Raw genomic sequence first — 70,666 nt, forward strand, 5'->3', positions numbered from 1 at the left:
GTACATCTTATACGGTATTGGTCGCCACTATAAACAGACCAATAGCGCTATTTGCCGCACATATTATACGGAACTGATATCCTTCGATATCGATGGATATTGCAGTACATTCATTCCGTATACGGCCACTATAAACAGACAGGGATTAACGATACCGTTATTCAAGGAAGTGGAGCAGGGTTATATAACTCTCCGAGCTCAAATTTGTCACTGTAATAACACATCACCTACAAAATGGTACGGTACTGTAGCAATTATGTTTTAACAATAGGCCGGTATCGTTTCCACGGCAAACTATTTGAAACTGGCATCATATTTGTGTCTCCCACATTGCATTGCGGTGACCTCGAACACGCTGAGTTCAACCACCTCGGATTCAGAATAGCGCTATTGAGCTCTATTGATTGCCACTATAAACAGTCGAGATAACGGATAAGTCACATTCCATTCTAATCCCGTATGCGTATAAGAATACCGTATAAATACCGTACACCACTATAAACACGCTCTATCAGACCACGAAGTAGTTACGTAACTCCGTGATGGTATCGGAACCAAGCACTGTTTGTATGGCGATCATTACAATCACGCTATTTTGGTATGCCTTTTTTGTGTACTGATTGTTTCGATCGTGGTTCATTACTTAAGCGCGTGATCCCGTTGACATAGTAACATTACGTAACTTCGATACCGGGCTTCGATACTGAATAGTTGTTGAGTGCACATAATATGGAAAGCCATTGGGGTATTGTGTGCCTTCCAAAGCGCCTTATAACATGTTCTCATTGTGTTGTGGAATCCTAGCCAGTATTCAATGATAGCTATAGAGGCCTTGCGTTTATCGATTGGCTCCAAACAAAGGATTTGAACCGGTTTCTTCCCCGTAATCATGGCGCAGTGCAGTCCATTCAATCAAATGTTGTCATCAACCTATTTGATCGTAGTGCATTTTGTTATGTGTGTGAGAGAAACTGTCGCGGTAGATGCAATCATGCTTTTGTTGAATGCATTTGAGTAGTCCGCCATATTTAGGCCTACGGGACGATACGTCATATGCACAGCCTCTATTCAGTTGGTCGTTGTATGATTTTGTTCGTTCACTCATTCAAATTTTATTTATATCATTTGAAGACTGAGCCTATTATGATACATCCTCCGTGGAACAGTTTCAAACAAATATAGCTAGGGATTATTGGGGCAGAGGTTATCTTTTGAATCCTCTTAGAGGGCTATCATTTTTTTTCGGAAGGGGGGTCCCAAATTTACAAAAAGTCTGCGTCAATAAAATTGCGCACCCCCTATTTCGGCAACAAAAATTTTATGATCCCAAACCCCAAAATTGTATTGAAATCAGTCTTTTGAATAAAATAACACACTTTCTGTGGTCATCGTGTGACTCCCTACATTTTAGTCATAAAACATTTTATGACCCCCTCCTATTATTCTTTCCAAGACTTTATGACCCCCGTATATTTGGGACCCCCCCTTTCGAATAAAATGATATACCTCTTATGACCACTGATGCATAGGCAAGGACACTCGCGCGAATTGAAAGACTTGTCGCACACGACAGTTCGTCTCACACACATAACAAATGCTTATACAATCAAACAGGTTCATTACAACATTTGATTAAAATGAAACGATAAAAACAAAGCATGAAAAAAGACACATACAAGATAAAATAATAAAATTATATAAACAATGTTAAAGATATAATAGAGAATAAAATTTCCTCAAATCAGAAAAAAAACAAACATCATAATCTGTCAGAAATTACTGCATGAGATTCGAACCATCAATCTTCTCCACAAGTTCTCTTTATCCTCGCACTATAGTCTAATGCTCTGCTCACTGTAGTCTCCACAGCAGCCAGTTTGGTTCCGCTCCCTCCACACAAACAGTCTGCCAATGATCACGAACTGGTCCTTTTGATTCGCTAACGGTTTTCTGCCGACGTCATCCAGCTTGACGTCAAACAAAGCTTTCAATTGGTCGATCGGCTAGACGGCTACTTTATTATTCATGAGCAAGTTTGACCCGCTATCTCGCGGCATTCTCGCCAGCTGACTGAGGTCAATCAAGTTCCCGTATGTACAGCTCTACGGCTACAATCGTGTAGCTAATCAGAAACGGCGTTATAAGTGGCAATTGGCAGACTGTTTGTGTGGAGGGAGCGTAACCAAACTGGCTGCGGAGGAGACTATGCTCACTGGTCCACAATGTATCAGGTGAATGATTACCGCATTATCATGAACAAGTTTGTTCGATCTTGTTCATAATTGTAGGCTATGTGTCGATAGGTTTCACCCTTTAACTACACGTAGGCCTACCCTTAATGATCAGTGATAATTGTCGGCTTTTACAGGGATGGCGCTCTCTCATTTCCATGCACTCCATAGCGCCATTAGGCGAACGTTTACGGTAGGCCTACTTGTCAGGTCATAAGCAGGGGCGTAGCCAGCTTTAAGTTGCCGGGGGGGGGCAAAATCGGGGGCACAGTCGAAAAAATTGCAGTTGCATTACTTGCATCATAGGTCTTTAGGATCTATGTCTTCAAGCTTCCTGACAAAGGCCTTATTTTGATGATGTGCGCGCGTAGCGCGAAAAAAAATGGTATTTTACATTATTTTCGTCCATTATACGCCCGAAAAGGGCTTTATTGTTACAATGTGCTCGCGTAGCACGGAAAATTTTGTATTTTACACTATTTTGGCCCTGAATTTTGCTAGAAAAGGGGCGTTGCCCTTTTTCTTTTCCATTTGCCCTCCTGATTTCCTCTTTCATTTTTGTCAGAGGGGCACTTTATTCTTTCGTTTTTTGTTGGCTACGCTACTGGGTTTTTTTTTGCAAAAAAAAAATAATTAATAGGCCTACGCCAATTGACTTCACAGCCCCCCCATGTTGAAAATCTTCCTATGATTTAATTTCAATGAATTCAAATTCCAATGCATATTTATGCCGCCCACCCGCGACGGACCAAATTAGCTCCCGGAAATTTGACAAATTTACATTTTTAGGAAATTGGGTATAGCTGAATTTATTCATAGTGTATGGTGGTGTTCTTCAAATCTCTATTCGGCCATTGCAAATTTCACTCTCCTGTAAATTCTCACAAGTATGCGTTTTACACTACTTGTTGCAGAGTTTACCGGCGTTTCGCGCAGGATGGCTAGACTTTGTTCAAGATCTTTTTTTAACATTAGCGAATAGTTTGGGTCGCATGTATGACCATGCGCACAATTATACAACCGTACAAACTGGATCCATAATTATTATGGATTGAGTAAGTCTACGTTTGTTGTGTTTTTCCATCACTGGGACGCATGATAGAAACATGTACAGCTGATCGGCGATTTTTCCAGTCCAGATTGAATGATTGATCCTCCTCGTTTTTGTAGTGATGCAATCCGAACCAAACCGTTGTATGTTAAAACAGTTCTGTAAGAAAGGACATCAACTGTGCTGTAACTTCATATTTGGACCAGAAAAGAAGCGTAAGTAGCGATGTAAACTATTTATTTTAGCCTGTTGTGAGTCCATGTCACGGTGTATTGTCAGTAGTGTCATCCTTGTGCATGTGTGATAGTGATGCTGCAGCTGACATCACATGGACAGCTCATGGCAAGCACTGATGGCAAGTCGTAGACAAATTTTCAGTCGGTGCAGTCATATCTGTGGTGCAGTGCATTTTGAAATCGCTTGCTCATCAATATTTTCGGGTGGCCTATTTTCTTCATTTTATGTACCTTTTGACCAAGGAAGCGAGACATTGTGGCCAGAACCAAGTCTCTAAACCAACTGTGATGTTCATTTAAATTGTAACTTGTATTAGTTGTAAGCTACATGAAATTGATGAATCGAATAATGGGTTCTGTCACTTCACCCATGTGTCATGATGTGTGTGTCATGGGCATGATGGGTGACTGTCGTGACTGTAATCTATGCCCATGATGCCTGGACTGCTATGTCACCCATGAGTATGACACACATTAGATGGGTTTGGGTGTGGAGCCCAATATTTCTCATGCATGTAGGATTTCGTCTTTTGCCTAGTCCAATGTCGCATGAACATGTGAACAGGGACGGATTTAAGCAGTGGCCCGGGCCAGTGGATTTTGCGTCGGGCCAGTAAACTTCCAAAAATGCTGGCCCGGCGGGCCACTAGATTTTTGAGCGGCCTGATTGCGGCGAGACAAGATATCAGTGATGGTCATATTTACACAGTTTTCTGCTCTGCCTGTCACTTGAATTTTATATTATTCAATGATTTTTTTTTTGTATAATATTTATATTCTTATTCTTGCGTTGCTAGAAAGTTGGACATACACGGCCGCTTTTTACGATGATAGTAGGCCTATGTATTACTTAGCTCTTCCATGCGCTACATAATTATATCTGATGATGATAGTAATACCGCCTAGTTTGAAACTTTTGGAACTAAAAAAGGCAGGACTACTGACTGAACTTGTGTTAGTTACTACACTCTCTACAATGAGTACATTCAGTACAAAACAAATTAAAATGTTAAGGTTTGCTTGACTTTAAGGGCTCGGATAGTGATGTTTCCACATATTTTTTGTGGGACATGAGAGCACATCAGACATATCGAATTGCATTTTGAAAACGAGGAATATCAAATAATTTTAATTTTTTGATATTTGCGATATGATACACATTGTATAATGACAAATGATTAAAAATTGATATAGATTTTTCCCCAAACATGCCAAAAGCACCGACAAAAAAGTTGTGTTTTTTTTGCAGTATAGAACATATTGAAAAAGCTGGGCCAGTAAATTTATTGCAGGGCCACTAGATTTACCATTTCACTGGCCCGGAGGGCCAGTAGAAAACTGAAACCTAAGTCTGTCCCTGCATGTGAAGTTCTGATATCGTCATCGTGTCATGTGTGGATATGCTGTCCAATTTATTCAAATTATTGTACATGATTGGTAGCTTTTGCCTTGAGTTGGATAGCATGCATGCTAGGCAGAAGACAAAATCCTGTTCTTTTTATTACCATTCTTACTCAGTTTTCATGGTTTATAAGTCATGTAAAGTGCAGTTGTAGTAACTACAAATTTCGAACGTTTGAGGACTTGTTCTCAAGTTGTAGAAGGTGCCATAGGGTGTCTTCAGTGTTAATTATTTTCATTATAAATGTCGCAAAATATTAATATTGACAATAACTCTCCATAAATTCATACATTGCTCAACCTGTGTTTGCATATCATATTTTGTGGTGAAAAATGATTACAAATGTGTAATTTGCAATCATTTTTGGAGCAACGATTTCTTCGTACCGACAGCTAAGTGTGTTATGTGAATGCACATTAAACACATACAAACACATACACAGCACCTGTTGGAACTCCCCGTCGGAGCGGGGAGTTTCAATTATTGGAACTGTGTATAAAAGTGTAACTTCAACTTGTAACTTTTTTTTCAAGCAAAAATAAAGTTACTTTTGTCATGTTTGTGAGGATATCCCTGTTGTGTTGTTTGCCATTTGACAGTAATTTGCCCATCCAGACAATCCAGAGAGAGAGTAAAAATCATCAAAATTCAGATTTTGGTACCTTAAACTATGTCATTTGTCATTCTGGGCATTGTCATAAATATACTGGGCATGTCGTGATCCACAGCATCATCCCCCACTTTTCTCAAAAGGTTGTTTATACCACGTACTGGAAATCTCTGGCTACATAATGTTTATGTCTATGACGTACATTGTATTGTAAAGTAATTTTACGTTACGAAGGGATATACATGTAGCTTGGGTATTCAATTTCTATTGTTTTTGGGCATGCCTCTGATTTCTTTGACTTTGTCAGATTATGTTTACTGAATTACATCAGGGTCAGAATTTCTTTTCTTGCCGGAATCATTTATTTCTTGCAAATCAACTGTGTAAACTACAAAAGTTTGCGAGAATCAACTTTGATTCATGCAAATCTGTTTATAACTTACAACTTACAAGCATCTTTGCAAGAATAGATACTTTGATTCTCACCGAAATTCGGACCTTGTTGCTTGTAGTTGTACATTTATGTTGTTGTTGAGCACCTGTTTTTTGTTTTATTGTAGGAATGAGACTGAGTACATCATCAGAAACTGATAGTGATAAATCAATCAACAAGATGCCTTCAAATGCAAATGCTAAAGCAAGTTACATAAAGACAATGCTAAAAACTGCGGATGCTGTTTGTTTTGATGTAGACAGTACCATATGTAGAGATGAAGCCATTGATGAACTGGCTGAACATCTTGGTGTTGGAGACAAGGTTGCTGAACTCACCAAGAAAGCAATGAGTCAGAAAAATGTTGAATACAAAGATACTTTGAGAGCTAGATTAAATGTTATGAAACCAAGCAGACAAGCATTACATGATTTTATCAAGAGACATCCACCCAAGCTAACTCCAGGTATTATGTAAGTAATCATTTTCATTTTTTTGCCTTTTGTTTTAAAAGCCATACCAGTACCGACCTAAGGGGCAATTTGTGATCCACACTCCACAGCCTCAATGCCCCCGATTTACTTCAAAAAAGATTGAGATTTTTATACCATCAGTGTACAATGATTTTGTGGATTTCTTGAAGTTGCTGATTCAGTCGTTTGACAAGATATCATTCAAATTGTATTTCCGAGCTGTTGGCAGCCCGAAAATACAACACGGCACTGCCTACATGTATGGCTGGGGTCATTTGTAGAATGCATACAGCACAACTCACATATTGAATGTCTAAATCAAATGACATTTGGGAAAGAAGCTTTTGAAGCATGCCCTAAAAAGAGTGTGCTACACAATATCCTTTTTAAGTTTTAACATTAATTATTAATTTATTATATGGTCATGTGTCACATGGTGGGGCACATTTGCGTTACAAGCACTGATTTTGATCATTTGTCTTCCTTTTCACTAAAATTGACACATATCTAAAACTATACATCTCACACCAGCAAAACTATACATTTTTGGAAAGCTTATGTTCCAAGGAATCCAACTATGCAAAATTGAAGTTGGTATACAGGGTACGTAAGAAAATATATAGGGTGATATCATGAAAAAAAATTAAATTCACTAGTAAATTGATTATTTATTGCATTTGCTACTGATATGGAATACCTCAAATGAAATCTAATTTTGTGACAGGCCACACTATGAGCTTTAATAAAATGTATACTTTTGCTATGTTATGATTGACCAAAGTGGTGAGGGTGCGAAAATATACGTAACTTCATGCACCAAATGTTGATTACATTTTTGAAAATATTTTCTTTAGAGTGTATCCTACATTTATTTTAACTGCATATTTAGATTCCTGGGGTAAAAAGCTTTCCAAAAATGTATACTTTTCCTATCTTAGGGTGTATAATTCTCGAGATACAACAATTGAAAGCCAAAACGCATGTTGTGACTGAAAATTTTGGCATTTGTGTGTAGGCCTAAGTGAATAGGAAGAATTTGTGGTTCTTGTGACTTGCAGTTCTCAGTGAATACTTGTAAACACGATTAGATAAAATTAATAGCTGAATATGAATAATGAATAAACAAGCTTTCATTTGAGGTATGATTTGCATACACACAATTTGACAATGATAACAAGTAAAATTCAAAAAGATATCATGTCTTCAAAGCATTTGCCATAGAGATTGTACATACTCCTCTACCACTTATCCACCAGGTTTACCTTCGTTAACATTTTAATATTTTTCACTAATTAAACAAATTTGAATTCCAAATTGTGAAACATATTTGAAAATTAGAATAATCAAGCTGTATGATGAGCCCAAACTTGATGCAATTGGACCAAGAATGGCTTTGTGACAACAAGTTAAATCAGAAAGGGGAGAGAAAAATGTAACGCCACCAGGTATTTTGTGGTCCCACCACCATAAGACACATGACCATATAATATTGATACTTGTCTGTCACAATAATGTTTGATGTACAAGTATGGTATTATGCTTGCTTGCAGTCATGCATTCAGTTACAAGCTACATGTAAGCAGTGGAAAAATCCCTGATGTACAATTTTTGTCTGTGGCCTCTCACACCCCTGATTCATATCTGCACAGCCAATTATTCAAAAATGTTTGAATGCCACAGTACAGCCAAAAAGGTGAATCCAGAATTTGATTCCAGTGCTTTGAATAAATAAAACTCAAAAGACCCCCCCCCCCTTCATGCCAGTGCAAGTACTGCAGGGTGTCAAATGAAGTTCATTTCTGGTAGCACTTACATTCTGCTCCCTACTCAATGTAAGGTCACACAAGATCATGTTCTGTACATGAATACATTTATTGACAACTTGAATACTTGGCTACAATGTACCTTGATCATATTTGTGACATGATCTGGTCCATGGGGGCCAAAGGATGCATTTTTGACAATTGAGTTACTATATAATTATTACCTTTAATACAAATATTAGGCTATCATACAATGAAAACACCAAAAGTCTGGTCTAGCATAGTACTAAAATTATGAAGTTTTGTGATGTCTATTTTCTTATGTATTTTATTGTTTTTTTTACTCCATATTACCTTTATCTCAATTAAGAAATTAGTTGAAATGTGATGTCAAATTTGGTTTTTAAAAAAAGGGACTAAAAATGTTCCTGATAATGACGGTACATGTAGGTCTAACAGATCAATCGTAGGACAAATGTTTCAAGATAAGCATAGACACTCGTAAACATTACTAATGTATTGTTACATAACTTACTCATTTTACCTCTTTGTCTCATCCTCAGGGAACTGGTGCAAGAATTACATAATCGAGGGACACAGGTGTACATTATAACAGGGGGTTTTGATAGTATCGTCCAAGAAGTAGCCAAAGAACTTGGAGTACCAAGCCAAAATGTCTACGCCAATAAACTTTTATTTTTCTACAATGGTAAATATTGAAATTTACAGGGTCATTAGAGTTTGGCAAAAAATTGACTCATGCCAACGAAGTTGATTTTCATAAAGTTTTGAAATCTACAGGAATCAAATGATTCCAAAGAATCAATAGGGATGTAAATCTTCAGGAAATTTTGCTTGGATCTTCCCTGTACAAAGTATAGGGAAATACACATTTTAGGAAATGTTAAAGCAGTTTCAGGAAATTATGTCAGTGTTTGATTTCATCCCTGTTTCAAGAATCAACCTTGATTTTCATGCTCGGCAATGAATTCTCTCCCAAAATGCAGCTATGGTAGAAATAGTATTGTACTCAGGGCAGATTCCAGAAAAATACAGCAATTTATTTTTTTGGAATTAAAAATTTTGTTATCTTGTTTTGCCAAATTAAACATAAGTTAATCCCAATCCTGAAGATAATTCTAACTGAAAGTCAAATTTTAGGGGAAATATACCAAAAATATACAATTTTGCATGTTTTCTTACAATTGTAGTGACAAAATTTTAAGACTTGGCACAAGTTTAAGTAATCAAAAATTGACCATATTTTAAAATTTATTTTAAAATTTGATTTTTGTTGCCAGTTAAGGGGTACTACACCCCTCGATAAATTTGTGTCTATTTTTGCATTTTTCTCAAAAAATAATTACACACTGGTAGCAAAAGTTATGTATATTATTGGGGCAAGAAATCCAATTACTACACTGAAATTTCAGTGACTTAAGACAAGCGGTTCAGTATATATGATAGGAAACGAGGTACATCCTAGCGGTACCTTATTTCTGATCATAAATAACAAACCGCTTGTCTTGGGTCACTGAAATTCCAGTGTAGTAATTGGATTCCTTGCCCCTATAATATACATAACTTTTGTTACCACTGTGTTATTAGTTTTGAGAAAAATGCAAAAATAGACACAAATTTATCGAGGGGTGTAGTACCCCTTAAACTAAAAGATCAGGGTTTATAGCTGTTTCAATTGACAAAACAGGATTATATTTTTGGATCCAAAAAAATTAGTGCTGTATTTTTATGGAGTAGTGCATTGTAAAGAGCAAGACAATTAAAGTATGGTTCATCATTGTGTTGAAGTGCATACATGTAGTTGTGAGATTAACCAGATGTTTAGTGAAGAAACTACTGACAATGGCTTGACATTATTATGTTTTAAGGATGATGCAACATATACATGTAACAGCAGATGAATTTGTGATCATGGTTATTTAGGGAAAGTTTGCTGGCTGGATAGGTTAAAAAAATATCCAGTTTTCTGACAACTGCCTATAAACTCTTAAAATTATATTTTGTCAAAATATTGTGAGAGCTTTGTTTAATATGCACATCATAAGTTCTAAAGCAATAAATTGCACTCTTGTATTTTCAGGTGACTATGCAGGGTTTGATGAAACACAACTAACATGCCGTAGTGGTGGAAAGGGTAGAGCTGTCAAGTTGATTAAAGAAAAGCATAACCACAAGAGTATTATCATGGTTGGAGATGGCTCCACAGACTTAGAAGCTGCCCCGCCTGCTGTAAGTCATTCACACATTATTTACAAAGGAATGAGTCATTTTGGGGTCCAACTTATATGATGATGTTGATGTGTTCATTATTAACTTTGACACACAGCTATAATTGTTTATTTGAAAAGGAATCCTGTTTTGAGGATAGGCCTATACTGGAAACAAATCGTTTTGTATCATTAGACTAATTAATTAAACAGATTAAACCTAGTTCAACTAGAATTCTAAATTTTAATGTACTGGTGTGTATCAACATGATAAGTTTCATGATATCTGACACCAGTTGTTGTGGTTTAAATTTGGGAACATTTCCTACAATACAATTTGATACGCGATGATTCTTTTGATCTGACGTGCGCAATGATTCTTTTGAGAGCAATGGAATGTAACATAGCTTGTGGGTGGAATGTATGTACAACATTGGAATACCATGTTTAACTGCGTTTTTAACCTTTGTCAAGCTAAACAGGTATCTAGAATTGAATAGAAATTACATTAAATTGCTGCAATGAATTTATTTGGTTGAATAATGTTTATTTTTGTTTCTTTTACTATTTGTTAACAGGATGCTTGTATAGGATTTGGTGGCAACCAGGTGAGGGAAACCGTCCAACGTGAAGCTCATTGGTTTATACATAGCTTTAAGGAACTCACTAATGTCTTACAGGCAGCTGCATAGAGTCATGCATAGCATGTACATTATATTTTATAAAGACTTAGTATTACTTATTCAAGATTTTATGATCTACATGTCTTTGAATCAGAGTTATAAAGAGCCACCAAACATTTAGGTTGAATCCAGTCATGTTTTGTTTTTCCTTTAATTTTTATTTTTCCTTAATTGAGTCTAGTCAGTTGCATCATTTTTTCTCAAGTCATGACTTGTTTCAACTTGGCGATGATGTGATGATAAAATAGATATTGTAATGAAAATTCCAAATTACATTTAATTGTGTCATCAAATTGTAGAAAACAAATTAAATTATTGTATACTTGAAAGTTGGACTTGTCAAACTGGCTTGCTTTGATACCCCATGGTGCATCAAAGTGAAGAAAACAGTTAACATTTTTCCATCCAATATTGCGTCAGGGCAGGAAAAACCTCCTTTTCACTGTTGTGTTACTCATTTGGTAAAACAGAACTACACAAATTTAAATTTGCATGTATTTTCATTTTGCAGGGGACATCAAAACACACTTATAAAAATAAAAAAACATCTTGGAACAGTCAGGCAATTTTTGTATCCCCTGCAAAATGACAATATGATCAAATTCTACCAATTTTTTCTGTTTACTGTTTTGCCAAATGAGCAACAGTGAAAATATACATAGGTCTTCCCTCCCAGTGACAAATTGAGGTGCTCTTTGTAATCACAGTGAGATGGCTTGTGAAAAGACTTGTTCAGTTGTATCAAAGTAGTCATATTAAACTAATTTTAGCCAAAAATATGATATTATTCATAATGAACTCAACTGGTTTTTTTTCCTATGGGCATCTAATTTTCGATAAATGCACGCATGGGTCAAGTGGTATAGTGGAACCATACCTTAGCTGTATGCTTGATTGGTCTTCAATTAGGGTTCTATTATTTGGGTTACCTGCACTAGTATTGTGCAGTGATCCGCAAAGGAAAAAGCAACAAACAACAAATAGCAAAACTATGGCTTTCATAATTCAATAATTTGTTTTGTGTCCTATCTACACATGTACAATGTATATGTCGTTACTTTTATCCCATTATCAATCCAAAAAATACCCATACCCATAATTTTTCAGGCATGTAAGAAAAAAAAACATGATCATTGACATTTTCTCCACATTTGCTTGCAAGCAATTGTAAATTTGATAATACTGTCAAGTTGCATAACATGTGTTTTAATGTATATAGCTCTACCATCGATTTTCAATCTTGTATAATTTCTTGTATTCAATTTGTATTTATTAATTTTTATTTTTTAACATTTTTATTTGTGACATGATCTGGTCCATGGAGGCCAAAGTCGGCAAATTTGAAATTTAGATGTAAAGGCAAAAATATAGAAGAAACTTGACATCACAAAACTTGGAACCAAGTATGATAGCATAATGTTTGTGTAAACATTAAAGTAACTCAATTTTCAAAAATGCCTCCTTTGGCCTCCATGGACCAGATCATGTCACATTTTATTTTTTTCCTTTTTAGTTCATTATTGTATGATTTATTGATTTAGCCGTTAAAATATATTTTATTTCTATTTTAATGGTCATTTGTAGACGATCACTTTATGTTAAACATGTATTAAATGTGTGCACTTGTGTTTTTAAAATACATTGTATGAACATGTGATGCCACCGAAGACAATGAGTAGGATGTTCAGGAGGTAACCACCATAACGGGTATGCCGTTTGTTTCTTGGTTTCATTCTATCCAATGGTAGCTTCAAATGTAGCTAGTACAAGGGTTCCCCAACAGTGCGACTCAATTGCAAAAACCCCATGTTGTATTACTGTCACATGCCCGACCTTAAACCTGGGTATTTTTTGCTTAACATCAAGTTCGGTAGTGACGTCAATGCTTATTTGTGGTTGCGCTGCAAGCATACCGACAAATCTCCTATGTGCATGTCCGCTCTGCGCGATTAACATCGCATGCACGAAATATGTCACTACCGAACTTGAGGTGAACCAATGTATATAGCGCTGTAACCCCAAGCTTGATGATCACAACCCAAGATGGGAGTTGTAACTCACTGGTTGGGATCATCCCCTTGGCTAGCTACATTCTACAGTGTAAATTACACATGTTTGGTCGCATCATATACATGACTGCTATGCAATGTAGATAGGTCGAGCTATTCAATACATATACACGTCAGTCTGGTTGCAATCCAAGTTTACTTGGGCACTGGCTTCAAATTTTGTGTGCTTTTTGGTTCATTTGCTGTCCTAAACTAATCAAAAACAAATTACTCATCATTTACTGAACATTCACTGCTATAATGAATTCATTTTATACGATGATGTACTTCATAGGAAAAAGACAATTTTAAAGGAGTCATTGTCTGTGGAATGGAGAAGTTTGGATGGGAAATTTGTATATCACAGGCTTGTGATTGACATTTGCATCAATCACCATGAGCATCTGGTACCGATTAGTGATTTGAGTATCCAACATCTTGAAATTGTTTAATCTTATGTACATACATGTATGTTCACAGTATTGAAAGTCACATTTATTGTATAGGTTAACATACGTTCCATGGCTTTCTTGTGTGTACATATATGTTCTGCACATTGCTTTGTCCTCGTATATCAATTGAAAACATTCAGTGTCACATGGGGATGAAATATGTGTGTGGACTGCACTCGCAACATTTGAATGCACACAAACATTTTGCACTTTACAGTATACTAGTTTTCATTTGTTTTAAACTTTGCAAAATATAGATGCGTCGACTAGTGTTTACATTTGATACGCCTTCTGTTGGTCCAAGATAGAAACTGCCAGGCAAAAACCACTATAGTTTACATGGAAGAAGTTGACTTTTTGTCATTAAAGGTGAACCTCATTGAAAATAAAGTTATATATCAATGGAAAGCTTATGATGTCAGGAAGCAGAAAAGAATATTTTTTATTTGCATAGCGTGCCAGGCTAGACATAATCTCCATGCAAAGATTGGATTTTGGCACCCCCTAAATTACAAAACGAAATCGTTCAAATTGGGCGCTTTCGTTGATGACGTCAGCCCAGGGACACACAGTTACTTCCGGTTTTATTGTAAACACAATGTCCGTGTATTACTGTGGCATGCATCAACCAATGCACTAATTCAGTCATTGTCAACTTACTTTACATGAAAAATATCTTCAATAAAATAAGAATAATATGAAGGAAATATCATGATCAAATTAAGAATGAAGTTCCTGAATAAAGTGTGTGGATTTAAAAATGGGAAAAGTGCTGGCGGGTGATTTGGGATAGGCCAAGCCATCCACGATATGCATAGGGAATATTACAGTAAAGCACGAAGAGCGAAGATGCGCCGAAGACCCGGAAAGAAAGCAGATTACAACAAAATAACTGCTGGTGCTACCAGTTCAGATCGTCACACCAAGTTGAGATGAACTTATCACAATGAGAAAATGAAGGAATAGAATAAGGTACATGTACAGGATTTTTAATTATTTCTTAGCTTTACAACCGGTCATGTATGATAGGCGAACTCGTATATAGATACATACGGGATGAGCTCAGTGACTGACTCATCGAGTCTCACTACGCCGAGTGTTCAGTATCCGCGACTTTACTGTACTTGCAGACAAAATGACCAATTTGATATTCACATTCTGATATTTCCAACTTATTGCTACTTCATCAGCAAAATTTATTCCTGTAAATGTTCCAAATATAAGGGAACGATTGATCAAATTTGCTGAAACACCCCATGAAACACAGAGGACGAAGCCCAAGCGAGTCGCTGTGTTTGTGCATATCCGTCCCTGCACTTCAGCAGCAATTTACGATCGTGTTCGGTGATCCATAAAACATGAATGTTTCACTTTTTCAGTACCGTACACTGATTGTACTATCATTAAAGAATCATGACACAAGTGACAATATTTTAATTTGATTCAGATTTCAGAATTCCATCAAATAACGGTCTACTAAGCCTAAATTGTATTTATTTTATAATAAAGTATCTGCCCGAGTATCTGTTTCTTTCAATCAATCGCGATTGTGTGGAAAGAATGTATTACCAATACGCTAAATATGAAAACCTTTATATGGGCTGGATTTGATTAAAGCGGCGCTTTTTATTAATTTCTGGATTACTGCAAGACGATATTTTTTTAATCGGACATTTTACAATGAATCAAGAATATATAGGGAATGTCACAAACAAGTATTTAATTTGTTATTCGATCATGTTTATTCAGTCCATGACATCGGTAGCAGCAAGCATTTGCGCATGGGATTGATCCCAGCGCGAAATTCAAACTCAATTACCCAGTTATGACTAATTTTGTCAACAATTTACGGAAAATTTATGTGTTGACAATAATTCTATTATTTCTAATATATATAGAAGGAACCAGCAACTTGAAGATTCCTCTAATTTCAAGCTTTATTGTGAAAATCAGACTTGCCGGGCAGCTTGCAAAGTACAGGAAGCAAGTCTTGTTTACATCGCTTCCGAAAGTAAGATCACGTGATCTGTAACCCTGAGCTTACGTCACGAGCATTCCCAAGGTCATAGACGATTGATTTGGGTGCTTTTTAAGCGCCTTTTAAAAAGACCAAAAATTCAATCATTTTTTAATTTTTCAGCTTTATTGGCCATCAAAAAATCGGAAAAATAATTTTAATATCCTGACATCATAAGCTTTCCATTGATATATAACTTTATTTTCAATGAGGTTCACCTTTAACTTTAGTTTCAAAACAAAAAATTAATACTTAAAATTTTCTCAAACTTGTTTACAAATGCATCAAACTACATAATATCACAAAAACAAAGGTTTCAAAAGTTGGGATTTATGTGGTCTGCTAAAGACACTCCTGTATTATTTTGCCTGGCTTAAAACAGTAAAGGGTGTTCTGAATGTAAACCTGTGACATAGGTCAACTCGTCTATAAGCAGCCATAAGATAATGAAGGACTCTAGTAGAGCTTGTATTCAGTGATATTATGCAGAACAATCTCAGGAAATGCCACACAGGATTGTGCGTGGTTGTGTGTTTTCATTCAAAATACAAACTGACCCGTATCAAGCACCATTATGTATTCAAACCAAAGAGATTGGACCCAAAGAATAGCAACTCAAACTTGCCCTGTGTGTTACGTTATGGCGAGTCTCCCATATTGATTTGTTGGGCATAAAGAAGTAGGTTCTCTTTCACCATCTTTTCATACATGTTGAAAGTAATAAAAGAAGTAAAAATAAGGCAAACTCCAAAATGATCCAAATTCCAATTCTAGGGGTAGAAATTTGTCGCACTGTGCTGAAGTAATCTATTTACCAGGTATGTTGTTGGCAATGTGAGCCAACATATTTATTTTGTTATAAATATTGTTTTATACAAATTAGTAATATATCTGTTATAGACTATTGCAATTATTTCCCTCATGTGAAATAATTGTCCGTTGTCTGAACTAATAACATATGATACTGTAAAAGTGGTATATTTTGTGTTCTTCATAATAACACTTTTAGATTTGAAACTTAATTTCTTCAGTACAATTTATAGTAATCAAAAACAAAAGAATATATTTGCAATTTTTTCAGTAGAGAAAATTGAATGAAAAATACCACTGTTACAGTACTAGAAATGATTCCAGTGGAATACTGTGTGTTGCCATCATATGGTCAATATAACCAAGAGTGACTGATAGCCACTCAATATACTGAGTATTAAAAGTGATGGAAATAGTTCATAATAGAGCAAAAATATTTTCAGGCCTGGGGAATCGGGGCACTTCATTCTTGGAAGGAAATTGAGTTTAAAAATCATAAAGCAATACAAAGTTGCAGGGAAATCTTTTTGGAGGGAAATTTTGAGTTTATTGTCCTGCTAATAGTTTGAAATTAATTTATAAGAAATTGCTGTCAGCTTTTCTTGGTATTTTGTGTATTAAACATGACTGAAACTATTTCCAACATTAATACTTCTCAGTGATATATAATGTATCCATGATTGTATATAATTGAATGTTATTTTTCTATTTTAGGTAGGTAATATTCATCTTGTGTTGCAAAAAATTCATTCCACATTCTGTTTGAAAGAAAAAGTTTTAACAGAATACATCTAGAAGAAGGGCAAGGCAACTGTGCTCCCCACTTTGCAAGTTGTAACCAACAAGGAAAACTACTGCACATGCATGTCATCCATGCGATCATGTGGTTGGCACGCAAGGGATTCAAGGTTCCAAATTCCAGGGTGTACCAAGTTAGCCGTCCATAGTCGTTGGGTGCAATTACATTATGGTATATTTTGAGATCTGACCATGTGTGCTAATTAAAAATGAACATGAATTGTGATACAGAAACAAATGGCATACATTTGTGTAACCAACAAGGAAAAGCACTGCACATTCATGTCATCCCATCCGATCTCGGCGATCATGTGGTTGGCACGCGAGGGATCCAAGGTTCCAATTCCAGGGTGTGTACCAAGTTAGCCGTCCATAGTACACGTTGGGTGCAATTACATTAGATATGGTGTATTTTGAGATCTGAACATGTGTGCTAATTAAAAATGAACATGACTTGTGATACAGAAACAAATGGCATATATTTGTAATGTGTTGTTTCCAGGTTATGTGGATTAAAAGATGGACATGTAGTCAATTGTTTGCTGCTGTTTTCTTTTGGCAGAATTTCAAGTAGACAGTCGTTTGAAAAACAGGATGAATTGTCGTTAAAACTCATTCATTATTCTATGACAGATGTATGTCATCATGTTCGATGTTGTCCCATAATTCTGTTACTTGCGTAATTTTGAAAAAGTGGTTTGAATTTTCAGTAAAGCCAGGATATCTGGTTGGGTGTTTTTGTACATTAGTTGGAGAAAGTTCTTCCATTGAAAGTGCCTCAACATTAAAAAGCACTCCCTATTCCAGAAAAATACAGCACTAATTTTTCTGGATTAAAAGAATATCCTGTTTTGCCAAATGAAACCTAGCTAAACCGTAATCCTTTAGTTAGTTGTAATTACCGGCAATGAAAATCATATTTGGAAAGGCCAAAAACATGTGTTTTTGGTGTTTTTTCGTATGCCGTGACAATCAAGCCTAAAGACTTGTACAAAGACTATTCAAGTTATGCGTTCTAATTTTTGGAATCGCATTTGTTATCTTTCATTTTTCATTACCAAAACAACATAAAAATTATGATCCAACTAGGTATATACCGGTACTCAAGACTTTGAATGCTTGGACTTGTGCCAAGTCTTACTATTTTGTGACTAAAATTGTAAGAAAACATGCATATTTTTGGCCCGTTTGGCATCAAATTGCGAAAATATTAAAATTTTACTTTTATTGACACAACTAAGGATTGGGGTTCAGTGATGTTTTATTTTGCAAATGATATTTTTTTGTCATTCCATTTCCAAAAAATTGGTGCTGGTTTTTTTCTGGAATTAGAAGTGCTGGTATACACACAAATGTTATCGTTGTCACAGACTGCAATAAGCCAAAGCACTACGGTGGCAGTGCGCAATATATGTTCCCCAGTTGGGAAGATGGGGACTTCCAAGATGCAGAACAGGGGGAATAAGTGGTACACGATTTCATAATTAACAAATTTCTTATCATCGGTGTATGATTATGAAACTCATGCAATTTTAAAAGTTATGTTTTAATTAATGCTGTAAATATATGAAGTTAAATTATTTTGTTTTTATGCATATTAAGCAGCTTTCTTTTGTTTGCACACACTAGCAGCTGGATTGTTGGACAGAATATTGTTAAAAATACATGTGATATGATCAAGCAAAATCAGTCTGAAGTAGGAAATATTAATTTTGAGATATAGCCAAACAAAGGAAGTATTTTTTGTTTGTTTCCTATTGTTTTGGAAACTTCTCAATTCTTTTGAACTGTTTATCCAAATTAAACAGGGTTTTCTGCAAAATGTAGCTTTGCAATAAGAAATTGAATATGTCTGACTTCAGACTGATTTTGCTTGATCACATGTGTGTCTGTTGAGTATTTTGTTAAATTATAAAGAAAATGAACACAAGTTAACAGCATTAAGTTTTCTTTTGCCGGCCAAACAGTACCACAGCATTAAGTTTGTTTTTGCCTGCCAAGTTAATAATAATAATTGCTTTGTTGAGGTGATGAAGAATGTAATTTAAAGCACTTAATCACCCCAGTATAATCTTTGTTAATGATGTTATTTTGAAAAGAAAAAAAATTAGATTAAACGTGAATAAACTTTCAAGAAAACAAAGCCCAGTGTGTATGTTGTGTTATTGGCCAGTTTTATTTTATTTTTTTGCATTTGTAATATCAATTGATCGTCAGCTACATATTAAGGTGGCTGTGTACTCTCAGACATGCATGTAGTAAAAGTGCAATAACTTTGTAATTATTCGCGCAAAACATATAAAAGTATACATTTTATGAAGGCAAGACATCAATAAATCTTAATACAAATACAGATTTGAGGTAAAAACAACAATTTTGAAGAAAATCACAAAAAAGTGAGTTTTTTTTTTATTTTAGGTGCAAAAAAAAAAAAAAACACTCTTTCCAAAATATTTTATTTTGTTTTTAGCTCAATCTTGAGGCTCCATTCCAAAAACGGTTTTTATTTTTTTGATATTGGCCTTATTTTTGAGATATTGACCATATAAGGCATCAAAATGAACTTTTTAAAATTCAAAACGCCTATTTGCACAAAATGATGCCCAAAATCGGAAATAGACCAAAATATAAAAAATGAGAAAACCGTTTCTTGAGTCGATCATGCTTTTTACGATGATCATATTTGCTTACCTATAGATGCTGTATTTATTGAGTTATCGTGTACCTAAATCGTCATTTTACCGAGAAAATGAACATTGAAATAATGGCCGTTGAAGTTTAAAGTGGTCACATTTTGCACTTTCATCGAATCTCACAGGAGAATGCGACAGTTTTCGTTTTTGAAACTTATATTACGTGAACATCGGGTAAATCCACAGCCCCTTGAGAAGTTTGAGCGAAATCCATTCATAACTTGATATTTAAATCGGGGAAAGAACTTGAAAAACCCACATTTTATCAGCTAAAACGGAGCCATTTGACCACTAGGTTTTTGTGAAATCAGTGCTTCCGTGGTGTTTCCATCAGATGCTTGGCGCATGTAGATAAGCGTCGGCAGATATCGTCAGCGTATGCGTCCGCGTATTTGTGCGTTAACAAATTGCGCGACACGCAACGCGATGAGTTGTTCTTGTGGCGTGTACCTTGCTGGTACAACAAAGATTTTCTTTCCTTTTCAATTTCAAACACGAGTGGAATAGTGAAATAAAATCCTTAAAATATTGCAGTTGGAGTTTACAAATCTGGATTTTCATTCCTTGTATTTATAAAAAACATAACAAGGTACAAACATATCATAAAACCTCAATTTTGAGAAAGAAACAATGGCTAGAGTACACAGCCGCGTTAAGTAAATATCATTAGATTTAGACATTTTACTTCAAGGCAGAAATATCCATTTTTAATAATTTGCCATAAAATTTGTATTATATCGAGTCAAAATAATTTGATATCAGAAAGACGTTCCTCATTTTCAGAATGCAATTTGATGTCCGTGCTCTCATATCCCACAAAAAATAATGTGCAAAAGTTGCTCTCCGAGCCCTTAATGGCCCCACAATGTCAATGAGGAACATGGTGGACTAAGTGACAATAGAGGTTGTCCACTTGACTCATGCGTGACTTCTAACAAAAGGCGCTGGTTCCCGTAGTATTCCTCATTCAAACTAATTCAATGCACGACCTCTGAGTTACCTGCATGACTTTGGTGGGCTATTTTGAAATAGTCATGGTTGCACATGCAGGTACTTCTTTTGAAAGTCCTAAACAAGATATAGGAGTCGCTGGTACATGTAGGATATGCAGCTTATAGAACACGGATAACCTCTATTGGAAAAGCACTCAATTTTTATTTAACCACACTGGCAAGAACACTTTATTTTCATTTTTTATTGTTGATTCTGATACATTTCTCACAAGGTTAACAATGTCTATTGCTTCCTACAGAAGCAAAGTAACCACAATATACATAATAATATATATGCTTCAAAACTTAATGACCAAGTTTCTGCAATTTTCAATAGGCCCACCAAAATCAAGGGTGTACCAGCTACATCTTTTACACTACCAAGTCTGACAAATAATTTTATCAATTTAAAGGAGGATTTTGTGATCCTAGCATCCTCTTTTTATGATATTTTTCAGTAGATATCTATGAAAAAAAGCTTATTCCCAAAATTTCAGTTGATTCTGATTTTGCGTTTTCCAAGTTATGCATGATTATGTGTATTACATTGCTACATAGGTCACTGTTGTGATTTCGTTCTGGTATACCAGAAGGAAAGTCAAATTTGACAATATTTTTGCTAAACGAATTAATCTGCAAAAAACATTATGTACCCAGAGATTTCCAGTGGTATAAAAATCTCAACCTTTTTGAGATAGTGGGGGGATGAGGCTGTGGATCACGACGTGCCCTTTTAAGCTGAATTTATATGTGATCACTTATGCAAAAACGCAAATCACATACATGGTCTTTGCTCTATTTACTCACATTTTGTGAGCACGGTACCCGGCACGGTACAGAGCCAATCAATCAAAAACCATTGCTTTTGTGAGTTTAAAATAATGCCGCCTGTCAAGTGAACTGTATATAATATTTGACCAAATCTTGCCTACCAACTGGATCTATTTCAGTCACTATAAGAATAAGACCATATCACATTGGTAAAGGGAAACAGGTATTCACATCAATTTTCACGATTTGGTCTGGCATCAAAGATCAAACAAAAAGTGATAGCAATTAGAAGCAGACAATCAAAAATGATAACAAATTCACAAATTGTCACTTAAAATCCTACAAAGAATGTCATGTTTGCTGAAAAGCTCTACTTCTAGGAAGATGGTCAATATTAAACTCTACCTTGAAAATGAAATGGAAAGGACATTCAAATCAAAAACTTCTTTTGGCATAAGTCCTCCATGTACATTTGCTACAGCTGAGTCACTCGCCTCTTCCCCAGAAAGACTACTTTTCACGAAGAAACAGAATGGTGATTATTTTTGTTTAATTTTTAATAACCCTTCATAATGCCCATCTCTACCTGATATGTAGGCCTAAGTGTTATCTAAATTAGACAAAAATACCTCCATGCTGTTTTCTATCACTGCATCAACGCTAATATATTATGTAGGTTAAGAACTGTACATTGGCAGGCAGTAATCTCACAGGTACCACAGGACTTTATAAGTCACCATAGGCATATTTTTTAATTTCCTACTCCTTGAACTTCTGCAGATTTATTTTCTTTTATTGTGATACTCTTTACTTGCAGATTTCTTCAGGGTACCAATATATGACACCAATATATGATAAATAAAAGTAAATACAACTCAAGTGTTATAACAGAATAAAAATATAGTTATCTCCATTAAAAGGTACTCCATCCCTAGTAATTGAGTACATCACTCCAAATTACCTCCATCAGGGGATGGAGTAGGCAAGTCAAAGTAAAATGAAAGACAACAAAAATACCGGGGTAACTCACGTATGTCAGGCATACAGGGATGAGCCGCTCCAATGCTCAGTTTTTCACGAGAAATCCTTAACCATGGGTAGGCTTTTCAACTGAAAAATCCTTACACATGGTCCTGTTTTTGGCACTAGCCCTTAGCAGTGCGTTAGATTTGAGCACATTGTTCTGGCGGCGTTTTCAATATCAACCTGGGTCTACATTTGAAGAAATATCCTTAGACATGGGTACCCTTTTCCTGCAAAATTACATTTAGAAGTGGCTATGGGTTTTGAGGCTACAGCAGCACACCCCGTCCAAAATAAATCCAAGTACCCACCACCCACCCCCCAGCAAAAATACCCATATAAATAAACACTAATCATTTTTATGTTATATTTCAGGCAAAACAAACCAATTCCCAACATAACTACAATTGAAAATTAGCTGGAATCTGCTATATTTCTGTCATTTATTGCACTAATGGCAATAAAATATTACAGTGTCCAGGCACTAACAGAACTAAATTGCTACCAGCATATAATTTAACATAATAAATCCAGCATCAAACTCCATAATAGTACAGTACTATATGGGTAAATGTACAACAGAGAATAGTACTTTGGTGTGTAGTTAATACAAAGATTTGTGCAATTTTAAGTTCAACTCTCTGTATCTATAAATGCATTATGATGCTTGTTCATCATCTGAAACTGGTTGCTAGAGCCACTTAAATAAATTTCAAATTGGTGATCCTACATTAGACAAATAAAATTCACCTAAACAAATGTTAAGCACCATAACTAGTTTACACACATATTCTGCTAATAGCACCCTAAAGGCCGAGATATTGTGTTTTCAGTTCTATACAGTGACTTTGGGTTATCTGCCTTATTTTCTGCTGAAGTGATAAGTTTTATTCAGAGCTTTGTTCTCATTCTTAGTGTTTTTCTCCAGCAGAAGACGATGCAGGAAATATTAGCCGCTGTGGAAGACTGACAAAAAAATAATGTGTTGCATCTGTCCCAGCAGAAAACCAAACGCAACGACATTGGGACTATACAGTAATGCTAGTCTTAACAGTACTAGTATTACCATTCAACCAACTCACCAGAAAAGTAGCTGAATCGTCCCTACAATAGCAAGTAACAGACGTCATCAATTTAAGAATTCAACCTGACTCATCTTTAGTGAGATCACTGAAAAAGATTTTACCCAACAACATGTGCACTTGTCAAACTCTATAGAATCCCAGCAAACACAAATCATTTTACAGAAAACATTTAAATGCTGGGTTATATTAAGGGTATAAAAAGTTTTATAACATTCAACAAAACATTTTTGAAAACTTGATGCAAAAATTTCTAAACAGAATGTTATTTATGTGTTGAAAAAATATTTTGCAAAAATGTTTGCCCATGACCTTTATATATTCCGACATTTAAATGTTATTACAACGTTTTGAACAAACGTTTCAAGGACATTTTTGTGTTTGCTGAGATGGCAAGTTTTCAAATCAAATAGAAGTATTTTAAAAGTTAAAAAAAAAAACCCAAATGACATGTTCAGGGCATTTTGCCTAATAAAAAGATTCAAAATATTCTTCAAATAGAATCTGTTTACAAGCAAAATGAAATCAATAATATCATTATTCCTTCAAAGTTACTTTGAAAATATAAAAACACACATGCATCTTACATCTTTGGTTTTGGTACACCTTCAAGAAACAAATTGTATCAAAGTTCAAACATGCAGCACTACACTCGGTTTCAGAGAAGAACGTCAGTCCCTTTCTCACATTGATGCGAGCACCCTGTTAATAATCGACATACACCAAACTTTTTTTGTGCCAACCAACGTTTTGACGCATAATCGGCCAATCAAATCACAGCGTCTGTTGTTATGATAGTCAGACGATTGAATCAGCCAATCAGAACCCCACTTCCATGTTTGCACTGCGTACACTCCCAAAACTTAAACAAGTGCCATTCTTCTTTGACAGAAAATGTACATATTTGCACACCATACCAACAAACTATGCTTTCCAAACCATATATCACCAAGCTACACTTACTCCTCATGACATGTACAACCTCATATAGGACCTCTTACTCTAACATAAAATTGTATATACAGTTTTATCAAAATTTATATTAGGAAAACATATTTACATACCCTTGGCAAAAGTTGTCAATTCATTGGCTGAATACAAGAAAGTCGTAAGTGCTTTGTTATGACTATGCACGTCTTATGACCTTCCTGCATTCAACTGTCAAATGTTGTTCAGACCCTGTTCCAGCTTATGCACATATGGAATAAGTTTGTTTTGTTGAAGGAAGATGTACCATATTCATCATAACTAAAGTCCCAGAGATGCTTAATAAAAGAGGGACACTAATTATAGTCTATATATCTACCTCGAGTCACCGGCACTAACTTTGAAGTTCAGCATATGCTGCGTTGGCTTAGCATGGATTCTTGTGTGTATATATGCGGCATGTTGATCGTGCGTGTAAAAGTATGTACACGCACCAAGTAACTATAGTATAGCTATACTAAAATGCAGCAAACCTTTGACGAGCGCGACTACCGTGATGTTGCAAATTCGGCGCTAACAACGCGTACTGCGCACAGTTCATTCATAAATTTCAACTCGGCAACAACAGATCGCCTCTGCAGCCAATCAGAGACAGGTGCGTGCAACCCAGTAAATACGCGATGTATCCTTACAATACTGGCGCTCGTCAAAGGTTTACTGCATTTTAGTATAGTGCCGGTGACTCGAGATAATAAAGATGAGTTGCACACACTATGGTTTATCATGAGCCCAGGTCACTTTAATGGGGTCAAAGTTCCATAGATCAGGATGTCCCATATGAGTTACATCTTTAAAATCTGATTTGGACCACTGGAATGCTGGTTGCTGGTCATGTGTGGGACCACTCACAGCCATCAGGGAAAATGACTTGGCCATACCACTACTTGTCAGCTGCAGAAGAGAGAGAGAGAAAAGTTTTTACAATTAGTGAATAAGAAATGAGTGACCTTCATTGAATTTGTTTCATCTTATTTGTCACAAATTTAAATAGTGCTATTGTCGAGACCTTTTCTGATGTCAACATGTCAAAATAAATAAAATTTTAACATTATCATCACTTATGGTTAAGAGACTGAGCAGGGCACAAATTTGAGGGAGATACAAACCACGCTTGATGCAAATCCAGGTATTTGCCAAATGCCTACATTATACTGACATTGGCACTGTCAACTGTGATATACATAACGACCATATCTAATCATTTTATTTACTTATTTGACATTCAGTGTAAAGTACACAACCATCCAATATCTTCAATGTGTACATTTCCTTAGTATACTGTGCACTATTCTAAGTGCCGCAATAATAGCACATCTACCTATCATTTTGGAGAGGGTGTTTCTGCCAGGGATGCAAACATGCAAACATGTAAATTACATCTATAGCTGTTATAACAGTTTTTGATTTAAAATTCAACTTGAAAGTAGGCCAAATTCTGAATGATGATCATAGCAACATAATTATATTTGGACGTGCTGAACCATAGTAGGTTCATGAAGCCTAGCTGGTTAATGCTGGCAAAGTCAACTGCGAATGGACAATTTAATTCAAATGAAAAGCAAAACTAAATTTTAAAGAAACTGTTAAATATGCCCCATTTTGGAGTTTGTTTAAGTACTTCACAGACAAACAAAAGACTGCGTACATGGAATATAATCATACATCTTGGCTTACAAACGTGTATATCAAGAAAAGAAATTTGATATTTTTCAAATTTTTGATATATAACAGTCCTCGAAGTAAATTATATAAATCTAATGACATATTCTTAAAATGTATGTAGCAGGGAGGAAAAGCCGACGGTCAATTGAAAATTTTGACGTTTCATATTGAAGATATGGATTTTTTTCCCAAAAAGACCTCATTTTTTTTGGTGTTTTGGTGTTTTGGGAAAAAATCCATATCTTCAATACGAAAAGGTCCAAATTTTCAATTGATCGTCGGCTTTTCATCCCACCTACATACACTTTAAGTATAAATCATCAGATTTATAAAGTTTACTTCAAGTACTGTTAAATATCAAAAATATCAATTTTTAATGATTTGCCATAAAATGTGTATTAAATTGCGAATTTCAAAAATCTAAATTATTTGATATCAGAATGACATTCTTCAGTATTTAGAATGCAATTCGATATGTCTGATGTGCTCTAATGTCCCACAATAAATACTGTCCAAACGTTCATACCCCAGCCCTTAAAGGAAAGGAAACAGAAAAAGTACGCTGAAGTGATCCAGTCCTGGAATGGAACCCTGGACCTGAGGTTTGTAAGACCTGTGCCTTGACCATGGGACTTTATAAATAGGCAGCTTGTAAATTTGATAGAAAAGCAGTCACTCAACTCTACCTCCTTCTTGCAAGTTTCAGATACCCATTGCAGTACAGCCTAAGCAAGCAATACATTTGCCAGAAACTGTTGAAACTTTAATAACATTTGACTACTGACTCACCTTCATATCTGTGCCTCCATGGGCACGGTGTTCAAGTGCACTAAAAGGGAAAGTACCGTCAGCTGGGTTCAGATCAGAGCGGGCAGATATTGCATTTTCACCACTGTATGGTGGTGTGCAGTTGCAACGTGCCAACGGGTCATGTTTAAAGTCATTATACCTGAAAGCATTGAGAAAATAACACATTAAATATTTATATATAAATATAAATAAATTTAAAAATTAATTTTTTTATTAACTTTTAAGATTTTCGCTGACAATGGTGGCCCAAGACACACCTTATAAACCTTTAAACAACATAAAAGGAAGACACCTTATCCCAGTGTCGAGGAGCTGAAAATTACCTTTTACCAGCATTTTGGCACTTTTTGCCAATTCTTTCCATCTATGCTGGATTTTCTCCAAATGGGTACTATATTTTGTCCCTTTTGGATGCTCCTACCTACACTACTCTATATTTCATCCTTTTCTATTTTTCATCCTTCTATCTGTCTACCTTCTCTACCTTGAAACTTCCTTTCGCAACACAGCTGGTTAGGAAAGGTGAGCCAAATTAGTTGGCTTGGTAGCTTGTTTTATTGTCTGGTGTTGTTTTTGGATTGGAGCGTCCGTCCTAAGTTTCGTAGAGGAGGGGAGTTCTTATTCCACATACTAGGGTAAAGGCGCTGAATTCCAGTACTGATGGGTACATAAATCATTTCACACTGGCGGTACAGGACACAGATCCCCAGTGTGAAGGTGACAGAGTAACCCCACACGGGCATCAGGAAATGGGCGATGATGTCAATTAAATCCGGACTGTGGACTAAAAGGTTGTCCACAGACGGACATCATCGTCCATTTCCTTTTGTCGGGTAAAAGCTAGTGTGGGTGCCAGCTTGTGTTGTGTCTATTCTTACCTCTTCCTCTTCGTCTTTTCTTTCTTCCTGTCCCAATCATAGAGTTTTGTGTAGAAATGTGGATGAACCTCACTGCCTTGTGAGCGCCTCGGGAGAGGCAAAGGCTAGGGAGTAAACCTTACACAAATCCGAGTGGAGCCCCTAAAGGCGGTCTGGTGAATGAACTTCAACACCTTCCGGCAGCTCCTGCATCCAAGTTGATGCCAAACGTATTGCTTCGCTCTCCTTTGGACTACATCAACGAGGCCAAGAGGGGGACTCTGATTACTGGGCAGCTCAGAGTCTCCAAAAAAGTTGCCCATATTGGAGTAGCCTATCCCAATGGCTCTAAATCTTCATCATGGGCCAAAGAGCGGAAGAGGAAGATTTACTTCTCAACGGTCATTAGGCTGGTGTTGAACATGTCATCATTGGTCAACCTTCCAACACTGGCCAACATGTTCCAGATCAGGGGCGAACTACTACATATTGGTAGATCTCGGCTGCTGTGTGTCCAGAAATAAGCTGAAACAGGGCTGATCACCCGTAAAGCTGCTGGGACTGGACCAAAATAACTCCCAGCAAAATTCATGATTACGAAAACTACAAGCAAATCTTCGAAAATACCAAGGGTAGATGAGCGGCAGTCTACTGTTGACTTCATGACGGACCAGCGGGAACTCGGCACACCATCACAAACTGTTGGCCCTGATTATTGCCGCCTGTCTACCTTCAAACCTCTTGTAATATCTACTTATAATGTCCGTACTGTAAATCAACAAGGGAAAATGCATCAGCTATTCATGGGCTGTGCTGATGCAGGTATTGACATTGCTGGAATTCAAGAACATCGTCTCATTACACCAAGCCCAACCGATGAACTTTGGTCAGATGATAGGAACTGGGTTTTATCATTCAGTTCTGCTACCAAGCAAAGGCACGGAGGAGTTGGTCTGGTCATGTCCAAGCACATTCACAGATGTCTTAAGAGTGTTGAAGCTGTTTCGAGAGGATACTATTTGTAACATTCCATGGCAACCCTCAGCTCAGCATCACTGTTGTATATGCACCCACTGAGTGCGCAACATCTTCTGACAAGGAGGAATTCTATTCATCTCTATCTGACCACCTGGATGGTATGAAAAGACACAACATCCATCTCATCCTCGGCGATTTTAATGCCAGAATAGGAACAGACAGTCATCTTTCCCATCCTTGGGTCATTGGTCCACATTGCTACCATGATTCAACAAATGACAATGGTGAGCGTCTGGTCAACACCTGCCAGGAGTACAATCTCAGACCGGCCCAGATGAGATTCCCGCAACCCAGGAACCGTCTCTGGACTTGGACCCATCCAGCTGGATCAACCCATGCACAGCTAGATCACATACTAATAAACAGCAAGTGGGTAAATTCTCTCCGCAACTGTCGAGCATACAACTCAGTAGAAGTGGACTCCGATCATCGTATTGTGAGCATTCGTCTAGCTGCCAGTCTGCGAACTAGCAAAGGAAAACCTTGCAAGAGACCAAAATTCAACTGGAAGAAGTTGCAAGATCCTGATTCAAAAGAGGAATTTCAGCTGGAGCTATCAAACAGATTCCAGGTCTTTAGCATGGATGACACCACACCCATCTCTGACAGGTATGAGACCTTCGAAACAGCGGTCCGTGAAGTTGCCGAGAAAGTTATTGGAAAGCAAGAGCCATGCGGACTACCAAGTTGGGTATCAGATGCAACCATCAGACTTTAACTTGAAAGGGATGAGGCCAAAAAGCGGTACTCCATTTCAAAGTCTCGTCAATCTAGAGAAAGATGGAGGAACTTGAACACCAGCCTTAACAACTCCTATAAATCTGATGAGCTTGCTACCCTCAATAAGCAGATGGAAGACCTGAAGCTGGCCGACGAAATGGGGAATTATACCACCACCTGGAAAATTATACACTCGCTTTCTGGGAAGAACTCAAGGAAAGGGGTGAAAGTCAAAAGAGAGATGGATCAGCTCCAACCAGTGACCATGAACTGCTTGAGGAATGGAAGGAATATTTTAGCTCACTCCTTAACAACGACAGTGGCACAGCAGCTTCAGAACTTCCTGCACCAGCTGTTGAAGATCTTCCTATTATCACTGAGCCCCCAACTCGTGAAGAAGTAGTCAAAGCAATAGCAGCCATGAAGACCAACAAGGCAGCAGGATTGGACTGTGCTATAACTGCAGAAGCACTTCAGGGAGGAGGGGAGAGCATGATTGATATGATTCTCGAATTCTGTATGGAAGTATTCTCAACGCTGACACCACCACGTCAATGGGTTACTGAATGTAATCATTCCTCTACCAAAGAAAGGTGACCTCTCTCTCATGACAAACTACCGTGGTATTTCGCTTATGTCCATTGCCGCAAAAGTGTACAACAAGATCCTTCTGAACAGGATCCGACCCCACATTGATCCTTTCCTAAGAAGCAACCAGGCTGGCTTTAGATCTGGTCACAGCTGTGCTCAGCAAATACACATTTTGAGGAGGATCATGGAAGGCTTCAAGGAGTACCAACTTCCCTTAACAGTCACTTTTGTGGACTTCAAAAAAGCCTTCGACTCCATCAACATGTCCGTCATGTTTTCAGTGTTGCGGCATTATGGAATACCAAAGGTTGTGGTCAATGCCATCCAGGTGCTCTACAAAGACTCTAATAGTGCCGTTATGGTAGATGGGAGTATCTCAGTGCCTTTCCCAGTAACAACTGGAGTGCTTCAGGGTGATGTGTTGGCACCATTCCTGTTTATTATCCTGGTAGACTACCTTCTGATGAAATCAACTTCTGGAATTGACGCTGGAATTGTTACCTACCACGTGGGTCAAGCAGGTATCCTGCCAAGATGCTGAATGACCTGGATTTTGCTGATGATATTGCCCTGCTGGAATCTTCCATAGACCGGGCCCAGTCACAGCTTACTAGGACTGCAACTGCAGCAGCAGATCTAGGCCTTGTAATCAGCGCACCTAAGACAGAATATATGACTGCAAACTCTAACGCCCAACCAGCACTTGAAGTCTATGGTAGTACCATCAACCATGTCACAGACTTCAGGTATTTGGGTTCCAAGATGGGCTCTAGTGTTGGAGACCTAAAAGAAGAAAAGCACTAGCCTGGGCAGCTTTCTGGAAACTGGGCGCCTTTGGAGAAGCCCGTCCCTGCCAATCGAAACAAAAATCAAGCTGTTTCAGACAACGTGTGTTACGGTCTTTCTGTACGGGTGCGAGTCATGGGTAATTACCAAGGACATGGAAAACAAGATCAATGCATTTGCAACATCTTGCTACAGAGTCATGTTAAACATCAAGCGTGTGGATCGGATTCCAAACGAAACCATCTACAACCTGACCAACACCACTCCACTGGTTGCCAGAGTCAAGATTCATCAACTCAAATTTCTCGGCCATATACTGCGTCTTGAAGATGGCGAGCCTGTGAAAGAATATGCGCTTTATATTCCACCACATGGGAAGAGGAAACCGGACGGCCCGCGCACACTGTACTTACAGTATGTCCAGCACCTCCTGGGAGATACTGAAGGGATGCTGCAGCCAAACAAAATTGTTTCGCTTGCCCAAGATCGCATTAGTTGGAGAAAGCTTGTAGTCGCCTGCTCCGCAGCCGACTGATGATGATGAAACAACATTCAGGGTTGCAGGTCAATATACATGCAGACTACCCACATATAATCATCGCAACCATTATCAGCTCTCCAATACCAGTACCTTACAGGTATTAACCGAGACAATTAACCACCTAGTTCCTTGTCCAGGGGAATTTCAAATTATTTTCACAAGAAGATTTCCAACCACACTGGGCCTCAAACTCTGAACCTCTCACAATATAGTATGATGCCCTATTAACTGTACTAACTTCACAACCGGTACTGATGCACAGTAAGTGGTCAAATCTTGGTCTCATGGACTTGTGGCACTTTTATCCCAAACAAGTCATTTAATGGTAACTGACAGAGTAGTGTACCATAAGGTGACAAAAAAACCTGTTCTACCAGCCCGACTAACCCTGATATGGATCTTCGGTGTGTTTTTTGTGTGTGTCTTAGCTGCATGCAATTTCCAACAGCCGTTTTTTAGCGAAGTAGATCGATTTTGACTGAATGTTTTGAAAAAAAATCAGAATTTTTACAGCTTTTTCAAGCTTTCAATAATTTTATTCAGGTCCACATTATTTCTCTTCCGGAAAAAAAAGGAAATATTCTCGACTGATCTACCCTACTTGCCAAGTCCATCCACACGTAGAACAGGGTAAGCAAGTAAGTATGAATAACTATGAAAACAAGGCTTAATTATTTCACAGATAAATTAGAGAAAACAATTGGGTTTATTTCAGAAAACAAACAGATAAACTATTACACCTTCTGTCTAAGTTATTTAAGGGTATACGAGGTATTGTTGGTTGAATCAATATATTATTGAAAAATAACACTTTGTTGTTTTGCAAAAGTTCATTCTACAAATTGTTTGAAAACTTGCTTAATTTATTGTTGTTAATGAGTTATGTACGTTTTACAAAAGTGTTGTTGTTTCAGCTCTCTTTACAACATAACTCAAGAACCACAAGACCTACAAAAGTATATCTGTGATATTTGAATTCTTCTACACGCTCACTACAAATTGAGCAATGCAATTTTTGCTCAAGCTCACTACCATTCGCAAGATGCTGCGAACTACTTTTTTTTGGCTGCTTCAACCAACAATACATCGTATACCCTCAAATACATTTTGCTTGTCTTACCTCATTAATTTGATCATTGTTTTGATATCTTTAACTTTGGTGTGATCTCTCTTAAATATCAGGGCTCTTGGTGTCTTATCATACGTGAACCAATCTCCATATTTAGCCACCACAGCTGGCATACCACTCATATTGAAAATACTTTTAAAATATCTGAAATACAAAGTCCACAAATAAAAGGATAGATGAGAAGAAATTGAAGAGAAATTTCTAGTTTATTATGACTACTACTGTAAAGTGAAAATTGGTGGTGTTACATTAATTTCCAAAACAGCTACCACAAAAATAAGAATACCCAAATATTGCTTTTGTATATAGCTCTAAGCAAGGAGCCGATCACCGCAAACTTAACAACAACTTGTTAAACTGTTCAAAATCATAAAAATTGCTACTTTTAGAGAACCTTCTTTACAAATGAAATTGACCAATCTCTGCCAAATTTATCAGTATACTTACGGAGAATTATAACTGGGCCAGTATGTCTGGTTAGTAAGTATCCCAGTTAGATCTTCTGCAACCACATAACCTCTGTTAACAAACAACAAAAAAGTGTTGATAAACTTAAGTTGACACAAAATGACTTACATCTTCTGAGACAAGGTCTTCAACAAAACAGACTGTATCAAAATTATTGATCTCCATCTGTTTTTGGTGTTTTGAAAATCATGCCATTTCCAAATGCACCATTGGGTCCTACAGAGGACTGTGTTCTTTATATTATAACAGACTGGTCATTTGTGATTCAAACATACCATAGATCAACTTAAAATGTGACACAATCTGGCTTATTTATACTCTGTTTTTCTTTTTTTATTTACCAATGCCTAATGACTTACGGAATTTGTTCTAGTACAGCAAGTAGTCCTGATTTTGGCAGGGGTTTTCCTGGTGTGAATGTCTTGTAGTCCACTACCATCCATTGATTATTGTACCTGTATCAAGATGTCAACAAAAATGTTTTGTCCATGCACAAATTTCATAGAATGGGATTGGGATTGGGAGGGTGTTATTTCTAGCTGCCTCTGAAGCCTACAACAAGAATGACTGGCTGCTCTGGGTAAAAATCAACCCAGAGAACCAAGTATATAATTTTCAGTTCATTGGTCGAATACCATTTGCTATTTTTACCATCAAACACCATCATCTGATAGTTTCTATTATATCACTCATACATATATTCTAGACAGTTCATTGGTTGATTACCATTTATCATTTTTACATCAGCCTCTCCTTGTGATAGTTTTTGCCATCATATTGCTGCGCCGTAGTTCGCCTGCGCGTGGCCGTGCACTGATTCGTAGACTCGCCGAAATGGTCGAAATATAATTACTTGGTGAAAGATGTATTGTTCCGTTCCGGCTCGTGGAATGGAACAATCCATCTTTCAACTTGTGATTATATTTCGACCATCACACTCATAGACAGTTAATATTTGTATATCATCCCAGCAATATGTATCATGCCTTGGTCAGACACAGTATGCATGTCATGTACATTTTTTGCTAATTATATAACAACATTTACATTGAAATGTCAGGAAATACAAGCAGATATAAATACATCAACCTACATGCAAAGCAAATTGATCAATCCTACCAGATGCAAACACATTCCAATTAGACACTATCAATACACTACTTGTATTTTTACCACTTTTCTGATTGGTTGCTATAAGAGTAGTTAAGTTAATAACCTAATAGCGCCCAATCACAAAATTATGATTTTCCAAATTGCAACGACATATTTGTGTCCAATAAGGCAATATACACAGTATGTGATGCAATCAATTATAGCTAAATGAGTTTGAAGTCGATCAAAATCAAAATTCAGTTTCCAATTTCTTTACATGAGAGATTTATTTTGCTGAAAACCTTGTCATAATAAGACTTACAGTTGTAGAGATACAAGCATTTTAGTGATTACTCCGACCAATAAAATACAAAGGAAGTTGAAAACTGTATAATTATTGGCTATAACTCAAAATCAATATTCTTGACATCTGGCTTATTTTGCTTGATCATATCCAGGGACAGGCGATTTGCGCGGAAAAAAATAGCAAATTGCGCGGAATTGCGCGGAACTTGTTTTTTCAGTGCAAATCATGTATCCCTAAATTGCGCGGAAAGAAAGTTCCGCGCAAATCGCCTGTCCCTGATCATATCACATAATGTGTTCTGTTTACAACTGCAAACAAGCTTGATGGAATGAATGCGCATTAGACACCTCAAGTCATCTAGTTGTGATTATGCTTTAGTAAATGAAGGCACTATAACAACGGTTTTGAGAACAGTGTATTTAGCAGTAGGGAAACAGTGTATACTTACGTGCCACTATTATATTTCTTGAATATATCCGTCCATCCCATGGCAGTGGTAGCCAACCTGTTAGCTACTACATTACGCATCCAATCCAGTACCTGACCTTCAGGTAACACATATTTCCACAGGTCATCATTGCTGTTCCCTATGGTTGTTTCCAGTGTCACCTGAAGTAGGACAAATCAAGATCAATAAATTACAAATATTTAGGAATTTTCAACTGTTTTTGTTGTTGAAACATTACGCATAGCGGACTAAAGCTTTTCCAAGCCATTACGTGCCAATCTGTGTAATTGTATCTGGGTTTGGTTTCTCTATATCTAAATCCCAGATTTATTGACATGTTTAATTAATGAGTTGTAGAAGGTGTAAAAACACAATTGCGACATTAAATTCAGATTGCGACCAAGGACTAGCATAAATTATTTATTTTTGACGGGGAGTTTACATGGTAGTCAACTTCAAAATAAATTGTGAATTAAACTTATATGCATGCCATCATTTAAGTACTTGCATGCTTCAAATATCCATTAGTGAATTCATTTGCGTGTTCGTTTACACTGCATAAGTCGAGTTTGAATTTGATAACAGTTGCCCCAAGTCGTCATTAGAGCCCTGTAACACACAAATAAAGTTGAGTTCAAATTCGACTAAAGTCAACTTCTGGCTCTGTGTAAACAGGGTCATAGAATTTTTGGTTTCTGTAAGTGGGTGGATTGGTTAGCTGCAATCCACCAGAAACTAAAACCAATAGAAATCACAGGACAATAGACTTACCAAACCAGAACTGAGAATATAGAAATCATCACCAGAAAATAACGATCCAGGGTATCCAGAAAATGAAACAGTATGGCCTGGAATCTTCACTTTGGCTGGATAGAATAGAACATAAACATGATAAACAAGACAAGATTAACACCAACAATTTTATGGAGAACATGGGGTAGTATTTTTAAATGATTTTAATATGTGAAATTTATCCCGCATCATGTTTTGCACAATGATAAGGAGCATACTGTATTCACTATTCTACCTAATAAGCGCCCCTACATGATTTATTGATTAAATGTGTGTAAAAACCAAATCTGACTTGCAATTCATTCATCATTAGAATATGCTCCCCAAAAAGTAACTGATCTAAGTGGAGCTCAGCACTAATTAGGTCAAATACAGAATTTGATTTAATTAAAAAGTCTCTAGCCAGATTTTTTAATTGTGGGATGACATTCCAAAGCAGCATATGAATAAGAACATTATTTTTCAATATCTTTTCTCCCTGTTTCTTCCTTTCACCAAACTCCTACCCTCCCCCTTCAAACCCTGCTGGGCCTGTTTTGATGCATTAAGTCAAGTATACTCACAATTTTCTGCAGTATTGAAGGGAATTCATATTTTTCATGATTAAGTAGCATACCCCATAATGTGACCATGTGTCCTGTGACACATACAGGTCTTTGTTACCAGGCAATAGTTTGATGAGTGCTGAGCAATGTCCGAATCCAACTTTACGGTCTTTGTTTGGTTTGTTCAAGGCACTCTCAAGGTCCTCTAAGTCTCCGGAAATCTGGAAAAGCCTAGGACAATAAAAACAATGCTCATCATTAGAGATGGTATGACTATACTGAAGCATCTCACTGAAATGTGACAGTATACAATATAGAGCAGGCCTTCTCAACTATAGTTTATTTGAAGTGCCAACTGGGAAATTTTAGTGATCATGAAGTGCCAACATGTCAAGGGAGGATTTTGCGAGGTAGCGCATGCGCAACTGAACGCATAGCGGGTGGGGTCCAGGGGCTCGCCTTATGGCCCCTGGAGGGTCCAGTGTCAAAGACCCGACTGCAGGGGTCCAGTGGGCAGCAGCCCCGGAAGCTCTGAGATTTTATGGCTTATATGTGAAAAATAGAAATTTACCGTGCGTCACCAGAGCGTCACTATGTGCGCCACTTTGACTAACTCCAAGCGCCACAAGTGACGCACGTGCCACCAGTTGAGAAGGCCTGATATAGAGTATTCATTCTATTAAAACATGCACAGTGGCTATTAATCAACATAAAAAAACCCAGTAAATTATCATTCAACAAGTCTTCCTATACCTTTGTATAGGAGCCAACCATTGTTAATCCGTGATGAATCCACACTTTTAGTTTACAGTAGCACATACATGAACGCAAGCGCGCATAGCCCCATACGCCTGAATTGTTGACAGACGGACACACTGACTGACTGACAGACACACTACTCATGATGCCATAAGATCTTTTCCTTCGGGCGACTTAAAAATGACCCAAAATAGTCATCCATATGTTTCAGACCATGAAACAGATTTGCATGGGTTCATAATATCACATTTTGCTTGTAGTCACTGAGTGGGAACTTTTAAGTTAAAACATTAACCACCCATGCCCCTTTAAAAGGGGCTTGGGTGGTATAATCAATGGAACGAATATGGTACTTAAAACTTTGTATGGTTTTTTTTGCAAAGGAATCACTGAACCCCATACCTTCTAAAATATCAAACTAGCTTCAAGGATTCACCAAGTTTTAATTGTTTGAATTTGAAAATCGTCATTACAAAATTGACAATGACAGGAAACAGGAGTTTTCACAATATCTGACATTATGATCAGTCCTATAGTTAGCATATAGCATATGTATTGGTAACAGCACAAACAGATATCACATGACTTACAGGAAACCAAAGACATCATTAAGCTTCATTGAGGGGTGATCAGGTGAGTCATGATAACCATCCTGAAGGCCGTTTAACTGCTCCAATAGCAACCGAATCTACCAGGGGAAAATGAAAAGAAACTTACTTTTGTCATTTGTAGATTTCATACATTCTTTTTCATTAAAATATTATAAACATTTAGTATTTTCTCATCCTTTATGTTAATTTTGTATTTCAACTGATAATGATCATGATTGATGATGAGTTCAATGGTTAGAAATATGTCAAGGTTTAGCGATATACAAAGATACATGTATCTGAAAGTTCACATTTGTGATCTGCATTCATCTGCTGCCACAAATTGGTAGTTTGAGACCTCCTAGCTGCTGAGTACTGTTGATGTTCTTTGTTTGATGCACACAGTCATGTACAATCCAGCAGTATGTCCTTTGTGAATGTCATATTGTGCATGTTATGCCCCATTCACAAAAAAATATACTATACTGGCATACAGAAAGAATGCCCATTCAATTCACAGAGGTATATTTCTGGCATGTAAAGGTGCGCATCAAACAAAGAAAACCAATTCAGCAGCTAGGGTCTCAAAACTACCAACTTGCAACACGCTCATTTTGTGGGTGCAGCTGACCTGAACTGAAAATAGAACATTCAGGCCAAATGTTTTTTGAATAGTTTGTATATGGTTACTGTGTTTGATTTACCTGGATTAGCATTGCAAAATGCTACTCACAATTTTGGAATTGCTACTCAAATCTGAAAGCGAGTAGCATTTTTTGCTACACAAAAAAATATACGAAAATCGATCACTGGGTGCAGGTCACATTTTAGCATGACAAATACATTTAATATTACAATGAATTTGATCAGTATCAACCATTCCAAGTATTTGATTAAATGTAGCATTGAACAAATTGTTTTTTGGCAACTAATAAATGTAGGGGGCCCTAATGATTAGTTTACAGATATTAATGTTACAATGGTCCATATTTTACGACACTTTTAAAGATGCCACATTATCAATAACAGCTGCCAAATACATGTAGCAGAGAAGGATTCAGTGATGTTTTGCAAACTGTGCCGAGGAATTTAACTGGCTCTCCGGGTTTGCAGGATAGTGTTATCAATAGGCCTGCAGTGATTTTGACCCACCTTATTTCAAAAACTGATTATAATGTGGGACTAGAAAAGGACAAGTACCGGTACCAAATAGTCTAAAGATTCAAAATTGAAACTCATAACGATACATAATGTACCTCCTAGATTATCTTGATGAATATCTCAAAAAGGACCCATCAAAATTAATATTAGGCCAAGGTTTTTCTCTCAAACTCACACAAATAGCTGGGCTATGTGAAATCAGTTTTGCTGCGTAGCCATGTGCAATAAATCCAACATTTCCATGAGGCAACAAAAATTGGGCTAAAAACGCAATAAATAATAGAAATCCTACATTTACCAAAGCCTTTTTCTTTGAAAAAAAAACACATCTTATAGCAATTATCACATTTTTGGTCTTAAGTTTGAGAGACAAACTTTTTTTTTTCTTGCCCTTAAACCAAGAAACTAGAGGTGTATCAACAATTTAAATTTCTTTCTGCACTAATTTTACAAGTCATTCTACCACAATGCCATCTGTGGGTTAGAAGAGGCAATTTCCACCATGTCTGTTTTCAACAGGGTCATGTGGTATCCCTTGTATTAATATGACAACACAACTAAGATCCAAGTACCCTGCCCCTGCCACTTTTACTGTACCTGATGAAAATATGGATCACTGGAATTCTTCTTTGTCTGATCAATCATCCAGTTGATGTTGATTTCTAAGAAAGCTTCCAATCTGAGACAAAATGGTGACTTGTCAGCACAGTATTTGCCGATAGTATTCATCCAGGCCATGTAGATGAAATCTGCAGTGAGATAGCCTTCAACCAGTCCAGCAGCATAGGCTTGAATGTGATCATCATATGATCCATTTGTTGTCACTGTCAAATGTGACCACCTACAAATAACAGAGAGGTGATAAGCAATTAAACATTAATTCCTGCAAAATTGATGGTACATTCTACTAAATACGGAGGTGGAGAAGTACTTGAATAGTGCATTACATGCTATAGTTTTTCAGCGCAGTACTTCAACGGTCTGTCAATTTGGCGCAGTTTATAATGGCGTATACAGAAGTGGGTTTCTGATTGGCTAATTGAATCAATTCATCATCACATCAGCATCTCATTCGCTATGGCAACATGTGACCTAGTTCTTTTTACGCGATAATCAGACAGGGCAGATGGACACTGCTTTTTGCTGAATGGTATACCGTAGTGTAGATAAAACAAAATCTAATCCTTCAAAATCAAAATTTGAGTAAAAAACTTGGAAATGCCAATGTATTGTAAAAAAACCAATGTATAATTTTTTTTTTATAAACATGGCATTTAAGTTTGTCTCAAAGCTCCCACAGGTTTAATTAGAACATTTGTGCACTTAAGTTATACCTGAATTATCAAAAAATAATTTTAATTTTCCTTTTTTCCCATTTTACCATTGCATTGACAGTCACCAGATAAAATTTCCATGCACATTATACTTGCAGTATCGGTTTGCTCATATGTTATGATATGACATGTACCTCCTTTGTTGATTTCAATACAATCATGAAATGTGATAGGGCTCTGCCTCAGGCCGCATGATTGATTGTTCACACATACGCGTTACATAACAGCACAGTGAGCACACATGATTGGTCAATAGCCGGGCATAAACAAACATTTTTTAATGATGTTACACAAGTGTTTATTTTTTGTTTCATTTTGATGAAATAAGAATCACAAAATGTTCTAGTAAGTACAATGTATGACCACGGTTTATTCAATCCATTCATACATTTTCAAGACTAATCATTCAATCATAAAAATATATGAATGAACCGGGCAAAGTGGGCATATTAAACATTCATACACTCTCAGATAGTGAGAGCCAATCAGAGCAAGCGTTAGAAATCCAAACCATGCATTGATTGTGTATATTGTGCACTCCAGCGTACTACGCGCAGTGCTTTAGCACTTCGGGGCTCGTGCATTAGACGCATCAACATCAGCGTGTGTGCATGATTTTTGTCTAAATATCTCTTCCAACAAGTAATACTCGTTCATTTACCTATAAATCATTTATATGTTTCGCAGATTTCCTTACAAATTTAGCATACTTACGCTTGGCGTCACACATGTGTGTGGGTTAACGTTTAAAAAAGACTGGAAAGATTGAAAATATGAATGAACCTATTGTACACCCATTTGCAAAGATCGATCTTATCTTTTGCAGTGCTGATCTGGCAAAATTGGGTTCTGAAATTGAATTATCACATCAGCACCTCATTCGCCGATCAATCTGCGTGACACAGGGGTGACCTAGTTCTTTTTATTCAATTGGTCGGCAGCATTGTAATCGATAGATCTTTGCAAAAGCCTGTAAATCATGTGACCATTCATGGTAAAAAATCATGGTTTATTTTTTAATCTGCATGACTAGGGTAGTATTTTTCTGTTTAAGTTTGCGCAGCGAACCAGTCACATACCGGTACTAGGCCTAAATATGCCTGTAGAAATTTCAATTGAATGAACACAGCTTCCAGCAACTGTACACGATCCATATCGCACATTTCAAACTACACTGTACAACACAAACGCACATATAGTTTATCTAGAATAGACTAAAAGGGTAAATATAACATGACGATTTTTCGAGTACCGGTACACTTAGGGATTCAATCATGTTTCACCGTAACCGTTGTTCATACATACGCTATGTAACAGCGCGCGTGATTGGTCGAGAGCCGGGCATAAACAGCGTTTATGCCTGGTGTCCCGGATGTTTGATCGCCGGGTAGGGAAAATGCAGAAAAATCGGGTATTTTAATAACTTTCTTGTTATTATTTTGATGAAGTAAGAATCACAAAATGTTCTGGTATGTATGAACGGGGTTCATTCATATATTTTCATGACTAAACTGTTGTTTATGCCCTCAAACAACCGTTTAGTCATGAAAATATATGAATGAACCCCTAATTCATCATCCTTTTTAACAACAATGCAGCCGCGTCATCTGCGTGATGTGATGGGTCACATATTCTGTCGGTCGGACATCCGGGCATGAACCGGCTGACAATAGCACTGGTGTGAAAACAACATTCACACTCACAAGCTAGCACACTATTGTGCCAGGTTCGACTCTCTGCAAATAAAAATATGCGATAAGTTGTTTTCACTCCAATGCATGAATGGATGTGACGTGGCCCCGACCGAGAGAATTTTAATGTTAACTTTTCAAATAGCGATCAAAATCATTACATTATAATGTGCGGTTGATTAACTTAGAAAAAATACAATTGAGTCATACAGTCATTTAATAAAGGTAAACAGGAGGGGAATACTATGTTCAGAACATCATACTAATTCACTTTCCCAATGGACTACCAAAACATGCCACCTTCGATGTACAGCTGTAATTTTCTCCCAAATATGTTTCACTTACCATTTCATGTTTGCTCAAGCTTGACCAGCACATGGTGAAGAATTTATAGAATCCATTTTCAACATGTATGTTCCTTCAAAATGACAATTTCATGTCAATATTCCCAGCAGCAGCTTCCTAAATGTCCAACTTTCATGAATTGATCAGAGATGTTATCATAGCATGTTCTGACCTTTATGACAATGTGCTTGGCCAAGCCTCCCAATTGCCATATCAACTCCCAACCACACTCATTGGGAGATGGCTTCTTCCCAAATGCAGGATAGGATGTTTTTTTCCATCTCATTCCTAATTGCACTGGCTGACCTATTCTTCAATACCATCTAGTGCAGAGAATAAGAACTATGCCTCAATATGATGATAATATGCACACATGTTCCAGATAATGATGCAACATTGCACACATCATTGCACATGCATGGCATGCTATGACATGTCTTGAAATACCCTCCACTCAAGCATGCAAGCATTAACCAATGAGGAGTTAACATGTTGGCAATTTAGAAAGGGTTGCCATTTCATGCCTTTCTGAATTCTGCACACATTGGGGTGCTATGGATTAAATGCTCTGTGGACACACAGTGACTTTTTTATTGCTTGCACTGCCTTGGGCTGTATTGAGGTGTAATAATTGGAAATCATGATTTGGGGTTATGTTTTGGAATATACATTGAACATATACAGCTGAAATTTGACTGTGGATATTTAAACTTTCTTGAACAAAGTGAGTACAAATTGGGGATCATATTTTTCAGACATGGAATAAGGACTTTTAATGCAAGTTGAAAGTGGTAGGTATACAGGAATTTTTATAACTGGTGTAGTTATCATGTTTTGAAATATACACTCTTTGACAGCTCTCTCCGTGCCTGTTTGAATGCCTGGTAATACCATGTACCCATACACTAGGTATGGGTACATGATCGGACCAGGTATAGGGGAATACATACCCAGTCTTCTGTACGAGATCTGTGAAGTTTGCCCATGCAACACTATTTGCCTCAATCCTTTCAGTATTAATTTGGAAGGATTCGTTGTTTGCAAAATACTGAACAGAAGCAAATGAACTCTCCCCAGATTTCACGTGTTTCCTACATTCTAGAAGAGATAGCAGTGTAAAAAATACACACGAGATCACTACAAATCGCAGCATTTTGTGTGCTCCGCAGTAGGCTTTTTATACGAAAACAAAAACAGCTCTCATGTGATCGATGCGGAAGTGTTTACGACTTGACGACCTTCATTGACCTTGGCATGATTTTGAGGTCAAAGGTTAATCAATTGGTCTGGTTTGCCGATATATGCCGATACGGATCTTGATTTCCGCACACATAGTAAGTCTTTTGAATGGTAAATTTGCTTTATATTAAACTCTGTCACTGATTCTAAACAATACCATTTCCCCCCCCCTTTCCCCGAAGTGCCTTTGCACGAACAGGTTTGATCTGACGTGTCTGACCAAAGATCCTAAAAATAAAAAATTTGGTTGACTAAAAAATCATGAAATGATTTATCATGTATGAATACCAGACACAGACTTTAAGTTTAAGGTACATATTTCGAGGTGCAAAAAGGTAATTTTTTTAAACTTCCGTGGTCCGAGCTGCTAGCTGTGCGCCAAGCGTCTACGAGCGTACACACAGAAAAAATTATCAATCACGCTGATTGGCTGATCAACGAACTTGACAACAAGTCGGTTGACCCATTGTCTGTTCGGCGCGTAGTAGGCGACCTTGTCACTTTTACGCGATCGCAATTCACCAGCGCGTACCCCGACCACAGAAGTTTAAAGAAACCAACTGTAAACAAACACCAAATTGGTGTCATAACAAACACCAAATTGGTGTCGTATGACCTTTCACATGCATGCATTCTTTTGTCGAAAGTGACATGGTCTTTCAATTCGTGCCGAGTGTCCTTGGCAGACTTGACTCCGGGACTTGACTATGCTTCAGTGGTCATGAAAGGATTCAATAGATAACCTCTGCCCCAATAATCCCAAGCTATTGTCTAAAACTGCACCTCGGAAGATGTATGGTAACAACTCAGTCCTCAAATGATAGTCATATAAGGCCCTTCACAATTAATTCTTAGTTTCCTGTTTCAAGTTTGAAAATAAAGGACGAGGCGACTTTTAATTATTAATTATTAATTATCTATTAATTATTAATTATCTATTACTTTCTTTATTTTGAAAATGTGGTCGTGACTATTATCAACAGTCCATTTGGTCATTTTGACTAAGACTACGGATTTAATTATCAGTTACCTTTATAATTGATTTTTTACATTAACATTAGTAGGGGACCCTACAATGTTCTTGTTTTATATTCATAATCAAAGTTGAGATGATCAAAAACAGATATTAGCAAATAAAAGAAATTAAAAAGTCAATTAAAAGATGAAAATACCTAAATAAAAATAAAATAATTAAATATTTTTCCATTCTTGATTTTGGACGCGCGAGGGAAACAGGAAACTAAGGATCAATTGTAATTGGCCTAACGACCAAAAGATAAATGACTGACTATCATTGAGGACTGAGTTCCGCAGTCTATATGAATACTATGATTATGATATAAATAATTGAAATTCAGAATTGCATGTGAGTGATGCAAAAACATATCATGATTGAAATGAAAGACATGCTCAACTGCATGATGAGCACATAGCATGCACATGGCCATGGACGAAAAAGTCTATAGACTGCATCAAAAAAAAGCAGTCAAAGTCAGCACCCGAATAAGGGCCGATTGTTCCATACATGATTCATGAAATGTGACAGGCAAAACTGCTACGCACTTACACATGTACATGACTTGCCGCGGCGCCGGCGCATAATTTTACGGTTACACATAATCGCCATGCCAGGCACGCATCGCTCTATCGCTTTTACTCGAATGTAGGCATGTTCTTAAAATTTTGAAATTTAATAATTATAATTTGATCTAAAATTGTTTTCATTGAAAAGAGAATCATTTAACTTTAGAAAATGAAGGTGTGTAGGCCAATAATACAGTAATTGGCAATGTTATGATTAATAAAAGTGTGTTGCCTGATTCCTAAGGCTGTGACATATCGGGTAATGATGTATTCGGGTACCCAAGGTAAATATCGGGCGGGTAACCGGGTACCTGTATCAAACGTAATTTTTTTTTTTTTTAAGTTACCGGTATTTATTTTTTCGGCTTTGTTGTACTTGTCCCTGGGCCTGCTATTATAAAATGCTAGGATCATTCATGGTTGACTTATTAATTAAAAAAAAAATTGTAGGCCTGTGTTTGGAATAAATTTGTACTCATGTCATACTCTAAAATGATTTCAAAATGGATACAAATTCAGTGAATTTTGAAATCATTGGATTTTAAGCAGAACTTTCCCCCGGGACTTTGGTCTCTAAAACATGCTGTCAATCATACTTGTTTTATCCAATTTAACCACAAGCACTATTAAAGCATGGTAGTATAAGACACGCTTAATGTACGTCCATGCACCACTGATAGTTTAACTTTCGTGCCACCACAAACGTGCCGCACTATTCCATAGATTATTGTGTACCCGTACGATAAATGGTAAATAGCACGTGCCTGGAGGGTTTAAACAATAGCGAGATCTGGGCACCCAATCACAAGCCAGATCCATTTAAAGATGCATTACATCATGGCCAATTTTAGTTACATGTAGGCCAGAAATTGGCCTAACTCTCCAGAGAGTCCCGCGTTAAGAATCTTAAACGCAACCCAAAGTAGTCACAACATTTCAAAAATACTTTTTTGTCAATTTTGGCCATGTAACACAAAATACACCACCTTATGACATGCGACCTCTAACTGTTAATACATGTAGGGCCTACATGGTGTAGTAGTCTGTAGTCTTGCGTGTACAATCGCCATCAATCGGGAACACACATTATGCACTCCACATTCCAACCGTGAACCACTCGGCACACCATGGACTGTCCTCAGTCTGTGGAGGTCTGCAAACCTCCGCAAATGCATTATATATAACATACAGCGAAATATATCCTCTATCATTATGTTTAAAACTATAACATCTGCAGTTACCAGGTTAAATTTCATAAGCACAAAAATGGCAAAAAATGTCCTCAGTATGTCGATTGAGTATGGATTCGGACATCCATGTTTGCATAGTCCAAAATAGCATCCGCGTTTGACGCCGATTGCACTTAGGGGTGAGTGTCTGTGTGTGGGTATACTGAAGTTTGGCTTTGGTAGGGGTGTGCCGCTGAAAATTTGAAAGTGGACCCATCAATATACCAGTACCAAAAAGGCAGAATTTAATCCAAATTGTCTTAATTTTTACAAAATTTCCCACAAATTTTGGGGAAATTTCAAAAAGTTTGAAAAACAGACCCATCCATATATACCAAAATTGGCTTAGAAAAAGGGGTTATTGATATGTCAAAAAGATGTGTATGTCATGGTGTGCTTTGGTACATATAGTATGTAAGTGTTGGATCGAGGTGATGAGAAGGACTCAAGGTCCCTAACCCTATATCCATGATGTCCTTCTCATCACCCCGATCCAGTGTTAACCATGTGCACCAGCCGCAGGGTCTGCCTTTGAGGAGAGCGAGAGCAATCACTCTCTACTGCTCTTAAATCTGATGTAGGAGAGTGATTTTTAGCTCTCTGTATTTGACCATTCTCTCCTTAGATTATATTGTAAATGCTCTAAAAAGCTCTCCTTGAAGGCTCCAGAAGAACTGAGCTGCAAATTCCAAAAGACAGTCCCTGCAGCTGTCATGTGTGTGTGGAAAATTTCCATGAAGAAGTTTAACTGGAGGCATAGGCTCGCAAGGGTGGACTAATTCTTGTTAAGAGCTGGATCCTATAGGAGAAATGACCTGAACTTGAAGGGCTCGGGTTGCAAAACGGTTGACTGCCAAAGACATAAGCCTGTTCCATGTCTTAATCATGGTGCTGTTCGCTGTTCATATCTCTCTTATGGTCAGTGCCAGTGTAGTCTATTGTTTTCAACAAGGTTCTTCAGCGGTCTGTCACTGTCTGTGTGAAACTGTGATGTACGCCCGCATGTGCGTAACACGGAAGTGAATCCAACCATGCCAATTCACTTGTGATTGGTTTAATAGTATTTTCTTACAAATTGTTTTCAAGGTCGTCATGCTTCGCGTTGTATTTTGAAATATGTGTCATACGGATGATACGATCGCAGTCGGATCGCATACAGCTGTTGGCTTCTGTGTTCATTCAAATGTTCATTCAATTTAATCAGAAAAAGCACTTCTTCAAATCAACGGGAGTCCAAAAGTCTGGTGTATTCTGTATAGGCACATGTGCTGAAACCAAAGATGCTGGTACATTATTATTATACAGGTACAAGTAAAAAATTTCAGAATATTGGACTATTTTTTTTAATTTCCAAAATTCTTTGAAAGGTTTCTCCTTTATTTTGTTAGCAATGAAAATAGCAATTTGATGAAATGAGGCAGAATTAAGTAATTTATACATAATATATTCATGCATATATACTAAAAATAGGTCAAATTTTTATATTATTATTTCAAATTATACCGGAAATGCTGTATGCACAACCTTGATAGCCTACTACATGTATAGGCCTATACAATACACATGTCTACATTATATAATTTTCCATGATAAAATTTAAACCTATGCATTTTCAACTTAAAAAATAACTCAAAATAACGTATGGATAGATGAAGAAATATATCAGGGGGCCTGGAAATAAAACATGATCTTTCAAAATTGATAGTCTATAGTAAAGTTTGATTTGTGCTGTGAGTTCGGCTCAAAACATGCATTGCAACTGAATTTGTGACGACATGGTCATGCATTGAAGTGCTTGATATTATAACATATAAGTGGAGTCGATCCAACATCAGCATTGGTGTTAGTGAGAATGCAAAATCAATGTGGACTGGGTCCACTTGTATGTGGACTCGGAGACCCCATGTCTGTAGTGAGAACACACCCTTAATCTGTTTAAAATTGGTGGGGGTTATAGGCTCTTATTACTTTAGACAGTAATCACCAACAACTAATTATACTATATTGACATTATATTTCATTGAAATTTACACCTCAATAACATACCTAAAGGCTTAACATCACCAGGAGTAGCAGTGCAATTGAAAGCACATTCAGTTCGCACACACCTACTACAGCACTCCTTAATTTGTTGAGGAGTGCGATTTTGTAGCACTTCTACGACAAGACCTGGGTTTATCAGCCTGGCAACTCATCACTTCACACTGTTTTCTTATGGGCAACAGTAACCACCGTAGAGAGCATGATTAGCATTCCAAATATGAAATAAGCCCTATTGAAGTGCAATGAGTTTATGTGTTGACTGTCTGAGACTGCACTTCAAATTGCTCTGCATCAGATTAAATTGCACCACAACTTTCAAAATGGGGTACAAAAATGCACTCCAAGCAAGGGTGAAAATAAGAAATGATGAACCAGGGGCTCCTTTTTACACAAAATGGCCCCTGGTACACTTCATTTAACATGGAACCAGGGGCCACTTCTAATCAACAAGGGGCCAATATTTGTTCTGGATAAGTTCATCATGCATTAATGGCTATAGAATTTAATTTTTGGGTGTAGTGACCAGGGGCCAGTTTCTGAAGAAAAGTGTCCCCTGGTCAGCTTAAATTTAGATGGAACCAGGGGCCATTTCAGGGTTTCTGGGAGCTAAACGGCTCCTGTCTCCCACTTATTTATTTTCACCCTTGACTCCAAGGTAAAAAAAAAAGTAATTCGATGCCTGAGCGGGATGACTAAGTTGGTCAAAGATGTCTGTTGAGTACGTAGTAGACCCTCCCCGGTCCTTGTTTAGGTTGTCATGTCCTTTTTTGTGGATCCGTATGGCTTCTCTCCTGGCAGTCTTATCAACTTCACAATCAATGATTTTAGAGTCCTCCCAATTGATGGAATGATTTGTAGAGGCCACATGATCAGTGATGGCAGATTTGTAAATGTCTGTACATATGATTTTTTCATCATAAAAGAGCAAAAAAAACCCTTTTAGGGGCTGTAGCCTATTCTCCAATCCCTCACATTCACTAGAAAGATTATGCCCCGAGCCTGTGCTCTAATTCATGAATTGGATAGTAAAATTAGCTGACACTCAACTTGGGCTAGCGACACCAACCCTGATGAGGTCATTCTTAAATTTCTATTGACTGCATCCTCTACCCCTACAATTCAAATTAAAAAAATTTAGTAATTTGCAACAAAAATGGTTGAAAATGCTAAATTAAACACAAAAAATCATAAAAAGCCTGATTTTTGCCCAAATTTCAACCATTTTTGGTGCAAAATTCTCAAAGTTGGTCCAAATTCAAAAAAAAAAATTTAAAACCGGTCCTGGGTATTTTTATCTACAAATTTGTTAAAATAATAAATAATACTTAATAATTTTTTTTACTCAAGAATTTTTTTGTTACATGGTCTGTAAAAATTTGGTCAAAAAAAAACGTTTTAGGATGATTTTCTCCAAAACTTTGCATTTTGCCCAAATTTGACCTTGCAGATGAATTCATCAAGTCTTTGCCATTCTAGATATGTATACTTTTACATACTTTAGACCAACAATTTAGCAGTTATGAGGCCCAAAATAACTCCAGGGTTAAGACCACCCTTATTAAGGCCGTGTGTCTTGAACTCGCCACCCAAAAAAGGGCCTTTCTTCCATGAAAACCATGATTAAGTGTACGCGGAAGACTATTTAGAGAGTGGATTTTGGCTCATCTTTCACACACAAGGAAGAATAGTCTGCTGGCAATAAAATGCTAGGTCTAAGTAACTAACTCATTTTTGATATAAAATTAGATCGATTGAGCCCATATTTATTGGTCGAGCTATGAGTTTTAAAATATTGGATGAGGCGTAGTCAAGTCCAATATTTTAAAACTCATAGCAAGACTCAATAAATATTGGGCGTAAAAGCATCAATTTTATCATTATTATGTGTTGGATCCAATATTTTCACACACTTGGATTCGTCAAAACATAATAATGTAAAAAATTGGAGTTGGGGCCCTGTGTTCATATTTTAATATATGACATTGTAGTAAGTAATGTGGATGTCTTCAAAATCTAAAAGTTACAGTAAAATTTTAATTGCTTATCCTATCATAGTCAAAGTACAGATTTTCTGAAGGGAAATTTTTCTGTATGGGTTAGGGGCAAAATGTTTCGGTTCAAAATATGTTGAATTGTATAAAATTCTAACATACTTTGGGACACCCTGTATTCCAAGATTACCAAACAGCTGTGATTTTGCTTTCTTCCAAAGTCAGTAGGCTCCCCTGTCCTCTAACCAAATGAATGTTGTTTACTTCCAGTTTATTTAATACTGCAAGTTGGTAATTTAAGCAATGCATTAAGTAAGATTTTGTATCCAAATCTTTTTTATTCCACCCTGTATAACTTGAAGGTCACCCTGTATAATGAGTTGAAAAGTGTATTTGAATTTCTTATGCCTTCAGCTTTTCAAAAATGTATACTTTTGCATCACAACCCAGCTGAAGACTGAAGGTTTCAGTCGCAACGTCGGTTCGTCCGTCAAAAATAGGTATGTCTGGTTGACCAGATTTAAATCAAATCTTATACTTTTGCTAGTTTAGGGTTTTACATGTAATTGTGGAGATAATCTAATTAGAAACTCGATTGATGTAAAAATACATAATATTTGTGTGGTGTAGTTCAGGACAAACAGCCTTAAAGGCAAATATATTGGGCTGGCAACATTTCAGTTGGGCTGGTAATTTTATGAGTTACCTACTCAACTGGCTAGTGGCCAAAAACGGTAAGAGTACACCCCTACACATGTAGTGCCCTGGAGGACCCAGGATCTGAAATACATAGTCAAATGAATGTAGGCTGGAAGCTGCAACTGGCTGTTAACCCAGAAATGCTGCTTAGATTGTATGCATGGTTCTTAAGATATAACAGTAGGAATCACACTCCCTGAGCCCCCTCCCTGCAGCTGCATGTCTAAACTGCTGTATAGAATGGAATCTGGACAGTCATCATACGCCTGATTTTATGTGATTTATATCCAGTACTAGGGACAAGTGGTGCTTGCTTACATGTTATTTTTACCTCGTAAAGGGATAGGCTTCCATTACGCCTTCCAAACTTAATTTGTTTTATATTTTGTGGCCTACTTTTGGGATATGTTGTTGTACATGTAATAATTAAACAGTGTATAAGATTTATTTATACCCAGGTTTTTTATGTTAGCCTTTTGGTATATCAATGGCCCCTTTTCTAAGTCAATTTTTTTATGTGGATATGGATGGGTCCTTTTTCCAAAATGTTTTCAATTTCTTTTTAAGCATAGCCCAATTTTGCCTAGACTCTGTAGCTGGAAATTTTCAGTTTTTCACACAATTATGGAAATTTCCCCAAAATTTGGGGGGTGGGGTGAAACTGGTAAAAACTAGGACAATTTGTGTTAAATTTAGCTGAAATTCATGACTTTTGGTATATCAATGGGTCCCAATGTTTTGCAAAAATTGGTATAGTGGTACAGCCCTACCCAAACCAAACTTAAGTAACCCCCTGGATTTTAAAGCTAAGGTAAAATGAAAGAAAAACATTTGCTAGTCTCTTGACTGTTTAACTATGAGTAAAGCAATAAGTTTTCTGTTTTCTACTTTAGAAATGTTGTTTTGCCAATATCACTTTGTGTAATTTTCCGTTCTCTTGTAGCTTTCTGTGTTGTCACTGTTTTGTCCGTTTTTCCATGTCTTGTCTGTTTTACAAGTTTAATTTTAAGCTATATTCAAACTATACTCAGTTTTTACACATTTATTTTATTGAAAACAACAACAGGCACATATTTTTTTATGTTTTCTTTGTATTTTAGTCACTTTTTTCAGTTATTTCAATTTATTCTATGAAATCCGTTTTCCGTTTCCTATCTCCGATTCAGTGAGATTTGGTCATTTTCCATATCACGGAAAACTTATGGTTTTAACTATGGTTGATTTATTATTGCTATAACAATAATTATGTGAATTTAAAATTTCTGAGTATTCCTACAAACAACACATTTGGCTGATTCCAATCAAGTGCAAGTTGAAACATGAGTAAACACATTTAAAACACCAAAAAATCAGGTTCATTTTAAAAATAATATGACTTGAATATTTGTTCCATTCAGTGAGATGTACTTTCAATTTTATCAAAGTTCCCCAGGTGTCATTCCCACCCTTCCCCCACTACATTTTGCAAATGTCACACAAAAAATCAGGTGGAGGTTAGAAGTTTCTCTGATAAGCCTTTCTTAGGAGCTGTGCAATAACTATGTGTACCTGGGGTGAACTCCAAAGTAGCACTGGCTTCTGTGCTGTACTCTGATACATGTATGATGATTTTCCAACTGTAGGATAGTAGCTGCCTCGCTACGCTCGGTGCTCCCTTCGGTCGCTATTCGAGAGGCGTCGCGGTTTGTGGAACGGGGCTAGTTCTACTCCAAAGTAGTCCAAACATTGTCTGCTCTCCCCCACTCCACTTTGTTGTGCCCTCCACTCTAACACATATAAATATGGGAACCCCAATTTCAAACCTGAAAGTGTCTGATTTATAAATTTATATAATGTACAGCAAGTAGGATAATTCTCCACATTCAACAATTTCTTGCACTGCATTATACCCCTTATTATGATATTGAAAAGATGCTAAAAAAAGTTTTAAAAATTCTCCCCAATTGACCTCCACAGTGGCGTAGCCAGGTTTTCGGAACTAGGGGGGGGGGGCACAACTTCTAAATGTACTGCCGGAAATAATTTTGTTGTGAATTGTTGACCCACTTTCTTTTTGTCCAGTGCAGCGCTCAAGAATCTAAAAGGTGTGGGGGGAAGAGAGCAAAATTGTCCAAAATATTTTCTACACACTTTTACTTTAGGTTCATATACATGTATTAATGGCATTCAATTTTGCAACATCTGCAGGCAAAAAGGGAAGGGTCACATCCATTATTGGAAGTATTCGGGCTACATGTATTCATTATTTCTTCACTCTGCCTAAGCAGTGCACACTAAATTGTCTACTGTTGACCCCATTTTTTTAAACCAACGCCCTTCATGTACCGACTGCCTTACATGAACTTACAGCCATGATGAGCGGGGAACTGCCCCCCCCCCCCACTGGCTATGCCACTTGACCTCCACCCTTTTCAGTATATCACTTACCAAACAATATTTACCCCCTAACCCTTATACATAATATACATACATCCCTTGGGCTACACATAATGATTGCACCTCCCCTTCACTAAACCTTACCAATCAGAGAACACATTTAATATCCCACTGCAGTGCATGTCATAGACTAGGAAGTGAAGGTACAGTACACAAGTGCTAATACTAAACAGTTACCGGTATGCATTGCTATAACAAGTGTAGGAAATTAATACAAGATGTGCATGCATACAGCTGCAACATATCAGACTGCTTCAGTCTCAGATGTTTGACTAATACTTGTTTTATGTTCAACTTTTTGCAGACGGTTTACCAGACAAACAGACGGTGCAACAAGTGGCCTTTATTGTAAAGGGAACCATGTTTCTGCAAGTCTTTCAAGGAGCTTCTGACTATCTGGATATGAAATTCCTTTGGTGATTTTTTGTGAGTTACTCAAACGGCTGCCATATGTCTCGTATGGAACTGACATAATGTTTAATGTTCCTGCCTAAATTGGTGACATTCAACCATTTATCATATTCAGATGGTTGATGAATTTTGATGTGAACATCATTTGATACTGATATATGTGTACAGGTTGAAAAACAGTCATGAAATTCAACGAACGAAACGTGGCATATTTTGCCAATTGCAACTCCCCCGTGGACAGAGAAGGGTGGCTCTTGAAGCGTGGAGAACTTCACCGAGGATTTCAGAAGCGTTGGTTTATTCTAAAAGGAAATTTACTGTTTTACTTTGAAAAGAAGGGCGACAAGGATCCAGTTGGTGTTATCATACTAGAAGGATGCCGTGTAGAACTGGCTGATAGTGAGGACAGTATGTTCACTTTTCAACTTTCTTTTCCTGGGGAAGGTGCAAGGACATATGTGTTAGCTGGATTCAATCAAGAAGAAATGGAGGCTTGGATGAGAGCACTTTCATGTTCCAGTTATGATTACATGAAAGCAATGGTGGATGAGTTGCAAAGGCAGTTAGATGAATTGACTCATCATACTCATGGAGAAGGTGTTGTACAACAAGGACGCTTCTCCTATGCACCCGGGGGAAGTGATGAGTTTGTACTTCTAGGAGCAGATGGTAGTGACAATGGAAAGGCAGCGGGTGTGTATGAAAGAGGGAAGACAGAATCGCTGGCCCATAAAGGAGCACCGCGTCCGAATGCTTTTCAAAGGAACTCGTTACCTGTGAGTCAGTTTAGCAATCCATCCTATGCAATTTGGGACCCGCTTGTTCCTAAGGAAGAAGATGAAGACAATGAAGAAGCACGAAAAAGTTCCTCTTCTTCTTCACAAAATTTCTTAGTGGATGTAACGCCACCTGGAAATGGTGATAGCAGTGATGATGAGGGCAATACAATAACAGAGCGAGAGAAATTTATGGGCAAGTCTGCTTTGCTAGCACAGCAGTTAGAAGCATCTGCTGTTCAATCAAGGCAACCGTCCACTGCCCCTGGGGCTTCTCGGCGAGGTACGCAAGCAAAATCAGTGTTTTATGAAAACGTCACGGCTGCTGAGGCACCAAAGCCAATCACTAGAGGCGTCTCTGCAAGAGCAAGACTAGTCAACAGAATTGCTGGTGGACAGTCGAACCAAAGTAGTGGTGTAGAAAGCAAAAAAGCAGGACATTCTATATTTCATGACAGTGATATTCGAGGGTTCAGAGAAATGCATGAACAATTTGGTTTACTTATAGTCAAAAAGATTAACCAAGCTAGACAAAGGAAAATGTCCTCGACATAAACAGAAATGGAGCATAATATGTCTACTGTATGTTCTTTTGGTATCTGAAAGTACTTACACAGTAACTTAAATTTGTTTAATAATTGGTGATTGCATTTTCTTTATATTGTTAATGGCTGAAGTGACTTGCATTGCTTATTATTTTCTGCAGACTTTGTTTAGATTCTTTCTAAGGCAGTCACAGATTCAAACAGAATTTGTAAGCCCTAATTTAAAAAGTCACTCATTTCATATTCTTAACTTTTTCCAAGTAAAACAAAAACTGATTTAAAGGTTATATCCATATCTTTTTTCTACTTTTTGTATTCTTCCATGTTGCAAATGTGCATGAAAATATGTGATAATATATAGGGCCTACATATATTGTTGTCTCAGAATACATACATGTGTACAGATAATGATTGTTAAAAATCGATGTTTAGCAAATTGAGGGTAATGTCGTAAAAAGTCAATATTCAGAATTTTGCATCATGATAAAGAAATTTTAATTCAGCTTTTTTACAAAGAAAGCCAAGTTACAGAAGAAAAAAATTGCTGTCATAATTACCGCTATATTTATGGTGTACGATAAGAAATTTGCAACTTGCAAATGAACATGTATAGGAAATACCGTATTTCCTCGAATAGTTACCCCCGGGGGCATTGCATTTTCCAAAAGGGGGGCGTTTATTAGAACAATAATTCCTGTTAAGATCACAGGTAAGATTAAAACTCAACGCTAAAATGATGAACTATGAACTTAGGAACGATGACTTCCGGGGTTACGACCAGATTTTTGCCAATTAACGATACCATTAGTGACCATGTGTTCACCTTGGTAAGCGACTAAGCGTACTACAAAAGATAGCATGGAAATGCCAGCATTTTTGACACATTTTGGTTTAAAAAAAGTAGTGGGGGCGTGTAATTGAAAGGGGCGACTATTCAAGGAAATATGGTAGTTCCTTTGCAAGCAACAAACAGCATTTACATCTTTGCACAGCCGCTATCGGCGCTGTGCATTCTTTTTTCCGCGTTCTTCTTTCTTCTTCTTTCTTTCTGTCAACATCATTAAATCAGCCATCGTAGCCACATGCTTTCAGCCATGTTGATCATAGTTGATCACTAGGACTATTGGGTGGTGCCACAGATGTCACATGATGAACTTCCGATCAAATGTCATCCACTTCCGGTCAGTGGCCAAAAACGTAATTTTCACTAAAAATGCTACTCCTCCCACATATAACATAGCATCGTGACGTCACTTGCACACATACATCACCTATAGCCAGTGTCTAAAAGTCCTTCACAGAATTGGGATCAAAGGTCATTAAGGGGTCACTTCCGTAAAAGTCTGAAAATGTGTAAAAATATTCAAAAAATCACTGTCTTTACATATTACATAGCAGAGAGTCGCCATTAGCACACATGCATCGCTACTAGCTAGGGTCTTTAGGATGCCTACAGTTTTGGGGTCAAAGGTCATTAAAGGGTTACTTCCGGTCAAAAATCAAAATTATCAAAAAAGTTTTAAAAATTTTATCTCAAAATGTAAACAGACCAGAGTAATATAATCATCATACATGAATTAGTGTTACCTGATGTATGCATGGTATTTTTATTTTGGGGTCAAAGGTCATTAAGGGGTCACTTCCTGTTTTTAGCTAAATAACTTTAACAATTTTTATCTCGACAACTAAACAAAGTAGAATTTTTTAATTAAAATTGGAACAATGCATTTTGTCGGTGTACATGTGGGGCTTTTTCATTGAGGTCAAAGGTCATTAAGGGGTCAAAAGGTCAATCATAAAATTTTTTTTTAAATCAAAATTCCGATTAAGCTGAAATTCACCAGGAATATTCCTTATGACATCCTAGAAGCACTATGTAATATTTTTGCGGGGTCAAAGGTAATTAAGGGATCACTTCCGGTTCTCACAGATTCGGGTCATAACTCATTTGTCACTGCTGGCTGTGCATGCTTTCATGATCGCAGGTAAGCATAATCAGATCTCGTTTTATTTGTATTGCACAAATTGCTTTTCGTTGTAAATGTGTAGCAATTCCCAAATTGTGCCTAACATTTTGTGATGAGCTACAATGTATTTCAAGCAAAGTGAATACAATTGTTGTTTTTACATAGCCAAAATTGTAGTTTTGTTTGTACATGTTTAAGCCATCTTAATTTATAAGTTCATTTTGAAGCCCTTCCCAAGTTAAAAACCTAAATGCGGAATGCTGTTTTTTTACGAGTTTTTGTTTTACTTACATAATCTGTGGGACAAGCTTTTTGACAAGAATAGACCACCTTTTCATTTCTCAAGGAGGTTTCACTGTGTCAAGATGAATTTTTATGATTTAGGAGGCTATTTTAATGTCTGGCAATGCCATAAATGAGATTTTTGTGTGGTGGATTTGGAATAAAAATAAAACAGCGGAAAAAAAATGAATAATTCACAAAAAGCAAGCGATTTTACGAACTATTAAATTAAGATGGCCATATAGCAATTCCAAATTTTACACAACATTTTGCTATGCTACATCAGGTAAATCAAATGCTGCAAACAAACACATTATTTATTATGTGTTTGTGGTATTATTTGCCCTCCCCACTCTAATGTAGACTATTGAGATGAATGTAGCACTCGGGATGCACAAAATAATAAGAAATGCATTTATACCAATTTTAGTTAAAACTAAAGTTTTGATATCTTTCAATGGTGTTTGGTAATGATATATTTTCTGTATATGTATATATTTTATATATTTTTGATTTCCACAAATGCTCTGAAAATTAATGAACATTCAACTTTTATGTTTCTTACTTTTCCAATATCATTTCAGAGGAAATATGGAGCACAATCTGTAGTCTCATGTACGGTACTTAAAAATATGTACAGCCAATGTATGCGTCTTGATGTTACACATAGAACTATGCAAGGAGTATGAGAATGCTTAAATATTAGGTGAAGTGATCCATGAATATAGGTAACGCCCAAATCTGTTGAAATGTATTCTAGCCATCTATAGCAGCAAACAGCACAGATAAGTCCCCTAGGGATGGGAGGGTCCCATCACTTGAGTTAGTCTCCAAGATCAATCTTATGTGTACGTGATGACCCAGATTGAAGGGCAGAAAAGTTGGTGTGACTTTGCTTATTACAATGTGGGCCATGCTATATGGAAAGAAATTGTTTTGTTAAAAATATACATGTACATTATACTTGGGTGAACTACATTTCCTATAATCCTATGAGTATAACATTACATGTATTTAGCACAAATTTGCACGGAATACTTTATATCTTAAATTACTTACAGTCCAAAATGATTCGTACCTATCAATTTCAGTGATTATGGACAAGATTAATGTTATAAATTAATGTCATAAAACTGCAGTTCTAGTCAGAGTTTATGTGTACCGTCTCCAATGATGCATTTGTAAGGCTCCCCTTTTTCAAATAAACATCAAATGGGTACCAATCACAAATACAATATGAACATGATGCTAGTTACAAACTGACTGCTATGTCATACCCTAGCTAACATTTTTTGCTTCACTGACAGGTTTGTAGTACTTTTGACAACTTTTCATTTGAGGTGTAAGTAGTGATAATACGAAGTGGAAGTTGTCAGGATGCCCTGACCTACTCATGAACTGCAAACTGTACTAGGTCAGTGGCTTTGAACTAATCATAGGGATCCACTATCTTCCTGTATATACCTACAGTCTTAATGGACAGGTGCATCACAAGTGTAAGTGTAAGAACCTATTTTGTGTTGATGACTTGATCAATTTAGATATTCTCCCCACAAATGTGTGAAAAAATAGATCAAACTGTTATTTTCCTCCTTCGGCACATTTCGCCACATGCCAGCCTCCTCTGACTATGATAGTGTATAGTGTATACTATACAGCCCTTGTTAAATGGGCATCCCCCCTGTCAAAATAAAAGAGAAGAGAAATTGTGGAAAAAGTGAAGAGAAATGCCAGTTTGCATGTGATTTTTATGAGATTATATTTGACCATTTCTGGAGTTCTGTATACGTGCCCGAACTTTGTTACATGAAACATAACTCTTGATTTAAAATTGCATGTATTTTTAAAAGTACATGTATATACTTGATTTTGGAGATGGATCTTTTTTCTTCAAAAAATGTCAACATTTTTAGGCCATCAATAGTTACACTTGTAATGTTGTGCTCCCCTCGTCTAGAAAATTCTGGCTATGTCACTTCTAGATGTACAAACATGTGCATCATTTTGTCCTAGCTCATAATATCCAGGCAGACAGGCAAGTACAGTGTTCAAAAAGGAAAATTATAGTTAATTCAATTAATTTGGAGTCCACAAGTCTTAAAATTAATATTTTGATCTTCAAAATTTCTGTAAATGAATACAAGTTATGCAACATTTCCTTCCCTTGCATGGTTATCAAGGAGGCTAAGATACATGAAGGGGTTAGCAATGAGAACAGGTTATTGGTGAGTTAAAAAATAGGCGAGTTAGGAAAAGGCGAGTTAAAATGGCGAGTTACCCCCTGCAGTGTTTTCCGGAAAGTCCACGCAGCGAGTTAAAATGGCGAGTTACCCCCTGCAGTGTTTTCCGGAAAGTCCACACGGCGAAGTTGTGAATTTCCGGAAAGTCCACGCGGCGAGTTGTGAATTTCCGAAAGTCCACGCGGCGAGTTGTGAATTTCCGGAAAGTACACGTGGCGAGTTGTGAATTTCCGGAAAGTCCATGTGGCGAATTGCGAATTTCCGGAAAGTCCATGTGGCGAGTTGTGAATTTCCAGAAAGTCCAAGATTTGAACAAAAAATGCAGTTTTGGTCAAAATTCAAAAAATGATTATTTTAAAAATGATACCATTAATGTATTCTTTGACTCATGTCCGTTCCATATTATATTTTATCATATAAATAGATATCAGCCTTGATTTTAATTACAAATACCATTAATACTGTACAAATTTGCCTAGGCATTATGTGTTTTGACTTTGGCACATACAATTTGATTTTTTTTCTGTGTGTGCAGTATGTCCTTAACTAGTTTTTGATGGTAAAAACAAAAGGATTTCAGTATCAGTAGAATGCACAGTGACCGCCACTGATGTTGATGAAAATGTATTTGTATGATTTTTTATTTCAAGAGTAGTGAGATATGATTAGGTTAAATTATATTAGTGGTTGCTTGTTTATCACATTTTGTTTATATTTTTCATGGTACATAAAATAGTTGAGTAATCAATCAATTGACTGATTATGTGTTGTGCCCCTTTGTGTTTTTATTTTTATTTTTTAAAGTGTTTAAAAAAGTTTTATGACTTTTATTTGTATAACTTTTTCGGATTTTATTTATACTAGAAGAAGAGGGCAGCCAATGCACAGGCGAGAGTAGCACTGCCTCTATATCATTGCAAGCCCGAGAGAAATATATGATAAATGGAAAATGATTTTGCTGATTTTGGACTAGCAGCTTTAAAAAAACAGTACTTAATACACTGTGACATTTTTAATTCACTGTTGGGACTTCATCATAGTGTTACTGTAACTCGCCACTGGGACTTCATAGTGTTGCTGTAACTCGCCACCGGGACTTCATAGTGTTACTGTAACTCGCCACTGGGACTTCATAGTGTTACTGTAACTCGCTACTGGGACTTCATAGTGTTGCTGTAACTCGCCACCGGGACTTCATAGTGTTACTGTAACTCGCCACTGGGACTTCATAGTGTTACCCATGGGAATATCTAAAAATAGCCTGACTCTGTGGGGGGTAACTCGCCTTTTTAACTCGCCTTTACCTAACTCGCCCATATTGTAACTCGCCTAAAACATGCTCTCGTTAGCAATGAGACTTGTGTGCAACTGGGAGCAGTGTGTATAGTGCAGTGTCTTAGTAAACTGTATGCATGGAGTTGGGGGAAGTAATGGTGACAGGGAAGTGGTGTAGCTGGTCACTTAAATCTATAAATAATATAAATATAAAGCTATAATGATCTCCAGAATTCAAAAAGCATAATTTTTTGTGTAATATAAGTAGTATACTGAGAAGTTTCATAATTGCCCCGAACAAGATATCATGAAATACCAAACAAGGAAAAAGAAGCGTGCCAAAAATGAAATGCAAAAAGAAATCTGAGATGTCTATTTTCTTAACTTCTGAAACAAATTAGGGTGTTATTAATTCAATCTATTTTAATTTTAATTTTAAAGTGCTTGTTACAAGTATAGTTTATATGTAGTTTACCCTTGTTAAGGGTTAGAAAATATGTGAGTCGGTCACAAACCTGGAACAATTTACAATTTTACTTTGTGATATTCTGTTATAGTTTTAAGGATAAGAAAATGAGCACACTGTATAAGAATGTCACCAAACTTATTTTACACCATGTACAATGTTTGAACTTTAGCATAAATCCCATCCTGAGATATATATTTGAAAAGTAGTGAATTGTTTCTCAGAATAATTCGCTGTCGTAGTGCACGTTAGTATCCATTGGTTACTGCTCCAAGCCTGGGCTCATACACATGTTCTGAATTTTGTTATGCCATAGGCTTAATATGTTGTGATCATTTTGATCAGTGGTTCGTAACAAAGAAAGTGTGATCCAGTTGACCTGGCAATGGTTATATTCTAACGTGCACTACGAATTCAAAGCACTGAATGGGTATTAAATAATGTCAGCATGCAATTATTTAGTATATAATCCTCATCTTATTGTTAAGGGATTGGATAGCGACATTATCACATATTTTTTGTGGGACCTGAGAGCACATCGGACATATCAAATTGCATTTTGAATACAAGGAATGTCCTTCTGATATCAAATAATTTTGATTTTTTTTTTTAAATTAAAAATTTGCTATAATATGCATTTTATGGCAAATGATTAAAAATTGATATTTTTGAAATTTAACAGTCCTCAAAGTAAATTGTATAAATCTAATGATATGTACTTTTAAGTGTATGTAGCTGGGATGAAAAGCCGTCCATGATATGAAAATCTTGACCTTTTGACACCAAAAAAATGGAAGGGGGCCAGGGGCAAAGTCTGAACAATATTTACCTAAATTAAAATAGTGGAATTTTCAGTGACTATCTGTTCAGACAGGGGGTCTCAATGATTCTTCCTTGGCACTGCCAATGTACTGTAATAAATTGCAAAGTAAATGTGATGTAATCAATATACAATGAGTTGCATGGCATGGAGTTGATTAAATACTGCCAAAATATAAGCATGCACTTAGTGGTTTAAGTCCATGCTGTGTCATTATTTGTGTGTAAACAGTGGCGTAGCCAGCACTTTTTCAGAGGGGGGGGGGGCAAGACAAATTTTAAGGGGGCACCTTTTGGCAACAAAATCAGTTTATGGTACAAATGCGCACTTGCCATATTAAAGCTAAACTGGTTAAATATGAGAATAAATTTGTGCGAAGCGTGCAAAAATTGGCCCTTTATAGGTTAAAATGGCAAAATATGATGTTAATTTGGTCAGAAACACAAAAAAATCTTAAATATCGGGCAGCCACCTTCCCACGGGGGCAAGACTTTTCACAGGGGGGGCAGCTGCCCCCCCCCCCCTTGGCTACGCCACTGTGTGTAAAATATAATGATGGAATCTTCTGCGTTCATCTGATGGCAGTTTCCAGTAAAATAGCATTAAACAATGTGTTCTAAACATTGGGTCACATGTTCCCAATGTCTCATGGTCTGGTCCATGGGGGCCAAAGGCGGCAAATTTGAAATTGAGATAAAGGCAAACATATAGTGTAAAAAACAATAAAATACATAAGAAAATACACATCACAAAACTTCAGAACCAGGTATGCTAGACCTTTGGTGTTTTCAGTATATGATAGCCTAATGTTTGTAGGCCTATATAGGTAATGGCCCAAGCCTCGAAATAAGCAGGCACCCAGGAGCCATTTACCCAATGGTCATAACATTTTGGCTCCTGGTCCACACCAAAATCAAGTGAACCAGGCTCTACATTTAAACAAAATTAGAGCCTGGTAGTTAAACCCGTTTTTGTATCTAATGTGTACATTTAAAATCTAAATGACTCCTAGCTCTTTAAAAATGGCTCCTGGTTCACTAGATAATCGCAGGACCAGGAGCCGTTTTTTCCAAATTAGTGGCTCCCAGTCCAGATCTGCTTATTTCGAGGCTTGAATGGCCCCCGTGGAGCAGATCGTGTCACAAATCAAAGTGAACATTTGTAAAACGTTTGGTGCCCCTAAATCAGATTCATCCCCCCCTACGATCTGTGACAGAATGGTCGACTGCAGATCCGTTGGATAACGCTTTTTCAATGGGAAATGAACTTTGCTGCTTGGATGATGTCACGATGAGGTTCGCATTTATTCCGTATTGAAAAGCGTGTTCCGATGGATCTGCACTCGACAAGCCTCGTGATGCCACCACAAGGCGTTGAAAACAGTGACTTTATCATAAAGTAAAAAAATCATGCAAGTTGCACTATGTGGATCAACATTGCAATGTTCTCATTTTACTTCACACATGCCCCCCCCAATAAAATTCTGGTGCCGCCACTACTACTATTATTATAGGCCTCTGCTAAGTGTATAAATGTAATATTGATAAGAAAAGTAATAAATGGAATATTAAGGTAATCAACATCCAACTCATTTGGGTCATTTACATATTCCTCTCATAATTGTTTCAACAAGTTTTAAGTAGGGTTTGTAATGTATTGTACACCAATAAAAATAACCCTTTTTTATTATTTTGTTGAAGGTGACACCATGCAAAATTATTAATATTAATTGATAAATATATTATATTTTCTGTTATTATAATTATAATCAAATATTTGTGATATTGTTGAATAGAAACAAACAAATAAATTTCATACAGAACATAATTCTCAAACTGTGTATCATTATGTAATTGTATAATTAATAAAAATGATAAAATATGACATAATTGTTTAAGTCTAAAGGTAATTTTTCTCTGATTATACCAATGACCCTACCCATTGTGATGTCAGCTTTTACAAAAGAATTGAAATGAGACATGTTTTTAAATATTTAGGTCTACTGATAGACCCCTCTCCCCCCCCTCCCAACTTCAGAACAAAAACCCCAAAATGAAACAAAATCCAGGAGAACATTTGATACTATATTATTAAAGAGATGATTAGATTTTTTGCATATTGTCTTATGTTCTTCTGATTCCCATTGGCAAATTTTGACTTAAATTGCACTTTAGTCTGTATGCCTTCCTTGAGGCAGTGATTTAGATATTGTTTTGTTTTGGGTTTTTTTGGGGTTTTTTTTAATCATAACAGATTCCTGCAAAATGGAGCAGTTCCGAGAAAATCACCAAATTTGATTTTACTTAACCAGTACTGCCTCAAGGAAGGCATACAGATTAGACTATAGGGTCCGTATGCACAAAAGAGTTAGACCAGGTTTAAAGTTAGACCTGGTCTAAATGGAATTTAGTTCCATCCGGAATAATCCTTTACTCTTATTTCCTTCCTAGAGTAGCTAGCAAAATTCTAAAGATTTAAATGCAAAGTTCCAAAATAATACAAAATAACTCGCATAAATGTAAACTCATGGCCGTCATGGGAGTAAATTCCACTTGGACCAGGTCTAACTTTCGACCCGGTCTAACTCTTTTGTGCATACGGACCTAGAGGTTTAAGTTTTGATATTAGACATGTTGGAAGCAAACATTGGGTAGTAACCATGGGAGATCAGTAAAACTACTATCTCTTTTTATTTCATAACATCTAAACAGCATATTTCACTGGGATTGAGAAAAATATGAGCTTTCTTCTGATACCAAAATCTCCCATTTTGTAGAGTAATCAGTAAAGTTGGAGTGGGGCTGGCATCTGGTGGAATAGACTTGTTTTGATTGTGTTTTTTTCCTGTTTTTTCTTCTTTCTTCAAATTTTATAACAATATTCCCTGTAACCATGGTAACCGCTATTTGCCGAGTGAAAAATTGTATCTTCACTGGGTTGGTTGGTTGATGGTAGTTAAAGCACCATCCAGTGGCGTAGCATCATAGGGGCACAGGGGTGCGGTCGGGGGAGATGGGGCACGTGTCACTATAATCGATCTGAAATTTTTAAAGATCCCATATAGGAAAATTGCCAAAAAACATCTTGTGCCCCCCCAATCAGACCCGGTGCCCCCAATTATGGTCGGTGACTTGTATTTTCCATACAGGCCTATCTCTTATTTCGAGGGGGGAGGGGTGGCCTCGCTGTAGGCTATATAGCCATACATACTCCGATTCATAATCAGAGGCTTGCTGGAGCGAGGACCCGGCGGTGGCGCTATCGTGTTATGCACTGGAACAAGGATCTTAACCTTTATTGTCTCTCTCCACCCAGGTATAAATGGGTATAGGGTTAACGGTTTCAGTGCAGGGAAATTGAGAGTCAATGAGCGGGAAGATTGGTGGGACACTCACAACAACATTATTCGATTCACCGAGGAGCATGGCCCAAATCGCTTCGCCTATAAAATACAGACATGAACCTTTTGCCTGATGTACACCTTGCATAGGGCCGTTCAGTGGAGCAAGAGAGTGCAAACATAGAGGGGGGGTCGCCGGTGATAAGGTGCTAAAAATGCGAGTCTATGATGAATGCATGAAGGGGATACGAAATATCAAAGATTTTCTATCTCATGCCAGTGGCGTAGCCAGCACTTTTTCAGAGGGGGGGCAAAAATGGGCACTTTTTAGGTTAAAATGGCAAAATATAATGTAAATTTGGTCAGAAACACAAAAAAGTCTCAAATGTCAGGGCGGTCACCATCCCACAGGGGGGCAAGCCTTTTCACAGGGGGCAGCTGCCCCCCTTGGCTACGCCACTGTCTCATGCATGTATTCTTTATTTTATTTATTTGTTGTTGTTTTTTATTATTATTTAAGAGTCGACCACTTGCATTTCTGGCTGACTGGGGCATTAGCTGATAACGGGTTTCCTGCTGGATTATATTCAATCCAGCAAAGCCCACAAACGGAAGCATTCTATCCCGCGTTCTACAGCTTAGATTTCCGCACCGCCGTACACACACAAATTAATATTAATTTCGATATAAATAAGTTTGCTCATCTCAATGATTGGTTGATATCAGGGGCGTGGCCAGGAGGGTGTGGCGCAACAAGGTCCACTCACTTCAGGAAAAATGTACCAATAAACTCCAACCTATAAAGAAGAATGGCTGCATTCACATTAGCCCGAAAAAAGTAGGTCTTTTTGGTAGGAAGAAGGGTCTGTCGTCACTTTTTTGTCAACTTTTCGCGCAGAAACAGAAAAAAATAACTTAAACATTTGCGACACATTTTTTGCACATATTTGAACATTTCGTGCACAGCATCTTGCACATTTGCACATTCCTTGCTTTTTCAAATCTTGAGATCTACATTGTAAGCCCATGACATATATTTTCAGGCTTTTCGTAGGCCTACTATTTCTGCAATCAAACCCCATGCTTGTCACCCGGGGCTTGTCACTCACAATGTGGTGATTAAAGTATATATATGACCAAGAACAAAATTGTTTGCTTGCCCTCATGAATTTTAACAATTGGGTCGGTCGGTCGGGATTTCTTCTTTTTTTTAATTAACAAACTCTACTGTTTGTATTAATTAAGGCCAAAATATGAAAAATCAGACAATTTTGTTATTAAAATGAATCAACTAACATTACAAAACAACTAAAATGTTGAATACAAGCTCTAAAATATATTTTTTTACATCTTCAGAATGCAAAAAGTTGAAAAGAAAAAAAAACTGTCAGGAATTTCCAAAAATAGGGTTGGTATTCTTTTGTACAGTAAATAGAAAAAAAAAATTCTGATTTCCAAAATTAGGGTCGGTCGGTTGAGGGCAAGCAACATCTTTTTTTTTTCAGACATATAAAAAGTGTATACATTCCGAAGAGAAATCTATGTACAATGGATGGAAACGTGAACTATCCTGACAATTCTATGGGGAACAATTATGAGCCTGTATTTAAAAAATCCTAGAGTTGAAAATTCAGAAGTAGAAGATTCTGAAAGTGAATCCCCGGATGAAGATGACAAGAAGAAGGGATTCTGGGCTCGACTTTACACACGCCCGCACGCCAATGGCGTGTACTCTTGCTGTCGGGTGTAGCCTTTCAACAAGGCTCTGCCTGGAGCACCGTAGTGGGAGCGCCACATTTTTATTTTGCCCCCCCCGACCAAAAAAGCTTGATATATCAATAGTCCAAAGGTTGCTGAGTAAGGAAATAACAAAGACTAATACTAGACTGAGACCACTTGAGCTTTCATGGTTCAGCAAAAATATTTTATTTAAAAATATGTCTATAGCTATACTCTTTCTCGTTGTCATAGGCCTACATAATGGGCTATTCCAGAAAATAATTGCACACCCCTGTATAGAGGAGTAAATTTTCAATCAAAGAAATGTCCGGATTTCCAAGTCTGCTTTCTGAAAACGACTCGAATTCCAGTTGCCAATATCACTTGAAAAAGCTGAGGATTTCTGATGTTGAACTATTTTTCTGCCGGATTTTTTTACCTTTGGACACTTTGAAAGTCTGGATTTCTAACAGTCTCGATTGGACAAAAAGTCCGGAAACGTTCTCCTCTATAGGGGGTGTGCATCTATTTTCTGGAATAGCCCAATATCGTGAGTGCATTGTCTATTTTTGATTGTGACAAACCATTTTAGTTTGAACTGAACTTAGGCTGCATGATGAACGATAAAAAGCTTAAAGGAGGATTTCGTGATCCTAGCATCCATTTTATGACATTTTTCAGTAGATATTCACGAACTTAAAGGCTTATTCCCAAAATTTCAGCTAATTCCGATTTTGCGTTTGCGAGTTATGCATGATTATTGCACTGCTCCATAGGCCACTGTGTTTAATTTCGTTCTGTATATATACCAGAACGAAATTCAAATTTGACGATATTTTTGCTAAGGGATCGTTCATGAATACTTTGGTGGGGGCTGGGCACTTTGAAAATTTTGTGGAGTCAAAACTTTTTTGACCCCCCCCCCCCAAGCTTTTTTGGTCCCACCTTTAGACATACAAAACTTTTTGACCCCTCAGGTTAAAAAAACAACTTGGGGGCGGGGCTACTCCATTTGTGCAGTAACAAACTTGGTCACATGTAGGCCTACTCTCTAAAGAGTCACACCACTCTAAAATTCAAAAAAAAATTAACAAAAAAAAATTATTGACAAAATAGGATGTCTAGACGTGCCATGTTAACTTTTTATGCGTTTTTTTTATCACGGGAAAAACGGGGGAAAAAAGCAAGGGGCGCGGATCAATTTTGGTCGTGATGGATGTACACATAGGCGTATATAATTAATTTTGTATTAAAATAAAAAGGAAAAAAAAAATCAGTTTTCCCGTGCCGGGAATCGAACCCGGGCCGCGTGGGTGAAAACCACGAATCCTAACCACTAGACCACACGGGACTGCTTGGAAACGGCGAGGCAAATACTCGTGCTGTTCGTAACAAAGGCAGAATGTTGAATGTGTACTCAAGAGCATAATTAAAGCCTCGATGTATGATTTCTCTCAAATTTTAAATTAAACTCATGCTGAAACAAAACTGACTAGCAATATCGAGCCGAAAGGGTTTCTGTCCATTTTGAGCTGAAATAACGAGGTAAGGAGAAAGAAACCCTGCTGGTTATTTTGGCCGTTAAAATAAACATGCAGTTCTATATGAGGACAGAAAGTCTGATAAATAATTTTAAAGCCATTAAAATTGCTTTAGCCTATGACGACGAACTTTGCTGGCTGATCCATTTAGGGGAAGTTATGCCAAAAAATCAGTTTTGAAAAAAATAACCAATTTCATATTATAAAAATATAATCGTACATTATGGCTTTTTAATTTAAACCATATTTGTAATTAAACAAAATTTATGACAAATTTGTATTGTAATTTTCCGGGTAATTTTGTAATGCAGCCCTAATTTGAGTATAAAGAAAAAGCTATGAAGAGAAGGGAATCACAACACTGAGTACTACGGTTTAATAATTATTGTTTTCCCAATAATATTTATATCTACTATATAATGTAGGACAGGATGTAGTAGGACTATCTATATTAATCATCATATCGTATTTATACATCATGAAACTTGACAATATCCCCAGAAAAATGAGAAAATATCTAATAAAATTATGTAAATATAAATAAAATAATACTATAGTTCCAATTTTATTTATAAACTTTCCTCCACATGTTAATTTTTATTGTCTTTGAAGTTCGTGTCTTTTAACTTTTTGATCTCAAAAATATGAGCCCAAAATAAAACATGATATTGTTTGTTCTGTTTATCAAATTAAACATTATATCTATCCCCCATTATATCTATGTCGTCCAAATGAACTTGTTCAAAACTTGATGTTTCAAGTGACTGTTACCATGGTTTGTGAAAAATTAAAAAAAAAATGAACTTTTGATCGAGTATCTTTGAACAATTTGGAACGGTTGACATCATTATAGGCATATCGAAGATGAGAATAGATAATAATGTTTAATTTGATAAAAAGAACAAACAGTGGTTTGTGAAACGAACTGAGGAGTCCACTCCCGGGAGCAGTGGCGGCGCCACGGTGGGGTGGGGGAGGCAATTCCCCCAATCAGAACTCCAAGTTGCCCCTCTGTGCTGTGCCCGGGTGCTATAGCTTGAATTAATGAATATTTTAAGGGGATGTCATTTTCTTCGGAAGGGGGTCCCAAATATGTGACCGGAGTCAATTTTTTTATGACCCCCCTATCGCGAGCTAAATTTTTTACGACCGCCCTATCTTGGATCGAAAATTTTTATGACTTCCTCCCGCGCGAAAATTTTTAGTCACAAGCCCTTAATAATTCTATAACCCCCTATTTTGGGTGGTACAAAATTATAACCCCCCCTTTTGGTCCAAAAAATCTGACCCACTAATGGCACTATGCGAAGAAAATGCCAGTGGCGTAGCACGTACCCACCCCCCAATCAAAATTGAGAAAATCCAACGGAAAATTGCCAAAAAACGATTTTTCCCCCTCAATCAGACCCGGTCCCCCATCATGGTCGGTTCCCCCTCCACACACACACCCCCACACACAATATGATAACCATGATAACCCACGTCCCACGCTACGCCACTGATGCCATGCATCCCCCTAAGGGGTGGTGCAATAATTATGTGTACCCCGGGGTGAATTCTCAAAATGGTCTGCCAAAATCGCTTGCCCCCCCTTTGGCGTGCCAAAAACCTTTG

General features: G+C 37.0%; 3 protein-coding genes and 1 non-coding gene across 4 annotated transcripts; 2 read left to right on the forward strand and 2 right to left on the reverse strand.

The window, feature by feature from the left end:
* Positions 1-3,322: 3,322 nt before the first annotated feature.
* Positions 3,323-12,460, forward strand: LOC140155960 (phosphoserine phosphatase-like). The gene is made up of 5 exons (XM_072178996.1): positions 3,323-3,497; positions 6,091-6,436; positions 8,763-8,908; positions 10,301-10,449; positions 11,006-12,460. Exons 1-5 carry the CDS (start codon positions 3,404-3,406, stop codon positions 11,117-11,119), a joined length of 849 nt encoding a protein of 282 aa, XP_072035097.1. The 5' UTR covers positions 3,323-3,403; the 3' UTR covers positions 11,120-12,460.
* A 10,683-nt stretch (positions 12,461-23,143) lies between these two features.
* Positions 23,144-43,675, reverse strand: LOC140155962 (putative phospholipase B-like 2). The gene is given in 12 exon segments (XM_072178998.1): positions 23,144-25,674; positions 27,235-27,394; positions 32,909-33,061; positions 33,365-33,436; positions 33,745-33,840; positions 35,233-35,393; positions 36,004-36,098; positions 36,584-36,643; positions 36,646-36,800; positions 37,919-38,016; positions 39,677-39,920; positions 43,400-43,675. Coding segments are annotated over 12 exon segments (1,677 nt in total). The 5' UTR covers positions 43,603-43,675; the 3' UTR covers positions 23,144-25,494.
* A 27-nt stretch (positions 43,676-43,702) lies between these two features.
* Positions 43,703-56,382, forward strand: LOC140155961 (uncharacterized). Its single transcript, XM_072178997.1, has 2 exons — positions 43,703-43,783; positions 53,975-56,382. Exon 2 carries the CDS (start codon positions 54,264-54,266, stop codon positions 55,410-55,412), a length of 1,149 nt encoding a protein of 382 aa, XP_072035098.1. The 5' UTR covers positions 43,703-43,783; positions 53,975-54,263; the 3' UTR covers positions 55,413-56,382.
* Positions 56,383-68,790: 12,408 nt separating this feature from the next.
* Positions 68,791-68,862, reverse strand: Trnae-uuc (transfer RNA glutamic acid (anticodon UUC)). Its single transcript has one exon. It is a non-coding gene; the product is annotated as a tRNA-Glu (tRNA).
* Positions 68,863-70,666: the final 1,804 nt, after the last annotated feature.

The sequence above is a fragment of the Amphiura filiformis genome, chromosome 6 (assembly GCF_039555335.1).
Source record: "Amphiura filiformis chromosome 6, Afil_fr2py, whole genome shotgun sequence".
NCBI lineage: Eukaryota > Metazoa > Echinodermata > Ophiuroidea > Amphilepidida > Amphiuridae > Amphiura > Amphiura filiformis.

What these genes read in the sequence shown, in the direction of transcription:
- LOC140155961 (XM_072178997.1), top strand. Translation starts at nt 54,264, where the DNA reads ATGAAATTCAACGAACGAAACGTGGCATATTTTGCCAATTGCAACTCC.
- LOC140155960 (XM_072178996.1), top strand. Translation starts at nt 3,404, where the DNA reads ATGCAATCCGAACCAAACCGTTGTATGTTAAAACAGTTCTGTAAGAAA. An exon ending in ACTTTTATTTTTCTACAATG is followed by an intron (nt 8,909 to 10,300) that starts GTAAATATTGAA and finishes TTGTATTTTCAG; the next exon opens with GTGACTATGCAGGGTTTGAT. An exon ending in TAGAAGCTGCCCCGCCTGCT is followed by an intron (nt 10,450 to 11,005) that starts GTAAGTCATTCA and finishes ATTTGTTAACAG; the next exon opens with GATGCTTGTATAGGATTTGG.